Source organism: Pongo abelii, chromosome 8 (genome assembly GCF_028885655.2).
Source record: "Pongo abelii isolate AG06213 chromosome 8, NHGRI_mPonAbe1-v2.0_pri, whole genome shotgun sequence".
NCBI classification, from domain to species: domain Eukaryota; kingdom Metazoa; phylum Chordata; class Mammalia; order Primates; family Hominidae; genus Pongo; species Pongo abelii.
In genome coordinates, this window is record NC_071993.2 from 65,300,565 (window position 1) to 65,372,653 (window position 72,089).

Genomic DNA, 72,089 nt, shown 5'->3' on the forward strand with positions numbered 1-72,089 from the left:
ATGAGACAGTGCTGTTGCAGGGCTGAGAGCAGCCTATCTCCACCACTTATTAGCGGCGTGTCCACAGGCAGGTGACTTCATCTGCCTGTGCCTCAGTTTCCTCATCTAGATATGGGGAAGACACTAGCAGCCCCTTAACTAGCTTCCATGTGGATTGTAGTACTTTAAATGGTGCATGGTGCTTAGTTAGTGCTGTATAAGGCAGACACAGATGCATGTCTCATATGGGGAGGCTGTGCCTTTTTATGATTATTTCCATGGTTCCCCTTTGCTTCCACAATAATATCCATGGCGTGCACTCAAAGTCCTCAAGACCTAGTCATGCCCTTTTCTCCAGTGTCACCTCTCACCATGGCCCCCCCACACCTGGGTGAACCGTGCACAGGTCGCAGGAGACGCAGTGTTGTCTGTCACAGCTATGGCTTTGCTCTTGGTGTCTGACCCTTAGCTGGGATTGGGAAGCCCTGGGCATCCTCCTTCTTCACTTAGCCTACCCCTACACAGGCTTCAGGAGTCACTTCCTCCAGGAATTCTTCCTGACCACCTTAAGATGGGGTTAATTGCCTGTCTTAGCTTGTTCCACTTTCCCCTTCCCACTCCAGCCCCACAACTAGATCCTAGGTCAATGGCTTGCATGCAGGTATTTTATTTTGGGAAGTGATCCCAGGGTGGGTAGACTGAAAAAATGAAACAGAAAGAGGAGGAGAAGAAGCCAGTCCAAGAAAGTATTGTCCAACCAGTTACAGCTGCGAGCAACTGGGGATGCTCTGAAGAACTTTCTGGAATGTGCCTGAGAATTTTTACACCCTAGATAACAAACATGGGAACATTTCTCCAGCTGTTCATTCATGCCCCCTCATTGGCCCATGGCTGCCAAGGGGATGGCTTTTTTTTTTTTTTTTTTAGATAGTCTTGCTTTTTTGCCCAGGCTGGAGTGCAGTGGTGTGATCTCGGCTCACTGCAACCTCTGCCTCCTGGGTTCAAGCGATTCTCCTGCCTCAGCCTCCCAAGTAGCTGGGATTACAGGTACCCTCCACCACGCCCAGCTAATTTTTGTATTTTTAGTAGATACGGGGTTTCACCATTTTGGTCAAGCTGGTCTCGAGCTCCTGACCTCGGGTGTTCCACCCACCACAGCCTCCCAAAGTGTTGGGATTACAGGCGTGAGCCACTGCATCTGGCCGCCCGGGGATGTTGACCTTTCAGATGCGCCAGCATGGCTGAGTGGGCTCCTTCGGCGGTTCCATCCACCCAGTGGTGGCAGAGAGGCTCTGGGACAGGGAGCAGAACATGGTGCAGCTGGGCTTTGGTGCTGTCAGGCCACATCCATGGGCAACTGATGGTTGCAGCAATGGCTGGAGCACACCATGGGCTAGGGAGATGCGGAGTGAGGCATGGAAATGTTTGCTACTTTGCACCTCTTCGGTCCCCTCTGTTGCCCACCCCTCCCTACCCCTCCCTTCACTCGCCACCCTGTACTGCAATTCCCAAGTTAGCCTTCCCCCAGGACTAACTCCTTTCCAGCAGAATCTGTTATCCTTTGCTATGTACCCTAGACCCATGCAGCAGCTGAAAGAGGCTAGGTTTAAATAAATGCCATAATTTAATGAACAAATGAATGAATGAATGAGGCAGAGGTAGGCTTTGAATCCAGTGCTTTCACAACTTTTGGACTATGATAAGGCCAGTTTATCATATGCAGGAACCCTGTCCCATTATCTGAAAATGAGCCAGGTCTGGAGGTGGGGTTTACCGAGTTGAAAGATATGAATATCTGGGAGGCTGGTTTGTGGAGTATGGCCACTGCTCAGGGCTGCGAATGGCCTTTGCAAAGAATGACCTCAGTGAAGACTCGAAATGGTTACAGCAAGCCATCCCAGCTTTAGCCCTGTCTTCCTTCAGAGCCACAGGTTCTGGAAATGGGTTAAGCAGCTGGAGTCCTCGGCAAGATGCAGAGGTGTCTGGCTGCAGAGTGATAGATAGCTGAGACCTAAGACCCAAGAAGACACTGCAATGCCCAAGACAGGGTCAGAGATACTGTCTCTTAAGACTCAGAACTTTATGGGGAGCAGAAGCCTTCACTGACTACTTCTCCAAGGAGAATGTTTTACAGGGATCTTAGGGCCTGCTTGAGCCCCATGGAGCCAGAGTTTGGGCCCCAGGATCCTGACTCTTGGCCCAGCATTCTTGTCTCCTGTGTGTATTGTGGAGCCATACTGTTTCTTAAAGAGTTTTGCATATTGTTTTAGTTTGGATTCTTCAAATGGTGGATGCTGGCACAAAGATTTGAGTGTCAGTGGTTTAGGAAGTGATCTTGAGAAGCAGGAAAATACATTAAGAAAGGAGAAAGCCAATATCAGGGCACTCAAATGAAGCCACTGCCATAGACAGTAGAGCTCAGTTTCACTAGGACTTCTTGGAAGCACAGGAGACTCCTCTGAATTGTCTGAGAGCCTGGGACATTTATGCACTGACTCTGGGCCCCAAACTCCCTATACCTCGATGAGTGATCCCTTACAGTGCTTGGGGAGGTTAAGGGACAGAATAGGGAGAGTTGCTTGGCTGTGCTGGAGGGGAGATGCTCACAGCGCAGGGTGAGTCTGAGCATGCGCAGAACTGTCCAAGAAGCTGAAATCGAAGGTGGGCCAAAGGGATGTGATAGAGGACCCCCAGGGTCAGATACAAAACCTTGCAGCCCCCACGAGGATTTTTACTAAGGTGTCCCCTGTTGGACCTGGCCGATTGTTATGGATTCCTTCTCTAAACCTTGGCAATCCAGTACTACAGCCACCCCGCCCTGTGTGATGTCAGGCCTGCCTGCTGTGCCGCAGCACCCTCTAAACAGAGCTGCCCACCAACAGTCCACAGGCTCTGAGTGAGAAGCTTCATCGGACAGGTTTCTTTGAATGCAAGCCCCAGAAAGCAGCCCCGGTTCACCTCGCCAATGAGGAATTTGTGGAAGGGTATTTAGGACTCTCAGGATCAATAGAAAAGCCGGGGATGCAGACTTGGAAATTGGCCAGAACCAAGAAAGGTAGCCTTGATTTGGATCTGTACCCGCCCTGTGAGACTCTATCTGGTAGAAAAGAACTAGTTCCTCAAAAGGAAACTGGCAAAATCTTAAACATAAAGTTACCATCTGACTTGGCAAAAACTTAAACACAAAGTGACCATCTGTCCCAGCAACTCCACTCTTAGGTACCTACCCAAGATAAATGAAGACATATGTCCAGGTAGAAACTTGTACACAAATGTTCCTAGCAGGATAATCCACAAAAGCCCTAAAGTGCAAGCAACCCAGAAGTCCCTTAACTGATAAACGGACAAATAAAATGTGCATCCACATGATGGAATACTACTTAACCTTAAAAAGGATTGAAGGACTGATACACGCCACAACATGGATGAACGACATGGATGAACACAGAACACATTCTGCTAAATGGAAGAAGTCAGACACAGAAGACCATATATGGTGTGATTCCATTTCTATAAAATATCCAGAATAGGCAAATCCATGAGAAAGAAAGTGGATTAGTGGTTTTCTAGGCCAGAATGGATGAAGGTGATTGAGGAAGTAAGAGCTAAATGGTTTGGAGTTTCTTTTTAGGGTGATGAAAATATTCTAAAATTGATTGTAGTGGTGATTGCAGTAGTCTGAATTTACTGAAAAGCATTGAATTCTACACTTTAAATGGATGAATTATATGGCTTGTGAATTGTATTTCAATAAGGCTGTTTTTTTTTTTTTTTAAGTTGAGACCTGGGTGGTGTTTACATAGGAGGGACACTGTGCTCATTCGTGACTTTGCTCACTTTTCGCTATGGGAGTTACACTAAAAATAAAAAGACATCAAGGCATGGCTAGGAAAGGGGAGGGACTGCTAGACACTCAAAGACCACAAATGCCACTTCTCTCTTTCCTGGCAATTTGTACAATTTATACTGTTCTAGATATTTCTACCTGTTAATGCTGGATGAAGGAGAAGGACTCGAGGCTAAGCTCTTTAGTAAAACTTCAGCCCATATGGACTCACTGAAGAGTCACCAAAGAGTCTCTTTGGTGGCTGAGGTCACGAAGTGCCAAAAACCAGGAGGAGGACACGACTGCCTCCCAGGACAAAGAACCCAAGCGTTTCAATCATGTGCCATTTACCCATCTTGTGACCCCCTGGGGAGGTTTCCATACTGAGAAGGGGCTGGTTTTGGAGGACAAGTGTCATTTTGGCCTCGGGGAAGGGGTTGAAGGCCTTGTTCAACATGTCAGTGGAGGTTGCTGGTGGGAGACAGTGCCCTGTTGTGTGTTCCTGCTCACTCAAGCACATAGGCATAACCCGGTCACTGCTCACCAGCCCAGGGACCTCTCTCTCTCTCTCTGCAGTTCAGGTCAGTAGTGCTCATAATGGTGACTGGCCACTTTCTCAGAAGGGAATCCAAGGTGCAGAGCAGCTCAATGCCTTGTCTAAAGCCACCCTTCATGCCTGGCCTCCTTTGCATCTAAACCCAGGTGACTTATTCCTGCAGGGGTGTTTGAAGCAGCTTTGTCATCCATGGGATCCCTATCTCCAAGACCTCTTATCCTCCCTCCCATCCTCCATAGCAGGGCAGCAGCCAATATTGCAGGCACGGGCTCAGCAGCCCACAACTTGGTCTCTGGAACTGGCTTTCTCCTGGCCCTCCCTGCCTTCCACCCATCTGAATCAACTCGAGGGGCTGTGTCCAAGGAAGATCTCTTCCTATCTAAACTAGGGCCTGTGGGGGAACTAGAAACACGTTCTGCAGTTCTGCAGCCACTGAGGCAGGCAGTATCTAGCTTGGGACGTGCCCATTTGAAGTATTTTAAGGATCTTCCTACCTGTGGATCCAGTGGCTAATTTGGCTGGAAGCTCAGAGCCCTTAAGTCACCTTTGGTTCTGGAGACCGTCTAGCATTTTGTAGTTGTGCTTTGATTTCCTTTTTCACAAACTGGGCACATTCTTTGCCTTGGGCTCTGAGGGGTCCCAGTGAGTGGACTCTGGAAACTGGATAGTTTAATTGGGCACCATGGTGGGAGATGTGCCTTGACACAGAGAAGGGTGATGGGCAGGGGCAGCCAGCCACAGCACCGATGCCATCAGGAACGCCTGATGAGAAAATGACTTGGCATTGTGTTGTCATCTGCTAATCTACACCAAGGGTTATTTTTCCTTTTGAATTTCTCAGCCCCATGTAGGTGGGATTGTGGGAAGCCTGTCAAAGGGGGAATGGGAGAAAGAGAAGAGAGAATGGCAAGCAATTTATGCAATGTTAAAAATAACCGGAGGGATAAACAGGGGTCTTTGTGAATTCTTAACAAATTGTCTCCAGCAGGGGAAGGTGGAGGAAGCAGCTAGCACAAATTGTGCTCCTGTTATGCGTAGATGTTGTGCTAGGTACTTTGTGGACTGGACTCATTTTGTCATTGTCACACACCTGTGTGATGACTTTTGTTATCCTTATTTGATAAGTGGCCCAGAGAAGTTTATACAGATGTTCAAGAACTGCTTCTATAATAGGCGATGGGACCAGGATTGAAGCCTAGGTGCAGCTGACTCTGAGGCCAGGCCATTCTGAAGAGACACCAGTTCACATATGAAATCTTGCTTCCTCCTCACAAGCACTTTGCAAGGTGGGTGCCATGGCCTCTGTTTTATGGGTGAAAAGACTGAGATGCAGCGAGGTGCATTAGGCAGGCAGCTGGCATTCTTTCCAACAAATCCAATCTGTCTATTCTTTGCCCCTTGTGCGATATGCTAAGTCTAATTTTCAGAAACACTCCTGTCTCTCTCTCTTTCTTTTTCTTGTTCCAGGAAACTGCTTGAAAGCTTTGCTGCCCTTGACGCAGTGTTCCAGGTCAGCTCACATTCTAGAAGTATCTATGACTGAGGGTATTTTAAGAGCGAGTGAGCCAGGCAGGGAAATTTGGAAAGCAGCCAGTTGCCTGACACTTTTCTGTTTGGAGGGGGAGGGTGGGTGGCGGCTGATAGAGAGGATAGAGATTTTGTTTTTGTTTTTTGCTTTCTTTAGAGAGAGAACATCTCTGCCTCTGGAAATACAGAGTGGGGGTGAGAACAAGAGAAATATTAACAACAAAATACATCTTCTGTGTGGTGTGTGCTCTACCTTTGCTCCTGTAACTGTGGCATCTCACCATCAACATCATGGGAGCGCCTTAGAGAAATGTAGATCCTATCCTGCAACAGACGGACTAAATTGGAATCTGTTTCCTAACAAGGTGTCCAGGTGGCAGGGTGAGTCTAATGCACTTCCATTGGAGAAGCCCTGGTCTCTGCCATCTTTGCCAAGCGCACAGCTGTGAGCCCACCAGACACTTCTGCAGGACCTGCACCACAGCACATTCAACGGGGGCTACCCAGCACTGAACTCATTCTCTCCCCAACTCTCTCCTCCCTGTGTTCCTGTCTCCATGGTGCCATGTCCACCCACTGCTTAGGGCCCAGCCAGAGGCAACGCTTCCTCCTGCTCTCTGTTGTCCACCCCAAGTCCAGAGGACCCCACTTCCTAAATACGTCTTGGTGCACTTGTGCTGTCCTCTCTGTCACTGCCCCATTCCATGGATGCCTTGCCTGGGCTTTCCGACAGTTTTTCACACTGAGGCTGGAGTGCACTTCCCTCCATACAGATCTGAAGACAGCACCCCCCACCCCCCATCTAAAGCCCTCCTGCCCCGCACCACCCTTTGAATCAAGTCCAAGCCCCTCCATCTGGCCAGTATGATTGGGTTTTGCCCAACCCTCCATCTTTTCTCTGGAAACTACTTCCCAGGCCTTTCAGAATGATTTCAAGCTTTTGTCCCTCTCTCTGTAAATTATCTTTTTACCCCCTTTGGCTGCTTTATCATTTTTTTCTTTATCATTGGTTTCAGCAATTTGTTTATAATGCATTGTGGCTTGGTTTCCTTTGTGTTTATCCTTCCTGGGGTTCATTGACCTTTTTGGGTATGTGAGCTTATACATTTCATCAAATTTGGAAATGTTCAGCCATTATTTTATGCATTTTTTTTGCCTCTCTCCCTTTCATGCTTATGTTTGGCTGTTTGGTATTGTCCCATAGCTTACTGAGGCTCTGCTGGTTTTTCAATATCTGTGCTTCACTTAGGATAAATTTATTCTCTGAGTCTTTAAATTTACTGAGCTTTTTCCTGGTAGTATCTAATCCATTGTTAATTTAATCTAGTGAAATACTCATTTCAGATACAGCAATTTTTATCTTTGGATGCTTTTTCTTGATTTCTCCTACTTTTGTCTTTGTTGTGTCCCTGTTTTCCTTTAGATGGTTGAACACAATAGCTGTTTCAGAGTCCTCGTCTGCCGGCCCCATCATCTCTGCTATTTCTCATCTCTTTCTTTTGACAGATTTTCCTTCTGGTTATAGTCCGCACTTTGCTGCTTCTTGGTATGTCTGGTAATTGGTAGTGGATGATGGACATGGTGACTTGCGTGTTGCTGAGTGTCTGGATTTTGTTCCGGAAAGCAGTTGAGCTGCTCGTGGATTATTAGATTGCTTGCAGCCTGCTTCTGGGAGTTGCCAGGGCAGGCCTGGAGTCGCCCTCACTCTTGGGATGGTTTAGGCTGAATGTTTAGGTGCAATTCTTCTGAGGCCCCACTGAATGCCCCAGGTGATCACTGAGGACTCTCCATTCTCCTTGCCAGACTTCCAGTGTCTCTCTGCCCTGTGTGAACTCTGGGAGTTGTGTGGTTTACGACTCCCCATTGGTTGTTTGCCTGGTTTTGCGGCATTTCATTCTATGTAAGCAGGCCTAGTACACATCAAGGGGATAGCTCTGCAGATTTCTGGAGCTTTTTTTGAGTTAGTTCTCTTCTGGAAATATGTCCTGCAACTTCCAGCCATTTCAGCCTTCCTGAACTTCCATTTCCATCTCTTCAATTCAGTGAGGCTATGAAGTCTGACTTTCTCCTGTGCCTCTGATCTGGAACTCATCTCTAGGCAGAAAGCGAGGGGCTCACAGCCAGAAGGCCTGGATAATTATGGGATTCACTTCTCCTCTGCCCTACTCTCAGGAATCGGTGCCCTTGTCTCATCCTAGAAAGTGTTGTTTCATATATTTGTTCCATTTTCCTAGTTGTTTACAGCAGAAGATTAAGTCTAGTCCCTAATATTCCATCCTCCCGCAATGACAGGGTTTTGGTAATATTCCCTCTGGCTAGAATGCTCTTGTTGGACTTTACCTACCGTGTCCCCCAATCATTCCCCCCAGTGACTTCAAATACACTACATCATTGGAGACCCCATCTTTTGGGACAATTCCCGTTGTGGGAGGGTTATGCCCAACCTGAGCTATAGTCTGATTCCCAGAGTTCACCACACTCCCAGGAAGAGTTAGAGCAAGGATTGTCACTAAAAATCTGAACAGCATGCTACAACAGACTTTCTCGTCTTCTAAAGTGGTTTTCACAAAAGGTTTGGAAGGCAACTGAGAAACAGAGGCTCAGAAAGGCTCAGCTCCTGCTCAAGTAAGTGGCAAGGTTGACTAATCAATCCCAGAGCCTGTGCTTTAGGATTTGCTACCAGCAAAACTTAAGTGTCCCTGGTTCTGATCCTCTACCCCATCCCCAGGGGTGTTTGTGACAGAAGATCCCAGCAACCTCTCCTCCATCTAGTTTGCTGCTGCACAGCCTGCACTCTACCTGCCAAACCCATGAGCTTCTGTTTGTTGTGACATTGTAGTTTTGTTTTGTTTTTTTCTGAGGCAAACAATTCTGCTATCACAGTAGCTTATGACTGTGGCCGGGGAATGGGTGGTAGGAGCCCAGGAATCACTGGGGAAGGGAGCGTCTTTGGCAGGCTAGCCTGTTAAGAGCAGTCATAAAGGATCCCGCAGATGAGACGGTGGGTGGCGAGGAAAGAGCGTCCCTCTGAAGGCATAAGCATCTGTCAGTCACTCAGGTGGGCTACAGCCTCTAATGCTGCCCTGGTGTGTCTAGGGTGGATCAGAAAGCTATAGTGTTGCCTGGAATGAAGGGGATTTTTGTATAAACAGGGAACATTCTCTTTATCAAGCATCCACTCTATCTCATGGCAGAAACTGTTTGAGGAACTGTATCTCCTGTCATTCTCATGGTATTCTCTTTGGGGGAATTTTAAAAAAAAAGTTACAATTGTATATGCTCACTGAGAGGAAAAAGTATGAACAACCCAACAACAAAATAAGCAAATCATTTTAGGATTAAAGAAAACAACTTATCCGCGTGCTATAGATCTGCTGTAGTTTGGATATTTGTGCCCTGCAGATCTCATGTTGAAATGTCATCTCCAGTGTTGGAGGTGGGATCTGGTGGGGGGTGTTTGGGTCACAGTGGTGGATCCCTCATGAGTGGCTCAGTGCTCTCCCATGGCAATGTGTGAGTTCTCGCTGTATTTGTTCATATGAGATCGAGATCTGATTATTAAAAGGAGCCTGACACCTCCTCCCTTCTCTCTCTTGTCCCTCTCTTGTCATGTGACACACCTGCTTCCCCTTCATTTTCCACCAAGAGTGAAGCTTCCTGAGATCCTGCCCAGAAGCAGACGCCAGGGCCATGCAATTACTTTTGAACCAACCTAACACATTAGCCAAGTTCAGGTATGCCTTGATAGCAGCACAAAACAGACTACTACAGTAACCTTTCAGAAACACTTAAAAATAGCATTTGGAGGTATAATTTACATACTATAAAATCCCCCCATTTTAAGGGTACAGTTGGATAGTTTTAGTAAACTGACACAGCTGGTAACTTCTCACCATAGTCAAGTTTTAGAACACTTCTATCACCTCTGAACTTTCTTTGTCTGTCCCTCTGTAGTCAGTCTCAGCTCCCACACCCAGCCCCAGGCAAACACTGACCTGGTTTCTGTCTCTTTGGTCCCTTTTCTAGAAATTCCAGGTAAATGGAATCATAAGACATAGAGACTTTTGTATCTGGCATCTGAAGTTTCTGAGGGTCACCATATTGTTGCATGTATCAGTAATCCATTCCTTTTTCATTGTTGAAAAGTATTCCGCTGAATGAATGTACCCGTTTATCCATTCACTAGTTGATGGACGTTTGGGTTGTTTCCAGTTTTGAGCTATTATGAATAATACTGTGGTGAACATTCTTGGACAAGTCTTTATGTGAACATGTGTTTTCATCCCACTTAGGTAGATGGCTAAGCACAGAATTGTTGGTTTGCATGTCAGATGCATGTTTAGGAAACTGTCAAACTGTTTTCCCAAGTGGCTGTACTATTTTATATTCCCACAGCAATGGATGAGGTTCCAGTTTCTCCACATTCTTTCCAACATTTGGCATTGTCAGTCCTTTTGATTAGAGCCAGGTGTGTAGTGATATCTTTTAATTTAAATTTATATATTCTTAATACTAATGATAGGAGCCTATTTTCATATGATTATTGACAGTTCATATATCTATATTGGTCAGGGGTCTGTTAAAATATTTTGCCTTTTTAAAAACTATGTTGTTTACCTTCTTATTAAGTTGTAAGAATTTTTCTTATACTCTGTATACATGTCCTTTATCAGATATGTGACTTGCAAATATTTTCTCCTAGTCTGTGGATCATATTATTTTCTCAATGGTCTTTAGAAGGGCAAAAGTTTTTTATTGTGAAGTCCAGTTTAACAATTTTCTTTTTGGAATGTCTTATGTAAATATATTTTAATAGGACTGCAAATGTACAATCATGTTTTCTCTTATTATTTTTAACTTGATAAATTATGTTAATAGATTTCAAACCTAGCATTACCAGATTACACCCTACTTAATCATACTCCATGATTTTTAATATATTTCTGAAATCTGAAATACATACATATTTATTTAGCATTTTTAAATGTAAATTCACTGATGATATTATCCTACAGATTTATCTTTATCTTTTTTTTTTTTTCTTTTGAGACAGAGTTTCACTCTTGTTGCCCAGACTGAGGTGCAATGGCATGATCTCGGCTCACTGCAACCTCCACCTCCTGGGTTCAAGTGATTCTCCTCCCTCAGCCTCCTGAGTAGCTGGGATTACAGGCACCCACCACCATGCCCGGTTAATTTTTAAAATATTTTTATTTGAGAAGGGGTTTCACCATGTTGGCCAGGCTGGTCTCGAACTCCTGACCTCAAGTGATCCACCCGCCTCAGCCTCCCAAAGTGTTGGGATTACAGGCGTGAGCCACTGCGCCTGGCCGATTTATCTTTTATTTATGATTTTTTCAAACATGGTTGGGTTAGGCCATTCTTGCATTGCTCTAATGAAGTAGCAGAGACTGTGTAATTTACAAGAAAAGAGATTTAATTGGTTCACGGCTCCACAGGCTGTACAGAAAGCATGGCAGCATGTGCTTCTGGGGAGGCCTCAGGGAGCTTTTGCTCATGGCGATGGCAAAGCAGGAGCAGGCACTTTCCATGGTGAAAGCAGGAGCAAGGCTGTGGGTGGGAGGGAGGTACTACACACTTTTAGACAACCAGATCTCCTGAGAACTAACTCAGTATCTTGGGGACAGTACGAGGGGATGGTACTAAATCATTCATGAGAAATCTGCCTCTGTGATTCAATCACCTCCTACCCAGCCTCACCTCCAACATTGAGGGTTACATTTCAACATGAGATTTGGGTGGGGACACAGGTCCAAACTATACCAATGGTCATTAATCATATTCTAATTTGAAAAAAGAATTGGGTTTCATCTTTTTAAAAATATCCTGTAATAGTTTATATAGTTTGAAAATTACTTATTCCCTGAAATTTTGAAGGAAAAAAATACTCTATATAAAACTATTTGAGCCTTTTGCTTTTTTAAAAAGATAAAAATTGTTTAGAGCTGTAATTCAGTGAATTTTTCCCCCGAATTATTCCAGACTTTTGTCTGATAAAATTTTTATTTTTTAAAGTTAATTTTAACAACTTATATTTTCATAGAAAATTGTGCATTTGATTTTGACTTCAAATTTTTTACATTGTTGGTATATATAGTTTTATATTAGTCTTATAACATCCTCCATATGATACCAATGGTCATATTCCCTTTCCCAATCCTAATTTTGAGTACTGTTTTGTCTTTATTATTTTTCTTAATTGGGCTAACTGGGTACTTATTTTTCTATCACCCCCACCCTGGTTTTGATCATCTCATTTCGTTTCTAAGATGGGGCTGTTGACAAAATTTTTTAATGCTAATTTCTGGAAGGCACAGTAGTACTTTCAGGGAGTTCTCATTTTGCAGATGAAGATACTGAAGTTCAGAGACATCACAAAGCAAGGGAATTGGTAACACTTACATGAGCTAGGATTGGATTCAAAGCCAGTACTCCTTCCAGATCATGGCTCACCTCTGAGGAATGATGAGGTTGCTCGGGGGGTGAAATACACCATAAACACACTAGGATATTCATAAAAAACTGTGTTAGGACAATTACCCTCATCTCAGAGGGGCACGAGTAATCCCACATCTGCCTTCCCTATGTATGGTCTCTGATGATTATCCCAGCCTTTCTCCCTGAGGCTGCAGAGCCAGGACTCCTAAGTCCCCAAACTATAAATATGCATATTGAGGACAAGAAGTATCAGGCTGCCCTCTTTTCCCTTGCTGGGAAGGATGTGATGTGGGCAGGATGAGGGCACGTGTAAGCCTGTGTATATAAAAGGAAGGTAGCAAGCCTGTGTTGGTCCCCATCAGGACTGCCCAGAGAAAAGACATTGACCACATCCTTGACAAATATCATGATCTCTGAGACATATGCTCTGCTAGGGAGAGACAGGGGCTATACCACCAAACTCTGCCCTAGCCTGCACCTGTCTACACCCAAGACCCCCTCCCAGCAATCACATATTCCCATTCCAAGCTCAACTAGAAACCTACCAATTACTTCTGTATTTCCCAAGTTTTTTGACATTTGAATAATGTACATGAACAGTTGTGGAATTCTGCTCCCCACTGAGAATGCATACATAGTCCTTGGACTTCTAAAAGAGTCAGAGAATCCTCAAAGCTCCAAAGCAGCCTCCTCCATAAAGCTCTCTCAGATCCCCCAGGTGGAGGATCTCATCTCAGCCCTCTTGGGGCTGTTTAGTTTTAACTTTCTGTTGATTTGCCTCAGGGTCTGCCTTGCATTCATTCGTTCATTCTTTTGTTCAACATTCATTGAGCTTCAACTGTGCTATGGGACAGGCTACAACAGTGTACAAGGTGGGCACAGTGCCTGCCCTCAGGGAACTTGCAGTCCAGTGGCAGAGGGAACATGAGCTAGATGACAAATTGTGATAGGTGCTCTGAGGAAAAGCAGTCGGGTGGGAGCTCTGTCAGATGAGTTGAACTAGGAGGACCTGAAAGGTGAAGTGACCCAGCCACCTGAAGCGCCGTAGAAGCCGTGCCACATGGGAGGGCCTTTGGGGAGTGACTGACCACAGGCCCCCGTGGCTGACGTGCAGTGAGTGAGGGAGGGTAATGAGGGTGATCAGAGAGGGATGCTGAGGCCAGCTTGTAGCGTGGCTGTTGGTCTTGTCCATCCTGTGGCACAACCCCGTCACCACCCAGATTTTGTTAGGAGTCCTCCCCCAACTTGAGAGTGGAAGCTCCTTTGGCACAAAAAGGGGTTCTGCGTCATCCCCCAGCCCCCAGCCCTGAGCCTGGGTCTGGCTCTGAACTAGACCTCCATGAATGAATGCACAGCATCAGTGGGGATCCACCATCATGGGGAAATAGTAGATACAGGAATGATTTTCCAACCAGATTACAGACTATTTCAAGCCCAGCCAGAGCCTACCAGGCCAACATTCCCCAGGCTTGTGCCTCTCTGAGCCTCAGATAGCTCATCTGTCAAACGAGGGCAGCTCTGCTGGCGTTGCCTGCACTCTAGGGTCCTTTATAAGCTCAGACTCCAGCTTAGAGCACATATTGAGAGGCTGCTGCACCCCAGAGCCACATACGTGCAACAGAGGGTGGTCCAGGCCCCTTATTGGTCCCCATGGGATTTGAGAGAGAAGCCTCCAGACCAGCTCAACTTCTCCCTCATCTCACTTAGGCCTTTGCACCCAGCTTTTAGGAGGTTGTCAGGTGACAGTGCCCATTTCTTTTCTCTTCCCCAGAAATGATGTGGGGGATACCCACTCAGACAGGACCTTCATGAAAGCCAGGCTGTGAGGTGTGTTGGGGAATGCATAATTGATAGGCCATCATTCGGAGGCCCTCCTGGAGGACCAAAATGTAATCAGCAGTGGCGAGCTTGATCACGACAGGAACTCCTTTTACATCCTGGTGAGGCCACAGACCTGGCAAGCAAGTCCTCCTGGTCATTAAAAAGCATCCTGACTTCAGCAGGCCACCTTAGGTCACTGCAGCCACATACATCTTTGCTGCTGGATTCGAAGTAGGCATTGGGCTTGGATCTGGGCTCTGGCATCCTTGAGGTGTGGGCGGCTGAGTACCCAGTCCCTACCCACTTCGGCAGGTCAGCTGGGGAAATCCATCTCTCCCACGATAAAGGAGTGCATAGGCTTCAAAATGTGAAAATGTGATATGGCTACTTTCACGATGAATTATTTACATATCAAGATGAATTATTAATCCATGCTTTGAATTAATTTATTGGGTTTCAAAAAAAAGTGAGCATTTCAGAGGCAGGAAGGAGGTGGCAGTACCCTCCCTTTTCCCCAATTATTAAGGGTGGGACACACAGGCTCACCAATTCGCTTAGAAGATTTCATCTGTTTCTGTGTAGGAAGGTGACTCATGGGCTATACCTACAATTTCTTCTTGACCTTAATAAGAAATTACAATAGTTCTAATTGCCCTGGAACCTTCCCTTGTGGTGGAAGTAAAAATTTCAGATGAAATGACTTGGCTTCTTCCCCGAGGCTGGCGGAGACAGCCTTGTAGACATGATCCCTTTATACTTGGACACGGAGAAAAGGGTGGAGACGGATGGCCCCATCCTGCCTGGCCTGTGCACACCTGCCTCCCTGGCTCCCACTCCTCCTGGCTGGCTCCTTGACAAGTTCATTGCTGTGCTCACCAGAAAGTGGTCAGCAGAATGTTGCTTCTGGAGAAGTTAAGTGCAGACTAGCAACTCCTCAGGGGTTCAGTGGATGAAAGGCTGCAAAATAGGGTTTGGAATCGCTTCATAGACAGGGCCCATGTCTACACATACGTCAAAAGAAGTATTATTTGGGGAAAAAAGTTGTATCAGAGGCTTTGGGAAACACAGAGAGGTTTTGCAAGAATTTAAAGTAGGACATAGGAAAGAAAGCATGCAGCCAACATTAATTGAGTGCATACTATGAGGTAGGCTTCCTGCTAAGCCCTTTTAAGTCACTGCTTCATTGAAGCCTCAGGAGCCTAGGGGACTGGCTACTCTTCCTAACCCACAGAGGGTAAATAAGTCTCCTGAGGCCACCCAATAGGTAGGAGAGCTGAAAATCAAACTCAGGCCTGAGTGGGCCTTGTAGCCCGTAATTTTAATCTGTGTGCAGCTCATGTCTGAGTCTGTTTAGGCTGCTACACAAAATCTTTCAGACTGGGGAATTTATAAACAATGGAAATGCATTGCTCACAGTTCTGGAACTGGGAAGTCTGAAGTCAAGCCACCAGCAGATTTGATGTGTGGTGAGGGTTCACTTACTTTCCTCCCCAAAAGTGGTGCTTTCTATGTGTTCTCACCTGGCAGAAGTGGGGAACAGGCTGCCTCTGGCCTCCTTGTAAGGGTTCTAATCCCATTCTCCTAATCACCTCTCAAAGTTCCCACCTCTTAATATGATTACACTGGGAATTCAGTTACAACATATGAATTTTGGAGGGAGACAAGCATTCAGAACATAGAGATCATCAGGATTTGTAGAGAGGAAAAGAATGCAGGTCCACATTAACTGCAATAACGACAATCAAGAACAAAGAACAATAAAGCCTGGAGCCCTAGATTCGTATCCCCACCCTCTCACCAGCTCCCTGGAACACTATACAAGAGTCCCTTTGCTGCCTTCGTTTTCTCATTAGTAAGATGGTAGATTGACATATAAGACCCCTTAGGCCCAATCCTGTAACCTTCTCCTTTCCCCAGTCCAACGATGAAGACAGTTGGCTCAGGAACAGGGTCACAGAATTTTGGGGCCAATCTGGTCCAACCAATCACAGGGAACTTGAAGTCCCTTGACAGCACACTCAGAAACCCCAAGCCTGCTGTTAAGGTCCCCTACATGGAAATGAATTAGGCCCTAGGCTGCTCATGCCACCTTCAGAGAGGGCTGAAACAAAGTCGGCTCCCCGCTAGCCTGGAGCACTGTTGGTGTTCGATACTTATTTATTGAGCAAATGAAATATTTTTAGCATGACTTCCCTAAGTCCTTGCCACATGCCAGCACTGGCAGCTGCACTGAATTCCCGCTTGTCCGCGTTGAATTCTCTCCATCCAAAGTCACTGGGATACTCTTTGATTCCTACATGCTTGGACATCTCTGTCCAGGAGATGAGGGGATTCAGAGGAAGACTTGACTCAGTTTGATGGAAAGAAACTTATTTCTATCAGTAAACAGTTGGAGGGAGAAGAAGAGTGTGAGATGGAATAAATTGCATGCAATGCAGTGCCCAGTCATTTGAACAGTTTCTGACACTTACTGGCTGTGTGATTCTAGATAAAACCCCTAACATCTATATCTCTTGGTTTTCCTCTCTGAATAATAGAGATATTAAAATCTAGCTTGTGGAATCAAAGCACCCAAAAGGAAGAGTGTGTGTGTGTGTGTGTGTGTGTGTGTGTGTGTGTGTGTGTTCAGGGATGCTTATTACACCATTGTCTGTCATGGGGTGGGAGCTGAGATAGCAAGGTGAGTGCCCAGCAGAAGGGGAGTGGGTGTAATCCCAGCTGAACCTCTATTCTATAGTGTGGAAGGCTGTGCTACCATTCAAAAAGCATGCACCAGTTGACCTGGGGAGAGGGGTTTCTAACACAGAGAAGGGTGTAAAATATGATCCCATTTCACAAAAACAAGAGTAGAGGTACATTTATATATGATGATATATGAGCCTTGAGGATGGCATGTGGAGGACAGACTTCAGGTTATTAGTACTGGTGGCCTGGGCTTTGGAAAGATGTATTGCAAGGCAAAGTCAGAAAGCAGGAGGAAAGGAGAGATGTGGGAGACAGAAATAAGTAAAAGGGGAAAAGTGAATTAAGGTGTCCATAAGCAAAACAGCATGTTTGTTACAGAATTTGCATGTATATAAGCACAGAGAGATGGATGAAAGAATGCTTGATAAAATGTGACTCTCCTAAGTAGGCTGCTAATAATGCCTGTCTTAGAGGGTTGTCATGAGGGTCAGATGATGTCATCATATGTCAGGATGAGAGAACTGTCCAAAGTCACATCGTGAGAGGACATGAAAGACTTAAATTCTAGTCTGCTGACATCCAAGTTGATGTTTTTCCTTCACGCTGCAACTGCCTTGCTAAATAATCATGAACCAGACATAGCTCAGTGATTGACTTGTTGAACAAGGGACATTGATTATTAGTCATCCTCTCAGGCTAAGAGCGTGAATCAAAACAGATGACAATCCCCTCACTTTAGGTGGGAGAGTTTCACCCAATCAACCACGAGCACTATAATCATGATGTCAATGCAGCAATCACATTTCAGCATAAAAATAACTGGGAATGCCCACTTGAAGTAAACATGTGACAAGTGTGAAGCTAACAGGTAGTACCAGTTGGGTGATTTTTGACATAAAGCTGTAGTCAAACACGGGGACTCATGCCTGTGAGAGCTAGAATATAGTGGACTTGTGTTAGGTGTTTATTTTGTGCAAAGCATTTTGCATACATTATTTGAACGAACACTACTGAGAACCCCATGTTAGCTTCCCATTTTACAGATCAGGAAACTGAGGCTCAGTGAGGTTGAGTAACTTGCTCAAGGTTTAAAAACAGGTATATGGTGGGGTCAGGGTTAAAATCCAGGACTCCAGTACCCACAATTTTAATCCTACACTATAATGGTGCAGCTCCAAATTGGGAGACTTTCCAGGCTTTGTTAATCTAGATTGCTGTGTGTGTCCATAGCATTTCCAAAATAGCTTTTCAAGCCACCAGTGGTAGCTTAATTATGGCATGCCTTTTGATATGGCTGGAATGTGACATTATTCAATGTATTCATCTGCAATGGGATATGACTCGTAGGTGTAATTTATGTGTCCTTTGGCGTGTTATTAATGTGTGCTCTCAAGGGAGGTTTAATTTTGGAAATGGTTTTCTGTATCACGATGAAGACTTCAGAGATAGTGGGAGTGGCATCCCTTGAAATGAAAAGCACCCTGCTGCTCTCTCAAAGGTCACCAGTGACCCCTGAGATGCCAGACCGGTGGACCAGTCTCATTCTACTTCCTCCTCCACTTCCATGCTGCACAGGACACTGTGGCAGTCTCCTCCTCCTACTGTCATCTCTCCCCCTCCCACCTTGGGTCTTCTGGGAATGCACTTGTCATGGAGACTCAGATGTGTGGAGGCAAATGGGATCTTGGTATAGTCATGACTTCTCATCACTCAGCCAATGCTCAAGCCTCCTTGAGAAAACCTCTGATAAGCTGGTGTCCAACATCTGCTGGGATACCTCTGCTTGTGGGGAACTCACTTCTGCATTTCCTTCCAATGCAGTTGTTCCAACTCTGGGCAGCTATACTGTGGTTCTTTGGCTCAAAATATGGAAAGACACAAAATAAGGAGGATTTAATGCTAATTTTAACCCTTGGGCAGAAGACACTGTGTTTACTCCCTTTCACTTGACAGTCCTTTAAAGAGTTGAAAATAGGAATCGTGAACCTTCTGAATTTTGTTCAAGCAGAGCAGCAAAGCTCCCTTCTACTCTTGTAATTATATCTGAGTATGTTTGAGATTGCCAGTTTTCCTTCTCAATCTTAGAGCTGAGAACTGAATACAAGACTCAGGTGAGGCCTGACTAGGAAGTCCTTTAATGGAACTTTGACCTTCTTTGTTCCGCACTCTCTACTTCTGTTAATGCAACCTCAAGTTGCTTCCACCCCAGGAAAAGCTAGAGAACAATGTTTGTAGGTACTGAACAGCTGATGACCAAAACTCTCTTCTCTTGCTCAGGCTGCTCCCAAGACATAGCTCTCTCACCCTGTGCTTATATAATAAAGGTTATTGGACACAATTGCAGACACTTTTCCCCATTACGTTTTTTTTTTTTTTTCCTTATAAGTTTTGTTGCATCACCGCAGCCCACTGAGGGCTTTGGGATTGGAATTCTCCCATCCGCCTGGTTTGTTGTCCCCTCCCAGTTCAGTGGCATTCACAAATTTGATAAGGAGCTTTCTATGCCTTCATTCAAGTATTCGTAAAATTTGTTTTAACAGGAGAGAGTCAAGGACAAAGCATTATCTCAGGCCCCTGGAGAGCTCCTGAACTGACAAGCTGAACAGGAATGAATTAATCAGCAAGCCCTGAGTACGATTCTTGAAGTGGTTATAAGTCCACCTTCCTGAATGTATTATTACCTTAGCTAGAATTTTTCATGTTACCCAAAAGGATATCATAAAAACTTTACTATATACCTTCTTGAAATCCAAGTAGTCTGTGCCCAATTGCATTTTCCTGCTCTATGTGATAGTTACAACACATACACACACACACACACACTTGTGCATGTGCAAAAAAAGGAAGGAAAGAAGAAAGAACAAAAGGAATAAGGAAGGAAGAGAAAATCAGAGAAAATCAGCACCAGGATTAGTCTTTACATGGACACTATGATTGCTAGAAACCAATAGAAGGTCATGGACAATGCAAACCATTCCTTTAATTGCTGTATGATTGCTCAGGAACAACATCTGACATGGCTGTTTAAGTGTTGCCCTCATGTCATTTTTGAAATCTAGAATAGGTTGGCTCATCTCCATTCATCCCTCAGAATTTTTCAGGGACCTGCTCTCTACCTAGCACTAGGCCAGCAGCCAGGGTTCGGAGGAAAGAGAATTCATGGGCCTGCATCGTGATACTCAGTGTCTTCCTTCCTCTCTCATTTCACAACTCCTTCAATATCTCCAGCCAAGGATGAGTGACTCCATGTTCAAGCTCTCCTTTTGCCCAGTGGTTGGAGGTCTCGAATTAACATCAGGCTGTCAGTTGGGTTCCTCTTACCTCTCCAGAATGCTGAGCTCTCCTTTCAGTTCAAACGGCATCATCTGGACTAGAAAGACAAAGGTCATTTCCATCATCGCGATTGCATTAACCTGTTGATCTAGAAAAGCAGGTTAATTTCTTCTTCATCCTTCTTGCTCTTAGTATAAATTTAAAAATTATTTCTGGCTGGGAGCAGTGGTCATGCCTGTAATGCCAGCACTTTGAGGGGCCGATGCTGGTGGATCACTTGAGCCCAGTAGTTCAAGACCAGCTTGGCCAACATAGTGAGGCCCCATCTCTAAAAAAGTACAAAAGATTGGCTCAGTGTGGTGGTGTGTGCCGGTAGTCCCAGCTACTGGGGAGGCTAAGGTGAGAGGATTGCTTGAACCCAGGAGGTCAGGCTGCAGTGAGCCATGACTGTGCCACTGCACTCTAGCCTGGGCAACAGAGCAAGACACTGTCTCAAAAATAAATAAAATAGGCCAGGCGTGGTGGCTCACGCCTGTAATACCAGCACTTTGGGAGGCTGAGGCCGGCAGATCACGAGGTCAGGAGATCGAGACCATCCTGGCTAACATGGTGAAACTCTGTCTCTACTAAAAAATACAAAAAAACTAGCTGGTCGTGGTGGCAGGCGCCTGTAGTCCCAGCTACTGGGGAGGCTGAGGCAGGAGAATGGCGTGAAACCGGGAGGTGAAGCTTGCAGTGAGCCAAGATTGCACCACTGCACCTCCAGCCTGGGCGGCAGAGCAAGACTCTGTCCCCCCCCCGAAAAAAGTAAAATAAAAAACAAATACATAAAATAAAATAAAATAAAATTCATTTTCTCCAGATCTCATTCTACTCTGGGCTGTGGCCCTTCTGATGCTAGTGTATTTGGTTTCTTTTATTTGCAATGATACAGAACCAAATGCAAACTAGCTAAAGCAAAACAGGTAATTAATTGGCTCTCATAACTAAAAAGTCCGAGGACAGACCCATCTTCAGAAATTGTCTTGTTCAGGGATGCACACATCATCATCAGCAACCGATCATTCATTCTATTTATCTGTTCTCCTTGGCTTTATTCTTAGAGAGCATCTTTGGCCTCCAAGAAGCCCTATGCTTATATTCTTCACTGCTGTAGAGCACAAAAGAAAAGCCTCCTTCCAGAGCCTGTAAGTGAAAGTTCCAGGGTTAGCATTGATCGGAGCCTTGGCTTGGGTCAAATGCCTGCTCCTGAACCAAGCACTCTTGCAAGGCAGTGCTAAGCTCTGATTGGCCAGGAAGAGTCACATGCCCACTCCTGGAGCTGGGATAAGGGCCAGCTCCACTTGAACCGAGTATGGCGGGTTTCCAGAGGATCATTTGGGGACTGCTGCTGAAAGAAAGAGAATAAATGCTGAGTTGCAAAAACAAAAACAAAAAACAAACAAAAAAACATAGAAGAGCACCTCAGTGCTTGTAAGGTATCTGACATAGAGTAGTTATTCCATAAATCTCTGGTGAATGATTTAAAAACCACTGGCATCCATGATACGCTTCTTCCATGCCCATCTCTCGCTAATGTTTTTACCAATGGTGCCAAAGTTGATGCTTGTGGTTGTCTACAAAAGAATCATTTTCCCTTTCTCGCTTATAAATAAAACCTGATTTAGATGAGATATTAAGGGCTCTGCACATCAGGGAAGAGGATGCCTGGGGGAAAACCAGAGAAATCTGAACTCATGGTTCTCAAACTTCAGTGATCTCAGACACACCTCGAGGGCTCATTATAACACAAATTGCTTCCCAGCACCGGGGTCATGTTTTGCAAATCATGTTCTAGAGAGATCACTCTCGTGCAAGGATGGAGGACAGCTAGAAGGTGGAAAGGGCTTTAAGTGGGAAAACCAGATAAGAGGCCACTATCACAAGGTTCAAAGTGAGGGGAAAGAGAAGCAAACCACAATACAGGCCATGGCATGAACTGAGGGGCATGCGGAAGATTCCTGTCTTAGAGACAGGGGCAGTTAGACTTGTCAAAGGATTAGCTATGGAAACTGAGAAAGGAAACGAAGATGACCCCCAAATGTCCACCTTGGGTAAAGGGGAATGGAGAAGCTCACAGAAATAGGGAGCAGAGAGGGAAGAGAACTTTCCATAGAGGTGAGCTCAACTCTATATATAGAATGAGTGGTGCTGGCAGCCACATCAGTGGAGTTGTCCAGTGGACACCTGGATAAGTGGAGGAGAGTATTAGTTTGTTCTGATGCTGCTAATAAAGACATGCCCACGACTGGGTAATTTATAAAGGAAAGAGGTTTAATTGACTCACAGTTCCACATGACTGGGGAGGCCTCTCAATCATGGCAGAAGGTGAAGGGGAAGCAAGACACATCTTACATGGCAGCAGGCAAGAGAGAGCTTGTGCAGGTGAACTCCCATTTATAAAACCATCAGATCTCATGAGACTTGTTCACTATCATGAGAACAGTATGGGGGAAACCATCCCCATGATTCAATTATCTCCACCTGGCCCCTCCCCCTTGACATGTGGGGATTATTACACTTCAAGGTGAGATTTGGATGGGGACACAGCCACACCATATCAAGGAGAGAGGCCCAGGTCAGATAGATAGATATAGTGCCAGCAGCCTGTAAATAGCCACTGGGAGGCAGAGATATTTGAAAGACCAAGAAAGGGGTGAAAAGAAAGAAGAGGACACAGAATAAAGCAGCAGTGGTTAAGCAGCAATAAAGCAAACCGTAGAGTGCATATTGTGCCTATGAGGATGGCTTCAGCTACAAGCAGCAGAAAACAAGGTCTGAACGGGCTTGAAAAATAAGGCACAGTCATTGCTTCCCATGCTAAGTCCGTGGGCTGGGGTTTGCTGGGTTGGCTGATTTCATGTCTCTATGCTACCATCAAGGATCCAGGTGCTTTCCAGATTTTTTGCTCAGTGAGCTGACTTAGTCCTGTTTGTTCCCCTCACAGCTGCAAGATGGCTTTAGCAGTTCCAGATATTATATCAGACATGAAAATCTCCAGCGGGGAGAAAGCACCATCTCCTCCTGGGTTCTCTTCTTTAATACTGAGAGATCCTTTCCAGAAGCCTGCAGCAGACTTCCCTCATTGCATGTGCCCATCCTAATCTCATCACTGGTAAGTGGAGTGGGAATTCCATGTAGTATTCTCCAAGAGTGGCCACAGACCAGTGGTACCAGCAGCACCTGGGGACTTTGTAGGAATGAGAATTCTCTGGCCCCACCACAGACCCACTGAATCAGAGTTGCTGGGGTTGGGGCTTTCTAGGTGATTCTGGTGCAGGCTAAAATTTGGGAACCTCTGCCTTGGAAAAGTCAAAAAAGCCAACAAACAAAAAAGCCTGAATTGGAAGGTGCTGATATGTCTCGGCTAAGAAAAGCTCAGCAATAGCCCTTATGCAGTCACAAAATAAAACCCCACTTTTCTTCACGAGGCTTTCTTGGCCATAGCCTATCTTTTAGCTCCAGCCTCCCCCATATCCCTGGCATCTCTTTTTCCCTGGCCGTATAGAACCTTGATTTCATGGATTTATGCCTTTGCTAGAGTTCTGGCCCATCTTGTTCATCCACTTATCCTTCAAGGTGAATCTTTCCTGAGAACTCCACCCTGACTCCCTGTGACAGGAACCAGGGATCTGCCCCTCTCCTGTGAAACCCTTAAATGGCCAAACCACACCCTGCATCATCGTGGTACATCTCTCTGTCTGGGACTCAGCTTCTGGGGGCAGAAACACCTGCTCTTCTCCTCATAACCCAGCTCCTAGAGCAGTGCCCAGCACTAAGCTAGCCCATACTGGAGATTACTTGAATGAATGAAGTTCCCCTAGAAATAATGTCTTTCGTCTGTATACCCTTCACCCTCCTGAGAATAAAAAGCCCTATAGAAACAGTGGCTCATAAATAAGGCATCCGAATGGCCACCAAACATCTAAACTTATGTAAGGAATTCCAAGGTCAAGAGCTTAATTGTGAACATCAGACAAAACAGTATTTGATCCTGGCTCTGCCTGGTTACCAGCTGTGCAACCTTGGGCCAATTGTCTAATTTTGCTAAGTATTACTATTCTCATATGTAAGTTGGGAATATTAATAGCTTTCAAATCAGTCTTATGATAATGTGAGTTGAGGCGCTGATATGGTTTGGCTGTGTCCCCACCCAAATCTCACCTTGAATTCCCATGTGTTGTGGGAGGGGCCAGGTGGGAGGTAACTGAATCATGGGAGCAGGTCTTTCCCATGCTATTCTCGTGATAGTGAATAAATCTCATGAGATCTGATGGTTTTATAAAGGCGAGTTTCCTTGCGCAAGCTCTCTTCTGTTGTCTGCTGCCATGTGAGACATGCCTTTCACCTTCCACCATGATTGTGAGGCCTCCCCAGCCATGTGGAAGTGTGAGTCCATCAAATCTCTCTCTTTCATAAATTTCCCCATCTCGGGTGTGTCTTTATCAGCAGTGTGAAAACAGACTAATACTGGCACCATGCTTGCCATATAGTAAGGCTCTAAAAATGCTGGCTCTTATTATTATTGGTTTCTGACAACCGTTCAAGTATTGCAAGCAAACAGGTGCAGTGACTTGGTCAGTTCTGGTTTCAGTTGCCTCATTTCTAGGAGGCAATCAGCAGAAGATGATAAGGGGGCTCACATAATATGTCTAGAGGCTTCTGAAGTTGCCTGATGTAGCCAGTTGGACCCAAATAAGAAATTTCAATGTGCTGCCCAAAGTTGTTCTAGGCAATCTCCTTGTGTGTGTGTGTTAGGGAAGAGAAGGAACAAGCCACCAAGGAACAAAGACACCTGCTCTATGGAGACCCCTTCTGCCTGCTTGACAAGCTCTTCTTCATCCCTCAAAATGTAATCCAGACATTCTCTCTCTCCAGAAGCTGTCCCTGTGTCCTGAGTGGTCACTCAGCTTCAATGTCTCCTCTGCCCCTCATTCTGACACTTGCTTTAGCCTCATTGCACTGTGTGCCATGGTTGCTGACCCATCTGTCTTCAGCAGTAGACTATGAGCTCCCTGGGCCTAGCCCAAGGCCTGGCACAGAGGAGGGTGCAAAGTTGGTGGTCTTTCTCCTTCTCTAAGGAGTGTTATATCTCTTTGGAGGAGCCTCAATTGACCTACAAAACAACCACAGCAAGCTTTCAGTATGGTGCTTACGTCCTCAGCCTGGGCTCAAAGGACCTCAATCCTGTCATCAGTACCCTGTGGATGATGGGGCTCACAACCTGGGTGGTCAGAGGAGTTGGGCAGCCAAAGGATGGATGCATTTATGGTGGGATAGGAGTCGGCACAGCCAGGAAGACAGGACAGCCCAAGAGAGGGCAGGGAAGGGACCCACAGAATGGTGAGAGCCTTGGCCTTGTGCCCCAGTGAGGCTGTCCCAGACTCTTATCACAGCCTCAGGGCAATCAAGGCACCTATTCCTGCAACATCCCCCAACCCCATCCCACATGGCCAGAGCACAAATCCTAGTTAAAAATCCCCATGGACTTTGTTTACTGGGCTCCAGCTCTGGCTCTGGCATCAGCAGTTTGCATCTCTGATTAGCAACATTCTTATGATTTCTGTCCTACATCAGAAATGTAACAGCAATGTGGCAAGGATGGAGGCGGCCCCCCGCCCCTCCCTGTGTCTCAAAGCTTCCTCAGTGCTCAGTGGTGTTGCTGCTTGGGCATGTTAACTCTTCATCCTACAGGTCTGGACAGGGAGGGTGTGCATACAGAAGGAGGAAGGAGAACCAGGAAGGAGTTTCTTATCATGGCAGATGATAATATACACACCTGAGCCTTTTCCTTAATCCTTCATGCCCTACCTCGTCCTCCATTTTCATTTCTAATACTCATGGCTTACCCAAAGTGCCAGAAGTCCACACTGCCATAAAAACCAAGAAAAGGAAATAGAAAAACAAGCCATTTCTTCTTTCTTATTAACTCAACAATCCCATGATCCACTGTGTGTGTTTTTAGGGAAAGGATCACAGAGGTCAATCCACGTATCAGTGATCCTGATGTTTCTATCAAATGAATCATTCGAAATGGGATCTTCAGTTTATTTGAGCAGAATCACATCAGCACTGCTCACAATGAAAAGTGTCTATGCCATGTGTTTGGATGTGAAGAAGTTTTTATCACAGCGAAAGTATAAAGGCTTGTATTACAACCTGGTAATCTCAGTGGCTTCCAGCTTTTGGCTTAGTTGGAGTCAACTTTGCTTAAAGAGAGGAAACCTATGTATAGCCAACCTAATAAATGAATGTAGCCCAGCCCAGTTTCCAAGGTGGTAAAGCAATACACCCACAAGCCACAAAACCCCACTCTGGGAAAAAATGAGGCAGACTTTTGGCCTATTGTGCTTTTTATCCTTTTCTTTCCACCCCTCTTTCTTTCCCACACACCAGGGGGGTGAAAGACACAGTGTCATTTGTACGGATCAAGCTCTCTTCTTGTAAGTTTCCAGTTAAACATTCTTTTGTAGCTGACACCTATTAATAATTTAAAGTGCTTGCTCTTTTGAACAGTGATCAAAATTAAGCTATTACCCACAGGGGGATATTTACATACAGTTAGTTGGCAGCTGTTTAACAGCCTTTTCCATTCAAGATTTCTTGTGACCTTCTCTATCATTAGTAAGCAGAAGAATATTTGATGATTGTATGATTTTTTTTCTTCTGTATATTTGATAAATGACCACTGGGAATCACTTAGGAAGTAAATAAGGTAATTCTTTGTGATTTCTGCAGGCTGCTGAAGTTATGAAAGAAGGGCAATTACTTTTAGATCCATCTACATGCAATTTACTAATAAGCCACAGAAGGCAGAAACATGTAATTAGTAATTACTATAGTATGTAGTGATTCGAGGCTTACCCAGTCAGTCTATGGGCCTATAATCTGGTAGGAGAAAATGAAATGAGTTAGTTCACACAAGCAAGCCCCAGTATGTTTAAAGCAAGTTGCTGACAATAAAACCAACTGATGTTTATAGAGACGATGGCAGTACATCGCACGTTGCTACATCCAGCCTCTTGCCTGACCCCTACCCCTGGGCTGATGTAAAATAGCCTCCTTGCCTCCATTTTTAATGAGGGCCAGACTCAAAATGTGTTGAGAGGTTTCCTGAGATCACAGGCTAATGAGGGGTGGGCCCGGATCCTGAGCTTCAGGTTACAGGCCCATTGCTGTCCACAACATCATGATGTCACCTAGTCATGCTGCCAGATCGGTGACTCACATCCTAGGAGTCAGACATATACAGGACTCAGAAGCCAAAGGTGCATATTTATGATGGAGTTGGAGGCTATGAAGACAAGGAAGAAGAACAGTGGAAATGAGACAAGTGCCTAGTTTTGAGGGAGGGCCACTGGACATTTAATGCATATTATCTTCTTGACAATAGCTAGACATTATTGTGCCTATATTACCTCCTATATTTACAGGAGAGGAAATTGAGCTTCAGTGGGGTCACTTGGTCAGGATCTCTCAAAGTGTTAAGTGGCGGAGCTGAACTATAACACTGGGTAAGCCTGACTTCAATAGCTGCAATCTCTCTCCCTCACACCTGGTGGGTGTGACTCCTTATTCCAGCAAACTAAGTGTATCTTCAACAAGTATCTCAAAAAGAGTAATTTGGAGCAAATAGGCAAGTTCACAGATAGCCGGATCTTAAAGCTGACTGTTTTGTCCCAGAAATCTCAATTTTAGGAATCTATCCTAAAAAAAAAAAAAAAGGCAATCCAAAAATAAAAATAAAAAAACACAGCAGATAAGAGTTTATATGAAGAGATGTGCAAGAAAGATGCTATTTATAACAACAAAACCTGGGAAAAGAATTCAAACACCCAGTAACACAGTAATGGAGAATTAAGTTATAGTTATGACTATATGATGGAATATTAGGCAACTGTGAACAATAATATCAATGAAGTGTTTGTAATAACACTGAACAGCCTTAAAACCTAATGGAGAGTAAGGCAAGATACAAACATCTGTATAAGTTATAACTCATTTATGTAAAATAATATTTATGGAAAGAGAGATGTAGACCAAAATTGTATATGGTAGCTTCATGGGTATTGTATTTTTAAAATAACAGCTTAATTGAGATATAATTCACATACCCAAAAATTCCACCCTTTTAATGTGTAATATTTTTGAGTTTTAGTATACTCACAGAGCTGTAAAATCATCACTACTCTCTAGTTTTAGGAAGATCCCATAATCCTGTACCTATTCACAGTTGTTCTCATTCTTCCCACACTCAGCCCCTGGTGAATACTTATGTATTTTCTGTCTCTATAAATCTGCCTGTTTTGGACATTTCATATAAACGGAATCATACAATATGTGTCCCTTTGTGATGGGCTTTTTTCACTCATATAAATGGAATCATACAATATGTGTCCCTTTGTGATGGGCTTTTTTCACTTAGCATGATGTTTTCAAGGTTCATCCATGTTGAAGTGTGTATCAGTACTTCATTCCTTTTTAAGGCTGAATAATATTCCATTGTATGGATATAACACATTGTGGTTATTCATGCATAAGTTGATAGACATTTGGGTTGTTTCCACTTTTTGGCTATTATGAATATTGTTGATATGAACATTGATGTACAATGTTTTCAAATTCTCTTGGGCATATGCTGAGAAGAGAAATTACTAGTAACTCTATGTTTAATATTTTGAGGAAATGTCAAACTGTTTTCCAAAGTGGCTGCACTATTCTACATTCTCACCAGTAAAAAATGGGGTTACAAGTTGTCTATGTCCTTGCCAAAACTTGTTATTATCTTCCTTTTTCTTTTTAACCATACCAGTGGATGTGAAGTCTTTTTAACCATACCAGTGGACATAATGTATGTCATTATGGTTTTGATTTGCATTTCCTAATACCTTACCACTAGCCATGTTGAGCATCTTTTCATTTATTTATTGAAAATTTGTGTATTTTGTTTGGATAAATGTCTATTGAAATTCTTTGCTCATTTTTAAATAGGGTTATTTGTCTTTTTGTTATTGAGTTCTATGAGTTCTTTATATATTCTGGTTATTTGTCTTTTTGTTATTGAGTTCTATGAGTTCTTTATATATTCTGGATACTAATGTCTTATCAAATATATTATTTGCAAACATTTTCTTCCATTCTATAGGTTTTGTTCTCACTTTCTTGATAATATTGCTGACAGCACTTAAGTTTTTAATTTTGAGGAAGCTCAATTTATTTATTTTTCCTTTTGTTGCTTGTGTTTTTGATGTCATATATAAGAAACAATTGCCCAACCCAAAGTCTTGAAGATTTATTCATATAATCTCCTCTAAGAGTTTTATGGTTTCAGGTTTTACATTTTCATCCATAATCCATTTGCATATAACGTGAGGTGGGAGGCCAACTTCATTCTTTGGCGTGTGGATATTCAGTTGTCCTAGCGCTGTTAGTTGATTTAACTGTTATTTCCCAATTGAATTGTCTTAACATATTTGTCAAAAATCAATTGACCATAAAGGTAAGGGTTTTATTTATGGACTCTGAACTTTATTCCATTGATCTATATATCTATCCTTGTGCCAATACCACACTGTCTTGAATACTGCAGCTTTGTAGTAATTTTTGAAATCAGGAAGTGAGAGTTCTCCAACTTGTTTCTTCTTTTTAAAGGTCTTTTTGGCTATTTTGAGTTCCTTGCAATTCCATGTGAATTTTAGGATTGGCTTCTCAATTTTCACAAAAAGGCAGCTGGGATTTTGATAAGGATTGCACTGAATCTGCAGATCTGTTTGTTAGGGATCACCATCCTGTGAAGGAAATGATGGCGGTGCCTACTTTAAATCCTGCGGCTTATTCTGTGCTGTAAGTGAATGCCTTCTTTGCCTGGCAAGAGCAGTGCAGCTCCGTAACGTTAAGGCAGGCTTGGAAATAACATCTCTATGGAGAAGACCTATTAGGGCACAGCAGCTGCTCCCCTGAGGCCAGTTCTCGGCCACTCCATACACCACACGTTTTCTATTACTTAGTCCAGCAAGGCTTTAAATACCTCAGGGCACCCCCTCTGCCATTTCCTGTGGAATACTATTTCACAGTCTAATAGATCTTCCTAAGGGAATTTCCCTGTTACTTAGCCCACATTTCCTTTTAAGTTTAAGTCCATTGCTTCCTCAGGACCATGCCATTCCAGACTGATCTGCCTACTTGGGATTCCCATATTTCATCACCCCAGAGGTCATATTATTTCCAGGTTGTTGGGTAAACTCTGAGTTTGATAGATGTGGGCTTGAAGAGGAGGTCTCTGGTGAAGGCTGACATGGGGCCCCCTTAGGCTCATGAAGCCAAGAGCAAATGTGGCCAATCCAAAGAAACCCAGGAGCCAAGGCCCTCCTGGCCAAAAACTGGAAGAGCCCTCTCTGCAGATTAGGGAAGAATGATGTGCCCCAACCTTTGTTGTATGAAAACTGGGGTTCTAGTTCTCCCCAGGCTCCAGCAAGAAGGGCAAGGTACAGGTGCCAGCCAAGTGCCTGCTTGGTAAGCTCACAGGAAAGCCAGCCCCCAGGGCTGCAGGGGCTTCCCTCGTCACTCTAGAGGGAAGGCAAGGGAGAATTAGAAGGAACCTCAGAAGAGAGAGGAGCCAGACAGGACAAGGTGAGGAATGAGCATGTCTGAGTGCCTCCTGTGTCCAAGATCGGTGCCTGTGTCTTTCCTACATTATCCACTCGATCCTGCATCAGCTCATCTGGCCTGGGGGTCCTAAGGAGGAACTGTGATGCAGAGAGATGAAGCCACAAGCCTGAGCCATACAGCAAGCAAGGGAGCAGGCCAGGGGCTCAGACCCACATTGGTTTTTCTCCACGTTTTTTCTCTACGTTATTTCTGGTGCATAGCTGTGCCTCAGTTTCTTCATCTATGAAATGGAGCTGATGCAATATCACAGAGCTGCTTAGAGGACTGAGAAAATCTAGGTAAAAAAAATTGGGCTCGATAAATGTTATATTGCTTTCTTCCTTTCTTGCTTCTGGATGGCTGATCAGGGCCATTTCTCCAAGTAATTTAGCAAGGCGAGTGTCTGCGGTCCCTCTCCTCCCCGCCTCCTGCCCTGCACTGATAAGTTTTATTAGCAAAGAGGGAAGGGATTTTCTATGACCAAATTTCTTCTGAGCTTTTCAGGAGAAATTGATGGAGCTGGCTGGTCCCTTGGCTGGCACTTCATCCTGGTGGGATTTCCTGGCCTGCGGGGGTGAGGGCGAGGGCTACAGAACCTGTCTGGCCTGAGGAGGGAGGGCTGGACAATGTTATTCTTCTGAAGGGGAAAATCATCATTTGGATTCTTGGGTTTATGTACCCTGGGCGCCAGGGAAGCAGCTGGAATTTGCCTGGAAACCACAGTGCTGTCTGTTTGGTTCTCAATGGGCGGTTGGGGACTGCGTTTGACAGTTTCTCACCTGCCTTTCTGTTCTGCATAATAAGAACCAGTTCTTGGGGCGTCTCAGTGGCTCTGCTGAGCTGGGGCTGCTGCTGGGTTTCCTGAAAAGGGGTTGTGTGTGTGGGGAGACATGTATGTGCCTGTATATGTATGTACATGTGTGGGTATGGGTAAGTATGTGTTTGTGGGCATGTGTGTGTATGGATATGCATGTGCCTGTGTGTGTGAGTGTGCATGTATGTGTTTGTGTGTGTCAGTGTGTGGGTGTGTCTGTGTTGGAAGCACAAGTATGTGTAAGTATACATGTGTGTTACCTAAATGTGTTGATGTGTGTGTGTGTGCATGTGCATTTGTTTCTGTTTCCACTAAATGCCAGATGTGGGTCCCAGGAATGCCCATCGGGATGCCCCACTCAACCAGTTACCTCAACCTCCCTTGAGAAGCAGTGGGTGCCCTGGAAGCCACCTACTCTGAGTTTTGTTCTGCCTCATACCAGTCATGTGTCCTGCCAAGGCCTTCTGTACCCTCACCCCTGATACCACAAGTTCACTCACTCATTCTTAAAGGTTCAACTCATGTCATTCTCTACCTCCTCCTGGAAGCCCTCTCATTCTGACTCTCTCCCCATACCTGGGTTGAAATCCTTTCTCTGAGTGTCCATCTGTGTCAGCACTGAAATCTACTGTCTTCAGTAGATTCTACCCTGGGTAGCACATGACTCTCTACACATCAGCTTCCCACTCTGGACTGTGAGCTCCCTAGGAAGGGGCTAGTGGTTGGTTCTTCTCTGTCTCCTGGAGTCCAGTACTGTAAGACACCTCTTAGATATTCAATTCATGTATATGGAAGGAGTAAATGAATGAATATTCTTCATATCTCAGTGTTCTCACCTGTAAATTGCAGGAACAATATTTCACATGGTTCCTTAGAAGATCACATGAGATGAATTATATGAAAGCATGTTTTAAAATGTCAAGCAACACAGCAATGCAGCTCTCTTGGGATCAGAGACACCCAACAGTTGAACAGGATAGCAGGCAACAGGCATGGTACAGAGAGAGCTGACTTTGGAGTCAGAAGGTCCTGTTTCAAATTCTGGCTCCACTACTCAGCATCTGATTGACCCTGGGTGAGTTGCTCACTCTCAGCCTTCATTTGTACAACTGTAGGAAGGAGCTATTTATACTTTTCGTATTGGCATAAGAAACAGCCTATGCAAAGGGCATGGCACCCGGTGACATCCAGTGAAAGGTGGTTAAGCAGAAGAATACTCACAAGGCCATGGGTGCTGACAGCAGAGGTGGTGTATGTGTAGGAGGTCCCAGGACCTTGGGCAGTGGGCAACGAGTGTGCCCTAGAGGTGGGAGTCTGGAGCTGGGCTCAGGGAATGGGGCTATGGCAAAGCAGGAGGGGCTCTGTGGGGTGAGTTGGAGTGGGTACAGGATGGAAGAAAATGGCCATGTGAGTTGGGAGTTGTATTCTATTCATTTGCTGTTGCTGCTTAACAAACTCCCAGAAACTGAGTGGCTAAAAACAACATTTGTTTGCAAAATCTCATACTTACATGTCAGAAGTCTGTACAGGGCTCAGCTGAGCTTCCCAGTAAGGGTCTCATAAGGCTGAAATCAAGGTGTCAGCCAGGATGCATTCTCCCCTGGAGGCTCAACTTGGGAGAGATTTGCTTCCAACTGCCCTTAGGTTGTTGGAAAAAGTCTGCTTGCAACTCTGGAAGTGAGGTCTCCATTTCCTTGCTGGCAGCTGGCCAGGGATCTCTCTGACCTCCTAGAAGCTGCCATTAGATTCTAGTCTCATGTCTGTCTCCCAACAGAGCAGCCAACCTCTTCCTTTCTTCTTACTCACGTCCTCTTTCAGGAAGGGCCAAGTCCTTCTAGCAAGCACCTACACTTGCTTTAGCTAGGCTCACCCAGGATTATCTCCCTTTTGAATAACACAAAGTCAACTGGTTTGGGACTTTGATTACATAAAAAAAATCCATTCACCTTAGCCAAAAATGGCCTAATTGTAGAAGTAAGATTCCAACGTATTCGCAGGGTCTCTTTTAGAAAGAAAGGAGATCATACAGGCCTTGTGTACCCGGGGGGTTGGGAGGTAGGGGGAAGCGGCCCTCTTGTAATTCTATGCACCAGAGGGTTATCAAGCTGTTTTTTCTGGCTGTGCTATGACGCCAGAATTCCATGAAGGAGGGTTTTGCTGTCTGTTCTCTATCCACCCTCACAGCTGACAAGACCAGCAGCGGAAGGGTGACCATATGTCCCTGCTGGCTTACATAGTCCTGGTTTACGCCTGGTTTTTGGGTGTGATTATCAACAGTACCCCCTTTCACTCTCATAACTGAACCAGATTGGAGGAAAAAGTATATTGTCATTGGGGTTAAAGGAAGCAGCTGCTCTCCAGAGTGTCCCAGGCTGTTTGGGGAGAAGGAAGTTGGAGGCGTATAAGCTGTTGTCACGGGCAACATAAGTGAAACTGCCCCAGCCAAGGAAAAACCTTAAAAGGAGAAGGTCCAAGGAGATCAGTGTGTGCAGAGGCTGTGCTTCATGCCAGGTGATTGGGATAAGGTCTCTTACTGTGTTCTAACAACGATCCTATGGGAATGACAGTATTGCCCCAAATTTATGGCTGACGAAACTGAGGCTCAGAAGATAACATTGAGCAGAGTAAGGTCCTAGTTCACACCACTAGGAAGTGGAAGGCATGGAATTCAAGTTGACCCACCTGGACCTCACATCAAGTTAGCTGCACCTGTACCCTCCAGCCACCTCCCTCTCTGGGGCCGTCCCAACAACACACACTGGGTACCCCTCTTATGGTCATCTGTTTCTTTCCACAGTGACATTTTCCCCTGACTGACAACAAGTTACAAGGCTGATTTCTGGTAAGTGATAAACTCATATCATGGGTGCTGGGATCTGTTCATCCATGGGAAAAATCAACCAGCTCTCAAGCATTTGATTTTCTCCTGAGAGTGATGTCAACAGACTCTCCGTACCTCAGAATGGGTCTCGAATGCCAGCGCCACAGGAGGGAAAGCTATGTCTTCTTCACCGCTGCCTCCCCAATGTCTAGCAATGCTCTGGTATAGTACATGGTTCTCACTAAATATTTGTTCAAAGGATGAGTGAATAAACCCTTGACTCAGGGGAAACTTAACTTTAATATCAAAGCCAACTTATCTCTTTGAAAACACATTTCAACAAAGAATCGGGGGTGAGGTCTTGGAGTCCAGTGTAGGGGAATGTGCCCAACAATTCTTCTACCTGTCTGGCTAAACCTTCTGTTCCTAAGACCTAGTGCCACGGGAATGCAATAATACACATTTTAAAATAACAGCTAAGACCATCGATTTACATGCATTCCCCACGTCTAAGAGTGAATTAACCGTCAGTGACCACATGCATCAACTCATGGGGGATTAGTGTGAGAGATTTGCACAGTTTTCTGAACAACACACATGGGCGTGCTAAACATAGGTTTGTGCTGACTCAGAAGGCATCACAGTTTGTGTAGTGAGGTCCACATCAAGCTGGAAAACCTGATGGAGGGACTTTGTCTGGGGCAAAGCAATGGTGCTGATTACTCACCTCTCCTTTGAGTTTGCACAGGTTGTCCTGATTGATTGCAGGATGGTGCAGACTAGAGCAGAAGCTTCCTTCTCTGCTGAAGCGGGGTGGCGGGGCATCTGATAGCATTTGCCACAACATCCCTTCTGATTCCTCAGGTTGCTTTCTCTGGGAGAGAAATCTGCCTTGAATGGAGTTATCCTAAACTCCGACACCCAGTGCAAGTAAACTCTTCAGAAAGTGGGTGCCGCTCCTGGAAAGCCAGGCTTTTTTGTGCGGGGAAACACACTTTGTGAGAAGAAAATGGCTGCAGAACAAAATCAAGAAAGCAAGAAAAAGAAAAGCTAAAGGAATTCTACTTCCTGTGCTCAGGGGTTGGGGAAGCCTGTGGAAAAGACTCTGTAGGTTTCCCATCAAGGCGATTTTATGTCAGGGCAAATGCATAATTGTTGGGCTCTCCTAGGCCCAGGCTTGACGCTATTTCTACCACCTATTAGCTGCGTGACCTTACAGAGAGCTGTAAATGCTCTGAGCTTCTGTTTCCTCATTTGTTCAAGGGGGAAAATAATAACTACCCAACTCTTAGGGTTTTTGTAGGATGGGATCCTATGCCAAGATGCCTATGCCTCCTCCTTTTGGGGTTTGAATGAATGCTAAAGTCTTCACCCATCAGGCAAACCCAAGCAACAGTAACAAAAGGCATATGTAGTCTGACAAAGACTATTTTAGAAAATGGTTCTAAATACATTTGTAGGAAAAGTCTTATAGAGGTACACAGATGAACTCACATTGAACATGTTATTTTTATCAAAAATAACAGAGCTTTACAAAACATTCAGAGATCCAGGACACATAGGTCTTCCCAGCCCACATGGACCACTCTTCTGATGCTGTGGCCATGTGCTCTCAGACCAGTGTCTCAGACATAAGTGAGCCAGCCTTCACCTTTAGCAGAGCCAAACTGGGGTGCAACCAGGCCCTGGGCATTTACACCTGAAAATCTTGCCTAGCTTCAGGGAAGAGGCAGCAATCAGAGCAGGTTCAGGCTCTTTGGCAGGGCTCCCCAGCCTCCAGGTTGAAGTCTTTTTCCTCTTGCTTCCCAGTCCCCACTTCTCAGCCAGTTGCTGCTGTCTTCCATTTGTGACCCTCTGCCTTCTTGCCTTGAATGTCCCCTTCCTTCTCTGTACTTGACCTCAGCTCTGCCCCTTGGAATACTGCTGCCTCTGGTCCTTTGAGAACTCTGTCTCCTCCATTCAAGGAGAGGAATCAAATAATCAAGGGGTTGTGTATCCCTGAAAAGAAAAAAAAAAGCATGTTGCTTTCTGCATTGATCACAGGTCAGCACCTTCTCTTTCATAAGATGGATGAAGCACAGGTCCAAAACCAAAGGAGCCCAGAGAAGCAGCAGGCTCTGTAAAAGGCAGAGTCCCTCCTGGCCCCAGAATATTCACAGCTAAGCCACCCAGATGACTGCCAAGCAACGGAGTATTTTTTAATCATTATTTCTTTCTTATAGGCGGGGGGAAAGAGTCATTTGTAGCCTGGCAACAGAGATCGGCATGTTCTCCCTTCATGCCAGCCTGTAAACACAGCCTTCCCTCTGTTCAGCCGAATGATGCTAAAAGGCTGGTGACCAGGAGAAATTAGGGTGATGGTGTTGATGGTTGCAGGTGTGGGTGGTGCAAACAGGCCAGTAGTGAGTGTCGCGGAATTGGCACTGTGACCCAGGGGCTTTCAGTAGAACCCAAGAGCTCATTGGAAGAGTCCCAGATGAAGGGCAAGGAGTTCCTTCTAGACACAAGGCTGTTTCCTGCACTGGTCAGGGATGAGGTCCTGGAGTCCAGTGCAGGGGAAGTGTGCTATGGGGAAGGGCTGTAGGTGGTGGGGACAGCCTTGCTGCTCCCTCCTGGGGCACCCTCACTGGTCCCTGATGATGCCACCTCCTACCTGTCCCCCATGTACCTCTCCTCTATGTTTTCCTCTGGTCCAGGCACAAACTCTTCTCAGTGTGCCACAGCAGGCTTGAATGGGTCCAAGGAACATGTTCTTGAAACAAAGGAAAAAACAGGCCAGAAACACTAACTCAGGTGAGTGTACCCCCACCCCATCCCCCAGTCCCACCCCCTTCACACCCCCCGCCCCATTGGCATCACCTTAGAAAGATTATATGAAGGAGTGGCTAAGAAGGTGGCCTTGGGGACAGACTGCCTGGATGCAAATCCTAATTACCAGCTGTATGGCATGGCAAATGACTGACTTCTGTGCCTTGGATTTCTCCTCTGGGAGGTCCAGGTAGAAATAATTTCTATAAGATAGAAGTTCATGTAAAGCACTGAAAACAGAGCCTGGCCATAGGAAATAAGTGCTAAAAGCATGTTAGCCATTATTATTATTGTTGTTATTATTATTGCTATTTCTGAAACATCTGACTGTAGGCAAGTAACATATTCATTCAGTTTTCTCCTATCAGGGTTGCAGTCAGGTTTAAATGAGCTTATGCACTGGGCTCATTGAGTACAGTCCCTGGCACCGAGTTGGTTCTGCAATCACTGTTTTCTATGGGTTCCCTCTGTGGGCTAAGCCTGTGAGAGATGTGGCTGTGTCTGCCTGGCAAACCTTTGGCTTCTGTTCCCCACAGAGCCAGGCACACAGCAGGTGCTCAGGAGGACACGTTGTTAGTCTACGAGTCTCCACTGATTTCTACGAGTCTACGAGTCTCCACTGATTTCACAGTGGAGAGGCCAAGCAGACACCACCCTAACCAAGGGGTCAAAGCAAACAGGGCCGACATCAGGACAGACCTGCATGACATGCCCTGCAATGAGATAACTGAGAAGGACACAGCAGAACTGCAGTGGGATTCCCTCCTGCCACAGACGTGGAGCTCGAAACCCACCTCGAGAAATGACCAGAGGAACTCAACTGAGGCACCTCTTACAAAGCAGCTGACCTGTCCTCAGAAATGTCAAGGTCAAGAAACAAAAAGGAAGACTAAGGAACTGTTCCAGATCAAAGGAGATTAAAAGATGTGACAATGGAATGCAATGCATAAACCTGTACTGAACTTGGACTGGATCCACAACTGGGAAAAAAATGGGTATCACCAACATTATTGGGATAATTGATGAAATTAGAATGTGGGCTGTGGGTTAGATCATATTATTATATTAATGTTACATTTTCTGATTTTGATCACTGAACTGTGGTTATATAAGACACAGTTGTCTTAGAAAATAAACATTAAAATATTTAGATATATACTGAAATATTTAGGTGTAAAGGGTCAGGAGTTCTCAAATTCTCAAATAGTTCAGAAAATTGTATATATGTATACACACACACACACCACACGCATACACACACCCCACACACACATACACATATAGAGAAAGAGAGAGGCTATTTCATCCCAGCTATTATTTTCTTAAGGTTATCTTCCTTCTTTGAGCTTTTTCAGTTTTGCTTGTTTTTGGACTTTATTTAAATGAGATCACACTTTATTTAAATGAGATCACAAAGATCACACAAACAAGATCTTTGTATCTTGTTTCTTTCTTTCTTTCTTTTTTTTTTGACAGAATCTCTGACTGTTGCCCAGGCTGGAGTGTAGTGGCATGATCTTGGCTCACTGCAACCTCTGCCTCCCAGGTTCAAGTGATTCTCCTGCCTCAGCTTCCCGAGTAGCTGGGATTACAGGTGTGCACCACCATGCCTGGCTAATTTTTGTATTTTTTAGTAGAGATAGGGTTTCACCATGTTGGCCAGGCTAGTCTCAAACTCCTGACCTCAAGTGATCATCCTGCCTCGGCCTCCCAAAGAGCTGGGATTACAGGTGTGAGCCAACATGCCCAGCCTATATCTGATTTCTTGGCTCAGCATTACAGTTCTGAGATTCATCTGTGTTTCTGTGTAGAGAAGGGATTTGTTCATTTCCACTGCTATACAGAATTCCATTTTTTCTGTATCCGTTCTCCCATTGGTGTGCATTTTGGTTGTTTTCTCTTTTTAGCTATTATGAATGATGTAGCTGTGAACATTCTTGCACATTTTTGGTGAACAAGGTATACATTTACACTGTGTTGATTCATACGAGTGGAACTGTTGATTTATATGGTATACATGTGTTCCACTTTAGTAGATACTGACAATTTGTCAAGCTTCTTGGACACTTTATCCTTCCACCAGTGGTGTATAAGCATTCTGGTTGCTGCACATCCTTGTCAACACTTGGTATTGTCAGCCATTTGAATTTTAGTCATTCTAACAGGTGTATCTTATTGTTAGGTTATATCACATTTCTCTAACGACTATTGAAAGTGAGCCCCTTATGTTTATTGGCCATTTAAATGCACTGTTTTCTGAAGTGTTTATTCTAATCTTTGCCCAGTTTTTTCTGTGGGCTATCATTTCTCATTGATTTGGAGGAGTCCTTTATATATTCTAGATAGAAGGCCTTTGTCAGATATGCTTATTGTGAATGCTTTCTGCTGCTCCATGGCTTGGCTTTTCAGAATTTTCATAGTGTCTCTTGATAAGGAGAAGGTTTCATTTTTATGAGGTCCACATTTCCATTTTTTTCTTCATAAACGAATATTCCAACCTTTATTCTCTTAAAGAATTAAACTGAAAAGACTGTGAAGGTGAAGGGTAAAATCAGGAAGATTCCAATTCTAGGTTCCAGCTAGAAGGTCCTACCCAGGAGGTCCCAAGTTAAACTAGCTCACCCTCCTTCCTCCTCAGGCCCTGCCAGGTATGTGTGTGGTATCGAGGAGTGAGGTGCTTAGGGAAGACTGGTGGAGAGAGGAACAACTCCTCCAGGCAGCACATAAAATCTGGGATTCAGAAGTCCAGCCTCCTTCTCCCCTGACTCCCCCATCCCAGGGCTCCAGGACCATTCTTTCCAGGCTCAGGCACAGTCCTCCCAGAGGGATACCTCAGCGTGGACAGAGATGCAGTATTGCAGTTCATGTCTCAGGGTCATTTGCAAAGGTGGGTGTTAAGTGACTTGGGACCCAGAGGATGAGAAATCACTCTACTGGCAGGAGGTCAGGGAAAGGAGCAGATCAGTGAAGGCTTCACAGAGGAGGGGATTGTTGGGATTGGTTTTGATGGGTGTACAGGAACCTGCCAGATAGACAAGAGGAAGAAGGGCATTCCAGGTAGACAAGCATCCAGGAACCAGAAGGAGTTAAAACACTTGGGGAAACTGTAGGGTCTAAAATAGGGTGTGAAGAAGGGAGGAGCCATGGCCCTCAATTTTCCCATCTGCACATGGGATGTTTGAATCAGCTGATCTCCCTGCTGACACATTGTTCATTCTTCATTGGTGAGTGTGATGGATGTGGAGAAGACTCAGATATAGGCTCCATCTTTGACAAGGAGAAAGGGAGGGGCACAGATAAGAGGTCTGAGAGTTGAGGAGGTAGAATCCTGGAAGGTTGCACTGGAGCTAGGCCTTGAAAACTCTCCTATCCCCTCAGCTGTGAAGGATGCATCAGAGGGTCTTGCTACAGGTCACTAGAAAATTCTGAGCTGGTCCCCAGTGTGGCAGTCAGGGTTTGGGACTCTCTTCCTGATTCAAAGTCCCCAAGTGGGGACCCAGTGGGGCAGGGGAGAAGTCTGGGTCAGGTGGGGGAGCTGACCTCTGCTCCTCGAAGAGGACTCACCCGTGGACCATGCAGCCCTCCTCATGGGTCGTGCAGAAGACGCTTGTATAAATTGCCTATGCAAACAGGTAGCATAGGGTTCTAGGTGCTTGGTAGAGAGCTTGCTGCATGGATCCATTCTGATATGCCTCTCACCCCTGAGCACAGAGGCTTCATGCAGGTCAATAAAAGCAAGCCCTCTCTGTAGAAGTCAAATACCAAGTTTTCCTGCAGAACACAGCGCCCCACACCTATGTGTGCAAGTGTGCACAGACACAAATATGCACACGCACCTTGCATGGTGTTTCTTCTCCAAGCTTCCTTAAGCAAATAAAGCTTGAAATTGAAGTTGGAATTGAAGGCTACAATGCTTTATCACCAACTCACCTCTATCTCCTAATGAAGTTGGGTTTAAAATTTTTTTTTTACCATTTTAACAACTCATTTTCAGATGTACATCCTCCCAGCAGAGTGTACTTGTCTGTTTCTCTCTCCTTCTTTCTCTCCTTGTGTGTGTCTCCCTCTTTCTCTCTGGTTTCCCTCCAGATAGTGGGGACAGGACCCAGTCCTGTTGCAGGTGTGTGATGGGGCTGGCTCATACAGATTTGTGAGAGCACTTCTTTCAACTCCATAGTCAGCAACATAAAGCCCAATAGTGAAAGTGTTTACACCACAGAAATTGGCAAATGCTACGAATCCAGCCTTTTTGTTTTTCTGGGACAGCTCGTTGTACAAATTTTACCACTTTGCTGGGCTGTCACCTATATTACCAGCAGCAGAAGCTGGGCCCTGGTTTGAGGTCTATGCCTCTGTTCCCTTGTGTGTTGCCACCCCAGATATTTTGGGTTGGCCACAGACCTTCGTGACATCTATTTACTATAACCATAAGTGTCTCATAGGCAGAGGTTGAATATGTGAGGGAGTCTGGGGGTGACTGATCTTATGGAAGCCTGATTCCCCAAACACCTCCCTGAGCCAATTGAGAAATCCAGGCAGATCATAAGTAGTGTAATTTCACACCAGTGCTTTTCAAATATTGACCTAATGGGAATTTGGAGGCAAGGCAGAACTCTGTAGGGCAGAGAATGCAGAGGAAGAAGACAGAGGTTGCATTAGTTTTTTGAACTCTCTTGCCTCGTTTTCAGCTCTAGTCCAAACTTGCACATTCCCCTTAGCAGTCATAAGTTCTGCTGCTAATGCTGTGCTGGCCCTCCTTAGAAGGCAGGGGAGTGAGGATATGTGACTACCCAGGCCTACCCTGGGGGCTCTCTCTGCTCCAACTCCCCACTGCTCACAGGTGCTCAAAGTTATCTTCCCAAACCACAGGCACTAGCCCTAGGGAGAAGTCCAGGAAGCAGTATTTCCTGTATCTTGTTGCATTGCCAGGGATGGCTTAGGGCTCCTCATAGATTGGCACTCTATGCTGTTGTCCAGCTGGCCTGGCTTTCAAACCTCCCTGTAGTCTCAGAATGGCTGGAGTGGCCTTGCCCTCTCTGACTGAGCCTTTGAATCAGGCCAGCTGACCCGAGGCTGTACCTTTCCTCCCTACTTCTTACTTCCCACTCCATCTTCCATCTACCCACTCTACCCTGCTGGTCCTCCTGGATTTGTTGACAATATCAAACATGGCTGGGAAAAGCTCCAATCCTGGCAATCCCAGTCCTGATCAGGCCCTTAGGCTGGGCCATTTGGCAGATGTCCCAAAACTACATTTCCTGACCCCTGTGTCACTTTGGTGCCAGGGAAACAGCCCAGTGTGATGAAGACACCCATAGGAGTGATCGGAACTCAAGGGTCACCATGGCTTAGATTTGAGCCCCAGGAGCTGACTGTACACTGTGGGCAAGACATCTTACCTCCCTGAATCTTGGTTTTCCCATCTGCAAAGTGGGGCTGCTAATTCACCTCTTTTGTTTACCAAGAGTCTTAGACGAAATTATGGCCTAAAGGTGTCTACTCTTTTATTTAATCAATATTTTGGGGCAGCTCTACATGCCAGGTCCTGAGCCAGGAGCACAGTAGGTACCTAGCTGATAATTTGCTTTCCTACGTCCCTTCCTTTCATACAAAAAAGACTACAGAGATTGCAAGAAGGAGCTGACAAAATGACTCTGCATTCTGGTCTTCTGGACAGTGCTGGAGGGGAAATTGTGTCCAGCATAGCTTTGGCGCCACTGCCACAAGAGCAAGTGTACATAGCAAAATCTCAGGCCAGCACCATCAGGCAAGGCATCCCTTGGGTGGCCCAAGCCTCTGGTCTCAGTAGCCAGCCACTGGGTTGCAATAAGGCAGGGAAAACAGCCTCAAATTCCTTGAAAGTCTAAACCCTCAGCCAGTGCTTTACCAGCAGGTTAAGATGTGGCCCAAGTTCAGAATGGAAAATCTAGGCAGCTTCCTGGGCTTGAAGGCTTGAGGGTGGAGCCTGGTGGGGCAGAAATTAGGTGAGCAGGTAGCGGTGCATGAAACTTATCAGCACCATTCATGGGGTTTCTAAACAGCCCTGGGGCCCAGGCTGCAAGGGGTGGGAACATTTACTGTGCTCTGTACCTTCTGCACGCTATTTTGGCTAATCATGAGCCCATTTTACAGATAGAAAAACTGAGGATCAGCTGGAGTCAACAGCTTACCTGACATCACCTTGAGTGGCAGAGATGTAATAACTGAAGTTGGCCGGCTCTTCTTCCTATTCAGCACTGAACCAGGCCATTGGCCGGTGTTCCATCAGCACCTTAACAAAAACTGGACTCTGAGCCAAAACCTAGAACTAGCCATAGCTAGCGAAGCAATGAGAACAGAGCCAGCCCTTGTCCCTCCCCCACAGCCTAATTAATCTGTACAGACAAGAACCACTGCACATCACTTATTGTTTATCTGGTGTATAAGTACTATCAAAGGTGCCATAGTCAGGCGTGGTGGCTCACACCTGTAATCTGAGCACCTTGGGAGGCCGAGGCGGGAGGATCACCTGGGGTCAGGAGTTCGAGACCAGCCTGGCCAACATGGTGAAACACCATCTCTACTAAAAATACAAAAATTAGCTGGGCGTGGTGGCCAGTGCCTGTAGTCCCATATATTTGGGAGCCTGAGGCAGGAGAATCACTTGAACCTGGGAGGCGGAGGTTGCAGTGAGCCGAGATTGCGCCACCGCACTCCAGGCTGGGTGACAAGAGCAAAACTCAGTCTCAAAAAAAAAAAAAAGTCTCCTGCTCCCCAAAGAGCTGAGGTCAATTCGGTTGGGCTGACATGAGCTCTTTTTTTTTTTTTTTTTCAATTGATTGACTTGCATTTGACATGAGCTCTTAAGAGAGTGGTCCTGGGGCTGGGCTGGTGGAGAGAAAGCCCAGAGGAAGGAATGTGAGGGGACAGTGTGCACAGGGTGGGGTTGCTGAGCTCAGAACTAACCAGATCTGGGCTCCAAATTGGAGGACTGTTATCAGGAAGTTGAAACCCCTGTCGCCCAGGCTTTCTGTTCCAAGTTGGGCACCAGCATTTTTGTTTAAAGAAAATCACCAGCATGGGCTGCTCCCCAAACCTGTCCCCTAATGCACACTCAATCTCAGAGCCAGCCTGGGGTCCCTCTGCCTGGCCCACAGCCGCCTGGGGCTGCACAGATTTCCTAGCCTCATCGCCTGCTGATGCTGGCACCACTGGCTGGCAGTGGCTCTAGAACTGGAAATCCCAGGAGGATCCAGGATCTGCAGCCTGAAGACAAAACGTTCTCAGGGCTGTTCCCTAGCAACCCAAGCTGCTCACAATAGCTCCAGTTTCCACAGCTGACGCCCTTCCATCCATTTGCACTGAGGCGTTTGGTTTTAGGTGCTCCGGGATGCTTCCTAATGTCCCTTCAATGATCCACAAAGCCATTTGCTTATAAAATCTTCCTTCCTCCCTCCTCCTGCCCTCACCCCCGCCCTTCTGCCAGCATTTAGTGCAGTGAACCCTCCGTGGCAAAGGCAGCAAACAGAACCCTGGGTGGCTTGTTGAACAAAGCCCTCATTCCATGGTGGCAGCAGCAGCATGGGGTGACATCCCTTGCGGTGATGCTGCCCGCCGTAGGCTGTGTGGGGAGGGGCAGGAGGGGATAGATGGGATCCAGAAGACAAGAAGCAAAACAAGCCCAGCACTAGGCAGAGGTGGAGGGGAGAAGGGAGGAGGGAGAACCAGGGAGGAGGGAGAGGAGAGGATAGGAGGAGGGAAGAGGGGGAGGAGGAGGAAGGAGAGGAGAGGGAAAGGAGGAGGAGAGGCCACTTCATTTATTTATTATGATGCTAGTTGTAGTGTTGGTCTCATGTGTGGGGAGCAGACTGTATTTTATGTTTTAATCCTGCAAGCTGTGTGTGTGGGCTGGGGATAATCACATTGAGAAATGTGTATAATATGCGGAAGGTTCTTTTTGTGGAGAATGGGAATGCTCCAGTGGAATATCTTCCTCATGGCAACCAGTGCCTTTTCCATAAGCCACTCAGAAGGTGCCAGTAATTGGGAGTGCAGTAGAAGAGTGGGGCCAGCCCCCCAGGCTGGCCAAGTCCTCCTCCATTGTAGGGGAGGCCTGGGCATCTGAGGAGCAGGGCTGGCACCTTCCGTTTGCCCTTGCCTGCCCGCTGCTTGGGTGGATGACAGGCAAGATACAAATGGGATGCCTGATTGCTTTCTTGGCCACAGCCTTGGGGCCTGCCATGGAAGAATGCAGGGAGGAGCTGATAGGCAGGCTGCTAGGAGACAGAGCAGCCATGTGTGCATGCTGTCCTGAGTGGCACACATGCACACATAGGCGTGCAGATACTCTCAGGGACACAGGCGTGCAGCCCCTGCCCTCACACACACACCCTCACACATCTACACAATGCACATGTGCATGTGTACACACACCTTCACACACACAATATACCCACAGGAGCATGTCCACACTTACACCCACTCATACACACACCCATGTGCACGTGCACACACTCACACTTTCACACACAATACATAAAAAGGCACACACTCAAATGCTCACATTCACATTCATACGCACACACACGCACATGCACTCACATACCCACTAACTCACTGTCACAATCACAAAAGTACGGAAATCCACATATCTATTGTGCATGTGTATGTACATGCCTTTTCATTCTCTCTCTCTCACACACACGCACCCTTGTATGTATGCACACACAAGCACACACACTATTGCTTGCATGGGCTGACACTTGTGAAGTGATATCAGAAATATTGTTAGTGACATTTTTATTTGGAATTTTAAAAAAAGAAATTGACATCTCCTTCCTTAAAAGGCCACAAGAGTATCTTCAACCCTGACATCTTAAATGTTTATTTTTTAGCACACATGCTTTACTGACTGCACCACTCACTTAATTTAAGCCACATGGCGAGTGTGCAAACTTTCCTTTGGCTCATGCAGAATGCTGATTTGATGCCTGTTTACCCAGAAACTGCAGATCCAGTGGAAAAAATACTCCAAGCTATGGAGATACCAATTAGTCTCTCTTCCCATGGTGGGCCAGCTTCTTCACAGGATGAAATCCACAGGACAGACAGTGAGGTCCTTGGAAACCCCAGCTGTGATGAATAGGGCTTCTGGCTCCCTTGGGACTCGGCTGGTTATTTTGTAGGAAATTGAATTTCTTGGTAAGTTAGAAGACGTGCTAATGAGCCCTAATGTGGGGCCGAGAGGGCTGGGGGTGGACTCCAGTCTAGGCATCAGCTGGGTCAGCTTCCACTTTTGCCTCTGTGACCCCTGGATCCTCCTCTTCCTCCGTCTCCAGTCTCTGACAAGCAAACTGGCACAATTCCCCAACCCTGGCATGCTCTTCTCCCAGGCACTGCCACCTCATTCCAGTCCAGACCCTCCTGTCTCTCTCCAGAGAGTCTATGTTGACCCCGAACTTCTTTCCTCTGACAACACCCAAACCTTCCATGGGCAGAAGCATTTGAGACAACATATGGCCTACAGGATTCAGCAGGAATTTCTCAGTCTGGTGCTAAGGCTTCTTCTCTGTGGCCAGCCTGTCTAGCATCAACTTCCACTAGTTCTCTGCTGTACCCTCTTTGCTGATCCAACAGCACTGGTCATTGTTTCCTGAGCTTGCCCTGGTCCCGCACCTTGGCCTACCCACCAGTGGATCCGAGAAGTTTCCACACTCTCCATTAGCTCCCACTGCAGGGAAGAGGGGTCCATGTACCTGCGGGATGGGGCTCTGCAAGGCCTAATGGCTTTGGCTTCCTGGCTGCTCCGAGTTGCCTCTGGTGTTGTCCCTGTTTGTCCACTTGCTCCAGCCACACTGGCTGCCCTCAAATGCTCCAGGCAAACCCCCAGAGCAGGGCCTTTGCACTTGCTCTTCTTAATGCCTGGAAAGTTCTCCACCCAGCTGTCCACATGCCTCACTTCCCACCTTGCTAGGTCATCCCTGAAATGTCACCTCCGTGAGGTTGTGCTTGACCACATTGTTTAAACTGGCACCCTGCCCCTGGTTCCTGCCCTTCCACATCCTCCCCTGGAGCCCTTCTCACCACCTGACCCTGACCCTGACCCACATCCACTGTGTGTGCTACTAGAGAGTGAGCTTCAGGAAGGCAAATGCTGGGGCTGTTTCGGTCACTGCTGTATCTCCTGAACCTGACGGAAACCAGGGACTTAGAAGCTACTCCACTTCCCAGCCCATCTCCAAAACAGCCTATTTCTAAGTCCATCATAGGCTGGCAAAAAGAGCTGAACGCTTTTTCCTTTGTACTCCAAACATGTGTTGAGGGTTCTTGCTGCATGTTGACCCAGAGAACAAACCCAGATTTCTTTTTTATTGAGCATATTGAACTTCTCATGTGCTCTTAAAGTATTTTACATGCATTATCTGATTTGCTGCTCACAAAAAATGCAATGAAGTTAGAAGATGTGCTAATTAGCCCTCATGTGGGGCCGGGAGGGCTGGGAGTGGGCTCCAACCTAGGCATCAGCTGGGTCAGCTTCCACTTATGCCTCTGTGACTCCTGGATTGGGTGTGGGGGGGGGGGTCTACAAGGCCTTCTAGAGGTAAAAATAGGTACTATTTTTATCCTTATTTGATAGATGAGCAAACTGAAGCTCAGAGAGGTAAAATGACTCACCTGGGTCACACAGCCTCTACCTTCCTGCGCCCTTTCTGCTAGACCCCACCACCTGCACTATTTATACCCTCTCTCCCTAGTGGGTGGTGATCTCTATTTCGTAGCAAGCACCCAGTTTTTTGCAACCAGCCTAGGCCATGTCTGAAGTGTGAGTCATAAGCACAAACGCCCTGCTTGTCGGCCAAGAGAGCATCATCACATTTGACACCCGAGGAGAGACTTCAATCCCACCGAAGAGTGGATTTTCACAAGAGGATCTCTCATCTGCCACTTCCTGACCATGTGACCTGGGGCATATTGTTTTACCCTTTGAGCCTCTGTATCCGTATCTATAAAATGGGGTTAATATCTACCTCCAAGGTAGTTGTGAAACAGCATAGTTGATTTGTTCCAGCCTACAAATAATCTTTCTGTAAATAATTTATAAATTCCTGACTCAGGGAACTCCAACTCACCAATTGACCCTTTATCACCCCCCAGGATTTGTTTTGCTTTACTAGGCAGTCACCCTGCGCTACAGCCCCATGGGGATTTAGCAGGCAAAGAAAAGTGCCACGCCTTTTCCCTAGAAGCTGTCCTATAGCATGGTTGATTTCCCACCCTAGAAGTGGCTGCTGGGTTTGGGGATCCAATCAAAGGATTCCACAACCTCCCCAAAGAAGGCTGTGTGGGGTGGTGATGGGGTTGGAATAAAACCCCAACAGAAGGAGGGGGCTCCAGGACCAAATCCAAGCCAGAATGGGAAGGCAGCTGCACGGAAAGCTTGCCCTGGGGGGCAGGCAAAGGGGCCCCCTCCAACAGGGAGAAGGTAGAGGGCTCAGGGATGAAAGCTGGCGGGAGGTGTATGCCTTCACAACCCTGTGCCAGGTTCCCTGGACGTTTCCATGCTGCAGCCTCCCAGCCACTGTGGTGCAAACAAAGCCAGAGGTGCTGCTGCAGACATCGCGCGGCGGCTGGGAAACAGGGGCCATCTGCACCTTTCAATGCTCTCATCTCATTAATCTTGTACCTCTGCAGTCCTTCTGAAGAGCGCACTCACAGCAGCTTATTCATTACGACTCTAATAACAGCGGCAGGCATTAAAGCACCAGGCTGCAGAGGAACTGGCCTCTGCAGCTGCAGAAAGCCAATACCTTTTTAAATACATTTACACAGCAATAAATAAAAGCGGTCTCAGTTTACCTCTTTATTAAACTCTATTTGCTCGTTGGAGTTAAGGGCGGCATTTGTGTCTTGCTATTCAAATTTATTCGTATGCGTCTCCTAGGCTGGTCACATTTATTCCATCATGCAATAATGGTGGCTGGAGCTTAAGGGGGCCTTTCATCACCAAGCAGCCCTCATTAAGGGCTCTGCTTCAGGCTCCTGGGCTCAATTTGGCCACCATGAAGACCACCCCCATTATCCAGAGGGGCAAACGAAGGCAGAGAACGAACATGCCTTCATTAGTCTCACTCACCAACCAGCTGGCTGATGACCAGAGGCTGATGAGACATCAGTGTCCCCCAAACTCTAGTGTGGAGAGATGGCCCCCTAAAGGGGTTGCTGCACCTGACACACCCCCTCACACCCCCTAGCTCCACAGTATTGAAAAGTCATGGCATGTTAGCATAGCAAAGACCCTGAGAAAGAAGGGAATCTGTTCAAACTTGTTTTGACCTTGGATCTCCTCTCTCTCTCTCTCTCCATCTCAACACCTGGTCTGTTTCAAAGAATCAACATTCTGTATTTTAGTTTGTGCAAAGTGTGGGATTTACCAACCTGGAAAGTTTCCCCCATTTGATGTATCCTGACTATTCCCATCATGAGCAATTTCTTGCTTCTACAGGCTGTCCAGAGATTGAGATTCCACCTGTCTTCCTTTATTAAGGGCTTATCTTCTTTGAGAATCCTGGATTTCCTAAAAAGACCCCAGTGGATGGGCAGGCACAGTTGCTGGCAATATACACATGTCCTGAAGCTCATGGGATGTCTATACTCTTCTGATTTTTGTGCCCAAAGGCCTCAGGGCCTAGGCCACTGTCCTTAGACTCAGGCTAAAGCCAGTGGGTAGTAGGGTGCTGGCTGGTCATGACCAGAAAACCCAGGTGGGGTGGGACTCCCTAGGCAAGTAATGGCCATAGGGTTTTGTGGCAGCAGAGTAGTAAAAGCCCCAGGACAGTCACTTGAGGGTGCCTGGATATGTGGACCTGGCCACCTGTGGAGATCAGTGGTGTCTTAACCTCCAGCAAGAGCCAGCAGTGAATGAACTGCTCCCCAATTCACCAGGGGAGTTCTTACTCACCAGGGTTCACTGCAATGGCTCACCTGTACTGAGAAAGCAGACATGCATGAATGCATTACCTCCCATGGGACAGCAGACCCACGAGGCAACAGGACTTCTTCCGCATTTCACGGATGGACAAAGTAGGCACAGAGAAGTTGCATGGCTTGCTTAAGGTCACACAGCTAGTCAGGATTCCAACTCAGGGAATCCACTCTGATTCCAACTCTCTGCACTGCTGTCTCTCCAGAAGCAGTTTCAGGAACCACCTTGGCACAAACGGCCTCCAGGAGCCTCTGAGGGATTCCTATGTTGGAGAGTGACTCTCTGGGGTCAGAGTGCTGAAGGGCCCTCAAAGTCCTGCAGCTAGTTCATACCTCCAAATTATATTAAATGGTAGAGTCCTCTTTCCCCAGGATTTTCTACTTACTGCCCCTTCCCTTCCATTTCTCCCGCATCACATTTCCAAGAATGACCTGTCCTGGACGTGGTGGAATGAACAAGGATCAGGAGACCAGCAGGAGAGGATTCTGGCCTAAGATTTGTGGATTTCTGGCTGCACCGCTCTGAGCCTGTTGGAGTCAGAGCTTGAATCCATTTTTCCTGCATTATCCCAAACCTGGTGCTGTGCTCTCTTTTAAAAGAAAGCACAGGGGTTGGCCTCAGGCTGGCCTTGAGTCCTGGCTTGGTGACTTACAAGCTCTGCTGTTTCTCTCTGGGTCTCATTTCCCACATGTGGAGAAAGGCTGAGAGAATGCACACTTCACATACCACACAACATCTGTGTGAGGAGTAGACACACAGGAGACACCCAGCAAACAGTAGGGGCACAATAAATGTAACGAGTTTGTTCCCTTTCTTCATCTTAGTTTCTGGGCAGCTGGGGCAGGGGAGGGAGTCAGTTCTTTTAAGTTTAGGGAGAGAGGAGGGCAGCCTATCCGTTTACTGACAGCATCAGAACCCAGATGTAACCAGATCATGCCAGCTAAGTGGCTGAGAGTACTGACTGCTAACTGCACGATGAGAGAAGCCAGGCTGTCTGCTCACACTTCTTTCCCCAATCCTGGAGCTGTGGGCTGGGAGACACTATTCAATAGCTGCTCAAATTCACTCTCCATTCCTTTTTCCCATATGGGTTAGAAATCAAAGCCCTGAAGATGGCCAAATAGGAACAGCTCCAGTCTACAGCTCCCAGCATGAGTGATGCAGAAGATGGGTGATTTCTGCATTTCCAACTGAGGTACTGGGTTCATCTCACTGGGGAGTGCTGGACAGTGGGTGCAGGACAGTGGGTGCAGCGCACTGTGCATGAGCCGAAGCAGGGCAAGGCATCGCCTCACCTAGGAAGTGCAAGGGGTCAGTGAATTCCCTTTCCTAGTCAAAGAAAGGGGTGACAGACGGCACCTGGAAAATTGAGTCACTCCCACCCTAATACTGCGCTTTTCCAATGGGCTTATCAAACGGCACACCAGGAGATTAGGACCCGCACCTGGCTTGGAGGGTCCTACGCCCACGGAGCCTCGCTCATTGCTAGCACAGCAGTCTGAGATCAAACTGCAAGGCGGCAGTGAGGCTGGGGGAGGGGCGCTCGCCATTGCTCAGGCTTGAGTAGGTAAACAAAGATCTGAGAACGGGCAGACTGCCTCCTCAAGTGGGTTCCTGACCCCCGAGTAGCCTAACTGGGAGGCACCCCCCAGTAGGGGCGGACTGACACCTCACACGGCCGGGTACTCCTCTGAGACAAAACTTCCAGAGGAACGATCAGCCAGCAGCATTTGCGGTTCACCAATATCCGCTCTTCTGCAGCCACCGCTGCTGATACCCAGGCAAACAGGGTCTGGAGTGGACCTCCAGCAAACTCCAACAGACCTGCAGCTGAGGGTCCTGACTGTTAGAAGGAAAACTAACAAACAGAAAGGATATCCACACCAAAAACCCATCTGTATGTCACCATCATCAAAGACCAAAAGTAGATAAAACCACAAAGATGGGGAAAAAACAGAGCAGAAAAACCAGAAACTATAAAAATCAGAGCACCTCTCCTCCTCCAAAGGAACACAGCTCCTCACCAGCAACAGAACAAAGCTGGATGGAGAATGACTTTGACGAGTTGAAAGAAGAAGCCTTCAGAAGATCAAGCTACTCTGAGCTAAAGGAGGAAGTTCAAACCAATGGCAAAGAAGTTAAAAACTTTGAAAAAAATTAGACGAATGGATAACTAGAATAACCAATGCAGAGAAGTCCTTAAAGGACCTGATGGAGCTGAAAACCACGGCACGAGAACTATGTGACGAATGCATAAGCTTCAGTAACTGATGTGATCAACTGGAAGAAAGGGTATCAGTGATGGAAGATGAAATGAATGAAATGAAGCATGAAGAGAAGTTTAGAGAAAAAAGAATAAAAGAAACGAACAAAGCCTCCAAGAAATACGGGACTATGAAAAGACCAAATCTACATCTAATTGGTGTACCTGAAAGTGACGGGGAGAATGGAACCAAGTTGGAAAACACTCTGCAGGATATTATCCAGGAGAACTTCCCCAATCTTGCAAGGGAGGCCAACATTCAGATTCAGGAAATACAGAGAACGCCACAAAGATACTCCTCGAGAAGAGCAACTCCAAGACGCATAATTGTCAGATTCAGCAAAGTTGAAATGAAGGAAAAACTGTTAAGGGCAGCCAGAGAGAAAGGTCGGGTTACCCACAAAGGGAAGCCCATCAGACTAACAGCTGATCTCTCGGCAGAAACTCTACAAGCCAGAAGAGAGTGGGGGCCAATATTCAACATTCTTAAAGAAAAGAATTTTCAACCCAGAATTTCATATCCAGTCAAACTAAGCTTCATAAGTGAAGGAGAAATAAAATACTTTACAGACAAGCAAATGCTGAGAGATTTTGTCACCACCAGGCCTGCCCTAAAAGAGCTCCTGAAGGAAGCACTAAACATGGAAAGGAACAACCGGTACCAGCCACTGCAAAAACATGCCAAATTGTAAAGACCATCAAGGCTAGGAAGAAACTGCATCAAATAATGAGCAAAATAACCAGCTAACATCATAATGACAGGATCAAATTCACACATAACAATACTAACCTTAAATGTAAATGGGCTAAATGCTCCAATTAAAAGACACAGACTGGCAAATTGGATAAAGAGTCAAGACCCATCAGTGTGCTGTATTCAGGAAACCCATCTCACATGCAGAGACACACATAGGCTCAAAATAAAGGGACAGAGGAATATTTACCAAGCAAATGGAAAACGAAAAAAGGCAGGTGTTGCAATCCTAGTCTCGGATAAAACAGACTTTAAACCAACAAAGATCAAAAGAGACAAAGAAGGCCATTACATAATGGTAAAGGGATCAATTCAACAAGAAGAACTAACCATCCTAAATATATATGCACCCAATACAGGAGCACCCAGATTCATAAAGCAAGTCCTTAGCAACCTACAAAGTGACTTAGACTCCCACACAATAATAATGGGAGACTTTAACATCCCACTGTCAACATTAGACAGATCAACGAGACAGAAAGTTAACAAGGATATCCAGGAATTGAACTCAGCTCTGCAGCAAGCGGACCTAATAGACATCTACAGAACTCTCCACCCCAAATCAAAAGAATATACATTTTTTCAGCACCACACCACACCTATTCCAAAATCGACCACACAGTTGAAAGTAAAGCACTCTTCAGCAAATGTAAAAGAACAGAAATTATAACAAACTGTCTCTCAGACCACAGTGCAATCAAACTAGAACTCAGGATTAAGAAACTCACTCAAAACCACTCAACTACATGGAAACTGAATAACCTGCTCCTGAATGACTACTGGGTACATAACGAAATGAAGGCAGAAATAAAGACGTTATTTGAAACCAACAAGAACAAAGACACAACATACCAGAATCTCTGGGACACATTCAAAGCAGTGTGTAGAGGGAAATTTATAGCACTAAATGCCCATAAGAGAAAGCAGGAAAGATCTAAAATTGACACCCTAACATCACAATTAAAAGAACTAGAAAAGCAAGAGCAAACACATTCAAAAGCTAGCAGAAGGCAAGAAATAACTAAGATCAGAGCAGAACTGAAGGAAATAGAGACACAAAAAGCCCTTCAAAAAATCAATGAATCCAGGAGCTGGTTTTTTGAAAAGATCAACAAAATTGATAGACTGCTAGCAAGACTAATAAAGAAGAAAAGAGAGAAGAATCAAATAGACGCAATAAAAAATGACAAAGGGGATATCACCACCGATCCCACAGAAATACAAACTACCATCAGAGAATACTATAAACACCTCTATGCAAATAAACTAGAAAATCTAGAAGAAATGGATACATTCCTTGACACATACACCCTCCCAGGACTAAACCAGGAAGAAGTTGAATCTCTGAATTGACCAATAACAGGCTCTGAAATTGAGGCAATAATTAATAGCTTACCAACCAAAACAGTCCAGGACCAGATGGATTCAAAGCCAAATTCTACCAGAGGTACAAGGAGGAGCTGGTACTATTCCTTCTGAAACTATTCCAATCAATAGAAAAAGAGGGAGTCCTCCCTAACTCATTTTATGAGGCCAGCATCATCCTGATACCAAAGCCTGGCAGAGACACAACAAAAAAAGAGAATTTTAGACCAATATCCTTGATGAACATTGATGCAAAAATCCTCAATAAAATACTAGCAAACTGAATCCAGCAACACATCAAAAAGCTTATCCACCATGATCAAGTGGGCTTCATCCCTGGGATGCAAGGCTGGTTCAACATACAAAAATCAATAAACATAATCCAGCATATAAACAGAACCAAAGACAAAAACCACATGATTATCTCAATAGATGCAGAAAAGGCCTTTGACAAAATTCAACAACCCTTCATGCTAAAAACTCTCAATAAATTAGGTATTGATGGGATGTATCTCAAAATAATAAGAGCTATCTATGACAAACCCACAGCCAATATCATACTGAATGGGCAAAAACTGGAAGCATTCCCTTTGAAAACGGGCACAAGACGGGGATGCCCTCTCTCACCACTCCTATTCAACATAGTGTTGGAAGTTCTGGCCAGGGCAATCAGGCAGGAGAAGGAAATAAAGGGTATTCAATTAGGAAAAGAGGAAGTCAAATTGTCCCTGTTTGCAGATGACATGATTGTATATCTAGAAAACCCCATTGGCTCAGCCCAAAATCTCCTTAAGCTGATAAGCAACTTCAGCAAAGTCTCAGGATACAAAATCAATGTGCAAAAATCACAAGCATTCTTATACACCAATAACAGACAAACAGAGAGCCAAATCATGAGTGAACTCTCATTCACAATTGCTTCAAAGAGAATAAAATACCTAGGAATCCAACTTACAAGGGATGTGAAGGACCTCTTCAAGGAGAACTACAAACCACTGCTCAGTGAAATGAAAGGGGATACAAACAAATGGAAGAACATTCCATGCTCATGGGTAGGAAGAATCAATATCGTGAAAATGGCCCAAGGTAATTTATAGATTCAATGCCATCCCCATCAAGCTACCAATGACTTTCTTCACAGAATTGGAAAAAACTACTTTAAAGTTCATATGGAACCAAAAAAGAGCCCGCACTGCCAAGTCAGTCCTAAGCCAAAAGAACAAAGCTGGAGGCATCACGCTACCTGACTTCAAACTACACTACAAGGCTACAGTAACCAAAACAGCATGGTACTGGTACCAAAACTGTTATATAGACCAATGAAACAGAACAGAGCCCTCAGAAATAATGCCGCATATCTACAACTATCTGATCTTCGACAAACCTGACAAAAACAAGCAATGGGGAAAGGATTCCATATTTAATAAATGGTGCTGGGAAAACTGGCTAGCCATATGTAGAAAGCTGAAACTGGATCCCTTCCTTACACCTTATACAAAAATTAATTCAAGATGGATTAAACTTACTTGTTAGACCTAAAACCATAAAAACCCTAGAAGAAAACCTAGGCAATACCATTCAGGACATAGGCATGGGCAAGGACTTCATGTCTAAAACACCAAAAGCAATGGCAACAAAAGCCAAAATTGACAAATGAGATCTAATTAAACTAAAGAGCTTCTGCACAACAAAAGAAACTACCATCAGAGTGAACAGGCAACCTACAGAATGGGAGAAAATTTTTGCAACCTACTCATCTGACAAAGGGCTAATATTCAGAATCTACAATGAACTCCAATAAATTTACAAGAAAAAAACAAACAACCCCATCAAAAAGTGGGCAAAGGATATGAACAGACACTTCTCAAAAGAAGACATTTATGCAGCCAAAAAGCACATGAAAAAATGCTCATCATCACTGGTCATCAGAGAAATGCAAATCAAAACCACAATGAGATACCATCTCACACCAGTTAGAATGGCGATCATTAAAAAGTCAGGAAACAACAGGTGCTGGAGAGGATGTGGAGAAATAGGAACACTTTTACACTGTTGGTGGGACTGTAAACTAGTTCAACCATTGTGGAAGTCGGTGTGGCAATTCCTCGGGGATCTAGAACTAGAAATACCATTTGACCCAGCCATCCCATTACTGGGTATATACCCAAAGGATTATAAATCATGCTGCTATAAAGACACATGAACACGTATGTTTATTGCGGCAGTATTCACAATAGCAAAGACTTGGAACCAACCCAAATGTCCAACAATGATAGACTGGATTAAGAAAATGTGGCACATATACACCATGGAATACTATGCAGCCATTAAAAATGATGAGTTCATGTCCTTTGTAGGGATGATGGATGAAGCTGGAAACCATCATTCTCAGCAAACTATCGCAAGGACAAAAAAACCAAACACCACATGTTCTCACTCATAGGTGGGAATTGAACAATGAGAACATATGGACACAGGAAGGGGAACGTCGCACACCGGGGACTGTTGTGGGGTGGGAGGAGGGGGGAGGGATAGCATTAGGAGATATACCTAATGCTAAATGACGAGTTAATGGGTGCAGCACACCAACATGGCACATGTATACATATGTAACAATCCTGCATGTTGTGCACATGTACCCTAAAACTTAAAGTATAATAATAATACAAAATAAATAAAAATAAAAATAATAATAAAAAAAGAAATCAAAGCCCTGCCTTTCCTAGTTGCCCTTGCAGCCATGAGTGGCTGCAGGATCAAGTGTTGGCCAATGAAATATAAATAAAAAATTTTAAAAAAATCTGCAGGGTTGGGGGTGGGATTCTGGCAAAGATTTTGTGGAGGTAAAGAATTCACTCACCATTTTAATTGTGGTGATGGCTTCATGTGTGCATATGTGTATCAAAACTGATCAAACTGTATACTTTAAATATGTACAGTTGGTTGTATGTCAATTATATCTCAATGATGCTGTTTTAAAAAACCCTGCCCGGTCTCTGGGGAAGACTGGTTTTCCTAATCAAAGGAAGCTTCACAGAATTCCTGAAGTCTGGTGGCTCCCTGATAACCACGAGTAACAAATACGTTGGCAAGTTCAAGAGAGTTCCTGAGATGTTGACTCTAACCCAGCCAGAAGTCACCTTCTTGCTATAGGAAGAAAATAAACACCTATTTGTTTGAACCCCTGCAAATGAGGTTTTGGATTCCTTGCAGCCCAAAGCTTTCCTACCTTTACTTAGGTGCTCAATCAATATTTGTTGAATAAATGCATTAAGGATTTGATGAACCAATGAGATGAGAGGAAGGAGCAGTCTCTCTGGGCTGGAGTGACCAAGAAGTCTTCTCATTTGGGTCTGGAACTAGAGCTGGCCCTGGCAGGATGGGTGGAATTTGGCTAGCAAGAGAAGGTGCAAGGAAGGGTTCAAGGCAGGGAGGGCAGCAGGAGCCAGGCACCTCTGCCCAGGTAGACCCGCCCTCTGAGGCAGCGGCAGGCATCCTGCCTCCCTCCATCTTGGCTAATAAGCCAGCCCATAGTTTACTTTCCTCCGCACATTCTTTTTTTTCAGTGGCAGAAAATTACAGCTGACAAGCAGCAATTGATCTCTTCACATTATTTTGAAGCAATTATATTGAAACAGGAAACAATGCTTCCAGGAAAGAGCCCGATAACAGAGCCGAACACAAAGCTCCCTCTAAGATAGATAGGGGAGGCCAATTTGCACTGCCTAGAAACTGACCAAATTTCCTTCCCCTGAAACTACAGTTAATTATTGCCTGGAAATCTTCAAAGATAACTTCTACTTCCGTCCAGGGGATGGAGGACAGGCCCGAGTCCCCAGGTGCCCTAAAGAGGGGTGAGGTGCCTTGGGTCTGTCAGCACCCCCAAAGAGGGAGCCCTTAAACTCCCACATATCAAGAGGGGATCTATGGACTCGAGTCTGGGCACAGGAAACCAACTTGCGCAGAAGGCATTAGGCTATAATTCCCCAAAGTTAGAACAGCCTAGGAACCTTAAAAGAAACTGATTCCTGCAGACCCCAATATTGACTTAATGATTGTATTTGAATACTACTTAAATTTTTACAAACCAAAGGTAGGAATAAACTTCCTTTGCTTATAGTTTATATATAATGGGAAACAAAAACATCATTCCAGATATAAAAATAAGCCACAAAACCAGCAAAAGCAAATTAACATCGATTTAATGCAAAATATTTAATGCTGCTTTGCTGCACCAAATTTGCACCTGTGACCTGGGTATGATGCCATCGCCATAGAGCCAATCTCTGTGTGTTTTTCATGGCATGTCACTGTGGCAGTTTGACCAGGGAAATTTCTTGTCACCCCTCTCTTCTGTCTCCTGGAACTTCTGTTCACGTGGCATGCCTGGAGAGGGAGGCTTCAAAGAGCCTGTCTTGACTCTTTCTTCATGAGTCTGCAGCAGCTTATCTGGTGCCAGCATGACTGTAACACAAACAGGACATGAATGTGTAAGGGGACACTTTGGGGGCAAGGTGTCCTTTAGATGAGTGGCTCTCAGACTCCGTAGTACAGTGGAATCACTTGGAGAGACTTTAAAAATGCCATACTCAGCCATACTCCAGACCAATTAAGTTGGAATCTTTTAAAACACTCCCTGGGTAATTCTGAGGGGCAGCCAAGTTGAGAGCAAATGATCTAGATCCATTTCTCAAGCTTAAACATGCCTCAGAACCCATGGAGAATGTGTTTAAACTCAGAGGGCTGGGCCCCAGCTCCAGAATTTCTGATTGTGTAGTTTTGGGGGTGGGGGAGCCTGAACAATTGGCATTTCTCACAGGCTTCCAGGTGATGCTGATGCTGCTGGTCAGATGACCACATTTTGAGAACCATCAACTTAAATGATCGGAATAAGCTTATATTCACTTGCTACAGATTATCATAAAAATTAAAGCCTTCGCATTATGAACTCATGGATTCCAGAGAATGCATCTGAGAACCCCAGCATAAGAATGTCCATGTAGTGACGCTAGCAGGACTCAAATCCCTCCTCTACTTATATATAACTATGTGGCCTCTGTAAACCATTCACCACTCTTTGAGCCTCGGTCTTTGATGTAGTGAGATGGGTATAACATCCACCTCACAGATAAGCTTGGAAAATGCAGTAAGGTGCAGTTGAAAGTCAGATATCGGTAGGTCAGGGAAAAGGCTGGGGTTTTGGTTCCAGCTCCACTGCTTGCTGACTGTGTGGCTTTGGCCACTGTGCTTATTAGCATGGTAAAGATGAAAAAATGGCTAATAACAGCTGGCAGGCTTGTTATGAGGCATATATATATATGAAAGCACTTTTTAAACTGCAAAGCACTAAATGGCTTATTTTATAAATTAAGACATATTTCAGAGGTAGTTAGAGACACCTGTGAACCTGGCTAGAAAGGAACTGGCCACACTTATCCATCTCTTCTCTCCACCTTTAGGGTGGGTTTCCCTAAAGGGGGACCTAACAAGCAGTTTGCTGAGAAGCCCCCTGTGTTTGCAAAGCTGGAAAACGATATGAATCCCAAAGATGGGTGCCAGTAGGTGACCTAAAAAAGGGAGCCTATTTAATCTCCCAGCATTTACTCTCAATGGAAGCTGTTGGAATGAGCTCCTTTTCACTATCTAGCTTTCAGAGGAAACACAACTTCTAGTTGGCTCACATGGTGTCAGGGGAAAACAAAATTTTTTAAAATGAGGAAAAGTAGAAGGTAGGCAAGGAGAGGGTTACTGGAGGGAGACCTCCCTCAAAGGACAGAGCTGTTGGCCCCTCCCTTCTCTGCCCACTTGTAGTCCCTGTCCATCTTCGTCCCAGCCCTCAGTCAGGATCATAACAACGGTAACAGCTTTGCTGTCCCGACACCACAAACTCTTTGAAGGCAGCTCTATGCCTCACCCACTCACGGCCCAGCTCTTTGCTTTGTGCTTGATTTGTAACTGATGCTCATTACAAGTTGAGTGAATGCTTGAATGGATGAAACCAATACAAAATTGTAAAGACATCCCTGCATAATGCAGTTAACTCACAGCTCATAATTTTGCTGATGATTCAGCATTAGTAAGATAGCAAAGGGGAGGGCATTTTATGTATGAGGAAACCAAGAGGAGGCTTGGAAAACTGAGTAACATGGCAGCATTTGAATTTTGGTATAAGGGAACAATTTATTATTTACCTTTCTTCAACTAAATTCCGGGGGTACAGTGCAGGATGTGCAGGTTTGTTACATAGGTAAATATGTGCCATGGTGGTTTGCTGCACAGATCAACCCATCACCTAGATATTAAACTCAGCATCCATTAGCTATTCTTCCTGATGCTGTCCCTGCTGCCATGCCCCCTGCCAGGCCCCAGTGTGTGTTGTTCCCCCACCATGTGTCCATATGGTGTCATTGTTCAGCTCCCACTTATAAGTGAGAACACGTGGTGTTTGGTTTTCTGTTTCTACATTAGTTTGCTGAGGATCACGGCTTCTAGTTCCATCCATGTCCCTGCAAAGGACATGATCTTGTCCTTTTTTGTGGCTGCATAGTATTCCATGGTGTATATGTACCACATTTTCTTTTTTCCATATTTTATTTATTTATGTATTTACTTACTTATTCTTATTATACTTTAAGTTCTGGGATATATGTGCAGAACATGCAAGTTTGTTACATAGGTATACATGGGCCATGGTGGTTTGCTGCACCCATTGCCCCATCATCTACACTAGGTATTTCTCCTAATGCTACCCCTCCCCTAACCCCCTACTCCCTGACAGGCCCCTCCCTGTGTCCATGTGTTCTCACTGTTCAACTCCCACTTATGAGTGAGAATATGTGGTGTTTGGTTTTCTGTTCCTGTGTTAGTTTGTTGAGAATGATGGTTTCCAGCTTCATCCATGTCCCTGCAAAGGACATGAACTCATCCTTTTTTATGGCTGCATAGTATTCCATGGTGTATACATGCCACATTTTTTTTTAATCCAGTCTATCATTGATGGGCATTTGGGTTGGTTCCAAGTCTTTGCTATTGTGAACAGTGCTGTAATAAACATATGTGTGCATGTGTCTTTATAGTAGAATGATTTATAATCCTTTGGGTATATACCCAACAATGGGATTGCTAGGTCAAATGATATTTCTGACTCTAGATCCTTGAGGAATCGCCACACTGTCTTCCACAATGGTTGAACTAATTTACACTCCCACCAACAGTGTAAAAGCGTTCCTATTACTCCACATCCTCTCCAGCATCTGTTGTTTCCTGACTTTTTAATGATCACCATTCTGACTGGCATGAGATGGTATCTCATTGTGGTTTTGATTTGCATTTCTCTAATGACCAGTGATGATAAGCTTTGTTTCATAAGTTTGTTGGTGGCATAAGTGTCTTCTTTTGAGAAGTGTCTGTTCATATCCTTTGCCCGCTTTTTGATGGGGTTGTTTGCTTTTTTTTCTTGTAAATTTGTTTAAGTTCCTTGTAGATTCTGAATATTAGCTGTTTTGTCAGACGGATAGATTATAAAAATTTTCTCCCATCCTGTAGGTTCATTCTGAAGATAGTTTATTTTGCTGTGCAGAAGCTCTTTAGTTTAATTAGATCCCATTTGTCAACTTTGGCTTTTGCTGCCATTGCTTTTGGTGTTTTAGTCATGAAGTCCTTGCCCATTCCTATGTCCTGAATGGTATTGCCTAGGTTTTCTTCTAGGGTTTTTATGGTTTTAGGTCTTACATTTAAGTCTTTAATCCATCTTGAGTTAATTTTTGTATAAGGTTTAAGGAAGGGGTCCAGTTTCAGTTTTCTTTCTACATATGGCTAGCCAGTTTTCCCAAAACCATTTATTAAATAGGGAATCCTTTCCCCATTGCTTGTTTTTGTCAGGTTTGTCAAAAATCAGATGGTTGTAGATGTGTGGTGTTATTTCTAAGGCCTCTGTTCTGTTCCATTGGTCTATATAACTGTTTTGGTATCAGTACCATGCTGTTTTGGTTACTGTAGCCTTGTAGTATAGTTTGAAGTCAGGTAGTGTGATGCCTCCAGCTTTGTTCTTTTTGCTTAGTACTGTCTTGGCTATACAGGCTCTTTTTTGGTTCCATATGAAATTTAAAGTAATTTTTTCTAATTCAGTGAAGAGAGTCAATGGTAGCTTGATGTGGATAGCATTGAATCTATAAATTACTTTGGGCAGTATGGCTATTTTCATGGTACTGATTCTTCCTATCCATGAGCATGGAATGTTATTCCATTTGTTTGTGTCCTCTCTTATTCCCTTGAGCAATGGTTTATAGTTCTCCTTGAAGAGGTCCTTCACATCCCTTGTAAGGTGTATTCCCAGGTATTTTATTCTCTTTGTAGCAATTGTGAATGAGAGTTCACTCACGATTTGGCTCTCTGTCTATTATTGGTGTATAGGAATGCTTGTGATTTTTGCACACTGATTTTGTATGCTGAAACTTTGCTGAAGTTGCCTATCAGCTTACAGAGATTTAGGGATGAGATGATGGAGTTTTATAATTATACAATCATGTCATCCGCAAAGAGAGACAATTTGACTTCTTCTCTTCCTATTTGAATATCCTTTATTTCTTCCTTCTTGCCTGATTGCTCTGGCCAGAACTACCAATACTATGTTGAATAGGAGTGGTGAGAGAGGGCATCCTTCTCTTGTGCTGGTTTTCAAAGGGAATGCTTTCAGTTTTTGCCCATTCAGTATGATATTGGCTGTGGGTTTGTCATAAATGGCTCTTATTATTTTGAAATATGTTCCATCAATACCTAGTTTATTGAGAGTTTTTAGCATCAAGGGATGTTGAATTTTATCAAAGGCCTTTTCTGTGTCTATTGAGATAATCATGTGGTTTTTGTCATTGGTTCTATTTATGTAATGGATTATGTTTATTGATTTGCATATGTTGAGCCAGCCTTGCATCCCAGGAAGGAAGCCGACTTGATCATGGTGGATACACTTTTTGTGCTTCTGGATTTCAGTTTGCCAGTATTTTATTGAGGATTTTCGTATCGATGTTCATCAGGGATGTTGGCCTGAAATTTTCTTTTTTTGTTGTGTCTCTGCCAGGTTTCGATATTGGGATGATGCTGGCCTCATAAAATGAGTTAGGGAGGAGTCCCTCTTTTTCTATTATTTGGAATAGTTTCAGAAGGAATGGTACCAGCTCCTCTTTGTACCTCTGGTGGAATTTGGCTGTGAATCCATCTGGTCCTGGGCTTTTTTTTGTTTGGTAGGCTGTTAATTACTGCCTCAATTTCAGAACTTCTTATTGGTCTATTCAGGGATTCGACTTCTTCCTGGTTTAGTCTGAGGAGGGTGTATGTGTCCAGGAATTTATCCATTTCTTCTAGATTTTCTAGTTTATTTGCGTGGAGGTGTTTATAGTATTCTCTGATGGTAGTTTGTATTTCTGTGGGATCAGTGGTGATATCCCTTTTATCATTTTTTTTACTGTGTCTATTTGATTCTTCTCTGTTCTTCTTTATTAGTCTGGCTAGTGGTCTATCTATTTTGTTAATCTTTTCAAAAAACCAGTTCTTGGATTCACTGATTTTTTTTGAAGGATTTTTCGTGTCTCTATCTCCTTCAGTTCTGCTCTGATCTTAGTTATTTCTTGTCTTCGGTTAGCTTTTGAATTTGTTTGCTCCTGGTTCTCTAGTTCTTTTAATTGTGATGTTAGGGTGTTGATTTTAGATCTCTCCTGCTTTCTTCTGTGGGCATTTAGTGCTATAAATTTCCATCTACACACTGCTTTAGCTGTGTCCCAGAGATTCTGGTATGTTGGATCTTTGTTCTTATTGGTTTCAAAGAACTTACTCATTTCTGCCTTAATTTTGTTATTTACCCTGTAGTCATTCAGGAGCAGGTTGTTCAGTTTCCATGTAGTTGTGCAGTTTTGAGTGAGTTTCTTAATCCTGAGTTCTAATTTGATTGTACTGTGGTCTGAGAGACTGTTTGTTATGATTTCCGTTCTTTTGCATTTGCTGAGGAGTATTTTGCTTCCAATTATGTGGTCAATTGTAGATTAAGTGCAATGTGGTGCTGAGAAGAATGTATATTCTGTTGATATGGGGTGGAGAGTTCTGCAGATGTCTATTAGGTCCACTCGGTCCAGAGCTGAGTTCAAATCCTAAATATCCTTGTTAATTTTCTGTCTCGTTGATCTGTCTACTATTGACAGTGGGGTGTTAAAGTCTTCCACTATTATTGTGTGAAAGTCTAAGTCTCTTTGTAGGTCTCTAAGAACTTTCTTTATGAATCTGGGTGCTCTTGTATTGGGTGCATGTATATTTAGGATAGTTAGCTCTTTTTGTTGCATTGATCCCTTTACCACTATGTAATGCTCTTCTCTGTCTCTTTTGATCTTTGTTGGTTTAAAGTCTGTTTTATCAGAGACTAGGATTGCAGCCCCTGCTTTTTTTTTTTTCTTTCCATTTGCTTAGTAAATATTCCTCCATCCCTTTATTTTGAGCCATGTGTGTCTTTGCAAGTGAGATGGCTATTGTGCTCCTGAATACAGCACACCGATAGGTCTTGACTCTTTATCCAATTTGCTGGTCTGTGTCTTTTAATTGGGGCATTTAGCCTATTTATATTTAAGGTTAGTATTGTTATGTGAGAATTTGATGCTATCATTATGGTGCTAGCTGGTTATTTTGCCCATTAGTTGATGCTGTTTCTTCATAGTGTCGATGGTCTTTACACTTTGGTATGTTTTTGCAGTGGCTGGTACCAGTTTTTCCTTTCTATAATTAGTGTTTCATTCAGGAGCTCTTGTAAGGCAGGCCTGGTAGTAACAAAATCTCTCAGCATTTGCTTGTCTGTAAAGGATTTTATTTCTCCTTCACTTATGAAGCTTAGTTTGGCTGGATATAAAATTCTGGGTTGAAAATTCTTTTCTTTGAGAATGTTGAATATTGGCCCCCATTCTCTTCTGGCTTGTGGGGTTTCTGCCAAGAGCTCCGCTGTTAGCCTGATGGGCTTCCCTTTGTGAGTAACTCGACCTTTCTCTCTGGCTGTGCTTAACATTTTTTCCATCATTTCAACCTCAGTGAATATGATGATTATGTGTCTTGGGGTTGCTCTTCTCGAGGAATATCTTTGTGCTGTTCCCTGTATTTCTTGAATTTGAACGTTGCCCTGTCGTGCTAGATTGTGGAAGTTCTCCTGGATGATATCCTGAAGAGTATTTTCCAACTTGGTTCCACTCTCCCTGTCACTTTCAGGTACACCAATAAAATGTAGGTTTAGTCTTTGCACATAGTCCCATATTTCTTGAAGGCTTTTTTTGTTCCTTTTCGTTCTTTTTTCTCTAATCTTGTCTTCATGCTTTATTTCATTAAGTTGATCTGCAATCTCTGGTATCCTTTCTTCCGCTTGATCGATTCAGCTGTTGATACTTGTGTATGCTTCACGAAGTTCTAATGCTGTGTTTTTCAGCTCCTTCGGGTCATTTATGTTCTTCTCTAAAATGGTTATTCTAGTAAGAAATTCCTCTAACCTTTTTTCAAGGTTCTTAGCTTCCTTGCATTGGGTTAGAACATGCTCCTTTAGCTCGGAGGAGTTTGTTATTACTCACCTTCTGAAGCCTACTTCTGTCAATTCGTCAAACTCATCCTCCATCCAGTTTCGTTACCTTGCTGGCGAGGAGTTGTGATCCTTTGAAGGAGAAGAGCATTCTGGTTTTTGGAAGTTTCAGCCTTTTACGCTGGTTTTTCCTCATCTTCGTGGATTTATCTACCTTTGGTTTTTGATGTTGGTAACCTTCGGATGGGGTTTCTGTGTGGATGTCCATTTTGTTGATGTTGATGCTATTCCTTTCTGTTTCTTAGTTTTCCTTCTAACAGTCAAGCCCCTCTGCTGCAGGTCTGCTGGAGTTAGCTGGAGGTCCACACCAGGTCCTGTTTGCCTGGGTATCACCAGTGGAGGCTCAGTTGGAAATGCAGAAATCACCTGCCTTCTGTGTTGATCTCACTGGGAGCTGGAGACCAGAGCTGTTCCTACTCAGTCATCTTGCTAGCCACCTGTATGTACCATATTTTCTTTTTCCAACCTACCATTGATGGGCATTTGGATTGATTTCATGTCTTTGCTATTGTGAACAGTGCTGCAATGAACATATGCATGCATGTATCTTTATAATAGAATGATTTATATTTCTTTGGGTATATGTCTAGTGATAGGATTGCTGGGTCAAATGGTATTTCTGCTTCTAGATCTTTCTGGAATTGCCACACTGTCTTCCGTGATGGTTGAACTAATTTACAGTCCCACCAGTAGTGTAAAAGCTTTCTTTTTTCTCTGTAACCTTGCCAGCATCTGTTGTTTCTTGACTTTTTAGTAATCACCATTTTAACTGGTGTGAGATAGTATCTCATTGTGGTTTTGATTTGCATTTCTCTAATGATCAGTGATGAGCTTTTTTTCATGTTAGTTGGCTTCATGAATGTCTTCTTTTGAGAAGTGTCTGTTCATGTCATTTGCCCACTTTTTTATGGGGTTGTTTATTTCTTGTAAATTTGTTTTAAGTTTAAGGGAACAATTCAAAGTGTTTGCAAGAACTGATGGATTTGAATTAGTTATAACCTTTGAGGGAAAAAAAGAGAAAAGATCTTGATGTCACTTTGGACAACTCACAACTCAATGAAAAAGCCAGAACACAGTGGCCAATTTCATAATTACAATGTTCAGCCTGATTGAGGAAGGGAGAAAGGAGATGGAAATTATTTTAACATCAGCATGAGAAGTCCATTGAGAGAGGGACCCTGATCATCTCCTCCGAAAGATAACGGGACCTAAACCAAAAGGGGAGAGAGTCAAGTCCCAGGTTTGTGAATAGCAGCAGGTTCAAAGAGTTTCCCCCTTTTTAGAAAACTGAGAAATAACAGCTGGGAATAGAGTGAGGGGAATCCGAATCAGGAGCTCCCATTTATCTTATTCCATTGGGCAGAAGCCAACAGTCACTCAGCATGAAAAGCCTAAAATTTAAGGCAGAAAGAGGGAAATCGCTTTTTCTGGGCTATGTCTAATTAACCCTTGGAGCAACATGGCAATTTTGTTTTACTGCAATTTCTCGCTTAGGAAGACTCCAAAATAAAGATTAAATATGGGGTGTTCATGAGTGGTTATTCTCACCAGGATATAACAGCAGAGGCCATCAATCCTCCTGCCCAAAGAAGCCAACTGGGGCCAACCAGAACATCTCTGCTGTTTGCTAAGGGGATGAGTTTGTTTTCTGGAGCTGCTGCCTATGATTGCAGTGGAGAAAGATGATCTGAAAAGTCAGCTGTGAACTTATTGCTGCCCATTCTCCAAGGTAAATAAGAGTTTCCTTTGTCTGATGTATCCTGACTGTTGACCCTGAAGCTCCCAAAACTAGACCTTGTAAGTAGACACTCACTTTCTTAAGGTTGTCTTTCTGTTTTTCTTGAGGTTTAAGGAAGAGTTTCTTAAACTGTTGGAAAAGCTATTTGAAGAAAAAAAGGAAAGAAAAGAAAGAAATCCTTAGCCTGCAGGTGATCAATTACCCTGGGCAAAAACTCATTTGAAAGTCTTCTCAAATAAGCTGTGGAGCTGGTTTGAATGCTTAAACAGACATGACAGCCCAACTTTCCGGTGAAAGATCTGCTTTGGCTCCTAGTATAAATAGCTGCGTTAGCACCACAGGCAGAGAATAACACAATCTCCACCTTGAATATGCCAAATGTTCTCATTATTCAAAAGGCATGCAAACTGGCCAGGTGCTCTGTTTAAATGAAGAGACACTGTGCAAGCTACATGAAAGTCAATGACAGGCACTCTTCAGTTTAAGCACGTTAGTTTTACAAAATGTCTAATTTTCAGATGTGATAAGGCATGGAACTGTTTATAAGGCTTATTTGGACAAAATGATCTTAAAGACCTCTTCTACCCTCAGTATTAGCCCATGATTGTTTGGACTTCAGGCTGTGTGTATCATGTATCAGAAAGTGGCCTCTACTGGTGAGGTATGATATTGCAGCCCAGCTCAAGTAGTTGTGGTAATTACAGCAAGCGTGTTAAGGGGAGTACTTCATAGGATATCAAAACATTTGGTTGAGAATAAAAAGTAAAGGCCAAAAAGTCTATGCTGAAACAATCCTTAAATGAGGGATATGCTAAGATCTGTGGAGTTCTGAAAAGGTGGCAAAACATAAACAGCACACCATGACTCAACTTACCACAACTTCCCACACACCAGAGGGAGTAAATGCTGATACAAACACTTAAAATATCTTTGATTCAGTATTTTGAGATATGCACCATATCTAATTTTGTAATGAAAGCCAATGGAAAGTGATTTGTTTGGTTATATTCTTATACAACCAACTTAAAAATGTTTCTGTTGCATGTAACAATCACACTGTGTCCTCTGAGTTTTAAAGAGCATACAGTTGGTTTCCAAAGAAAAAAGGCTGACCTGTCAAGATACTTTAAAACCTTGAGTCAGAAGGATGAGGTGTGATGCACAGAAACAGCATATCAGAGTTGGGAGGATCATAGAAAGCCGTCTCACTCAATTTCCTCATTGTACAGATGGAGAAACTGAGGGCCAGAGAGGGGTGGTAATGTCCTAAGAGTCTTTCAGTGAGAGGTTAACCTAGTCATGAGTAGATTCAAAGCTTATTGCTACCAGCCCAGGGTTCCTTATAATTTCATAGCCCAGCTCCTGGATTTTCCAATGAAGTTTCTATTTAAATGGACTGTCCTATAATTTCTGGAAGAGATGATTTTCTATTGGAAATTCCATAAGTTCTGCACCAAATTATATTTCCCAGACTGTCCCTACCCCCAGGAAGTGGAAATTGTAGTTATGGGAACATCACACCCCTCTAATCACATTAATCCAGATAACTGTGTCAACATGGCAAAGTGGAAGACCAGGCAAACAAAAGCACTAGAAGGAGGAGCCCATCCTAGCCCACTTTCAGTCCTCTTCTAGTAGGAGGAGCAGCTACCACTGCCCAGCTTCCAGAACCTCTTCTAGGACAGAACTTCAGTGCCCTTCAAGAGACAATTACAGTCATCTTAAGGAAAGCGGAATTAGAGGGAACGAGCCTCCATGGACTCCAGAGCTTCTCCCCTCCCAACATCCCTTATGTTCCTCATAATGAATCCTTTCTTTAAACATTACACCCCTCAATTAGCTCATAATTGCTGTCCGTGCCATATGAATTATGCATTGTGCGATGCAAATTCAGGTTCCCTGGCACTGGACAAATCACAAGCTGTTGAAGAAGCTGGAGTAATTACCAAAACAATCCCAGGAGCCCTGGGGAAAATGAACATTATCTGGTCAACAGCCCGTTCTTCCACCTTGTCTTCCCCATTTTCAGCCTGGTTCACCCCCCACCCCACTCAGCTTCAATACATAGTTGCTGGGTTTTGAGCAAGGACTGCATGCCAACCAAGTTGCTAGCTGACATATATCATACTTTAACATTTATAGTCTGCAAAGTCCTGCAGGGCAGGGGCTACAATTGTACATATCACATGACTTCACTTGAAATATCCTCTCCTCCTGGAATTTCTGAGTTTCACCATGCCGGGGCTTGGGTGAGGTTCACCTTTGTGGTATAAATGGAAAAGAGGGATTATTTCAGCAAGTGACAAATGTCAAGACAAAGGATGGCTTAAAACTATTAAAAAAAAAGACAAAGAGGGCACTTTAGAAGCACTCAATGTGTTAATTACAAGGCAAATTACATTTATTGAAACCACTTCTTGAAAACCTCCAAGGCAGGGTTAAGATATATATCCAAAAGCATTAAAATCATACTTCCTCCCATATATTCAAATTCATGCATGCAGATTCTCAACAGTGTAACCTTTCACACAATTTTCTCAAAGCAGTTGGTTAATACTGTACATACACACCATACATACACATGTGTGTAATGATTATATAGAGTTTAATGGTTATATCAACTTTAATGGTAAGAAGAGGACATGTGTCCCTCCATGATTCCTACCTTCCTTCCACCACCATTTCTAGTTTCTAATTTGGAGAGTAACACATTACTGCAATTATGCTCATATCTAGGCTGTTTCAACAAGATATATACAGATTTTTTATATCCTAAGCATTTGCAGCAAAACAAATTATTCTCTACAAGTTCATTCAGCTTAAGGAGGCAAATGTTTCTCTCTAGCCACTATGAATTTTTGAGATAAATGTATAGCCTTGTCTTCTTTGCCCTGCCCGTCTTTCATGAAAATCATGCTATGCTAACTGCTGCTTCAACCTTTTAATTATTGTGAATTTTCTCATTAATTTATTCATCCTTTAAATGTTTATTTAGGACCTATTATGTGACAACATATTGAGCTAGGAACTGGTGTTGCCAAAGATAAATAAGGCGTATGTGGTCTTGTTTGTTTGTTTCTTTCTTTCTTTATTTCTTTGATGGAGCTTCACTCCTGTCACCCAGGCTGAAGTACAGTGGCACAATCTCGGCTCACTGCAACCTCTGCCTCCTGGGTTCAGGTGATTCTCCTGCCTCACCCTCCTGAGCAGCTGGGATCACAGGCACCTGCCACCATGCCTGGCTAAATTTTGTATTTTTAGTAGAGACAGGGCTTCACGAAGTTGGCTAGGCTGGTCTTGAACTCCTGACCTCAGGTGATCCACTTGCCTTGGCCTCCCAAAGTGCTGGGATTACAGACATGAGCCACCGTGCCAGGCTGTGATCTTGTTTCTAAGTAGCTCAGGGTATAGAGCTTATAGAAGGCCACTTTAGCTTGAACCAATTACATGTGTTTAGGGTTCAGTAAGGTAAAGGACTCTGAAGAGGCAGGCTTGAGTTCCAGTCCTAGAGGCACTACTTACTAATTATAAGGCTCAGTTTCCTCAACTGTAAAATGGGAGTAAGTGACAGTATAAACACGTGGTATAATGAGCACTCTTTGCATAGCATTTTAGAATCCTTCTTGAATGTCATGCCTGTACCAATTTAAATTTTTACTTTAAAAAATGAACAAGCAGACACTGTTTTGAAATGAATGCTGACATGGAATGGATCCCAAGGACTCCTTTTTCTTCCCGCTCTCTGTCCAAGGACAATTCACCTATCTTGTCTGATTCCCACTCTCTTCATCAGACAAAAGGTGAAATTGAACAAGTGTCCTTTAAGGTAGCTTTGATATTGAAAAGTCAATGATTTTATTTGTAGGTAACAAATCATAAACCCCTCTGGTGGTCTTCCTATGGGCAGGAAATCTGATTGGGGTCAGCCCAACGGGGTAGAAGAAGGGTTATGATGGGTGGGCGTTGCCTAGCAGCTGGTGAGTGATGTGTCCAAGAGAGGTGGCAAGAGAGGGAGGCAAGGCCAGGCATTGAGAGACATAAGATCGGGTATCAAACTTGACGGGTGAAATAGAGTTTAAATAGAAGAGCAACATCACAGTTGGTAGCACAGGAGCTCAAGAGATTGATGTAGGGTCCAGGCAGATGAAGCCCGTTTC

The 72,089-nt window shown here is 44.5% G+C and overlaps 1 long non-coding RNA gene across 1 annotated transcript; it reads left to right on the plus strand.

The window, feature by feature from the left end:
- The first annotated feature begins 34,421 nt into the window (after positions 1 to 34,421).
- LOC129048523 (uncharacterized) lies at positions 34,422 to 38,598 on the plus strand. The gene is made up of 3 exons (XR_008510899.2): positions 34,422 to 34,468; positions 37,144 to 37,240; positions 37,792 to 38,598. It is a non-coding gene; the product is annotated as an uncharacterized LOC129048523 (long non-coding RNA).
- Positions 38,599 to 72,089: the final 33,491 nt, after the last annotated feature.